At 39.9% G+C, this 63,831-nt stretch overlaps 2 protein-coding genes and 1 long non-coding RNA gene across 4 annotated transcripts; 2 read left to right on the plus strand and 1 right to left on the minus strand.

Annotated features, from left to right (window-relative positions):
• The first annotated feature begins 4,691 nt into the window (after window positions 1-4,691).
• Window positions 4,692-25,699, plus strand: WDR63 (WD repeat domain 63). The gene is made up of 18 exons (XM_014938953.1): window positions 4,692-4,739; window positions 6,140-6,178; window positions 10,323-10,504; window positions 12,026-12,175; window positions 13,523-13,722; window positions 14,014-14,130; window positions 14,801-14,991; window positions 15,880-16,004; window positions 16,108-16,197; window positions 16,743-16,832; window positions 17,792-17,920; window positions 19,879-19,952; window positions 21,361-21,496; window positions 22,239-22,326; window positions 23,115-23,245; window positions 24,086-24,149; window positions 24,576-24,694; window positions 25,376-25,699. Exons 2-18 carry the CDS (start codon window positions 6,166-6,168, stop codon window positions 25,697-25,699), a joined length of 2,223 nt encoding a protein of 740 aa, XP_014794439.1. The 5' UTR covers window positions 4,692-4,739; window positions 6,140-6,165.
• A 603-nt stretch (window positions 25,700-26,302) lies between these two features.
• LOC106886488 lies at window positions 26,303-28,618 on the plus strand. The gene is made up of 3 exons (XR_001411664.1): window positions 26,303-26,514; window positions 27,653-27,786; window positions 28,361-28,618. It is a non-coding gene; the product is annotated as an uncharacterized LOC106886488 (long non-coding RNA).
• Window positions 28,619-33,357: 4,739 nt separating this feature from the next.
• Window positions 33,358-60,479, minus strand: SYDE2 (synapse defective 1, Rho GTPase, homolog 2 (C. elegans)). 2 transcript variants are annotated; one of them, XM_014939461.1, is made up of 7 exons: window positions 59,641-60,479; window positions 49,593-50,692; window positions 47,603-47,729; window positions 41,723-41,904; window positions 40,626-40,857; window positions 36,562-36,620; window positions 35,828-35,961 (listed from the first exon to the last, which is right to left on the minus strand). In XM_014939461.1, the coding sequence occupies exons 1-6, from the start codon at window positions 60,473-60,475 to the stop codon at window positions 36,610-36,612; spliced, it is 2,487 nt and encodes an 828-aa protein (XP_014794947.1). In that variant the 5' UTR covers window positions 60,476-60,479; the 3' UTR covers window positions 35,828-35,961; window positions 36,562-36,609. The 2 variants fall into 2 exon arrangements, with proteins under 2 accessions (XP_014794946.1, XP_014794947.1); XM_014939460.1 differs by lacking the exon at window positions 36,562-36,620 and having other exon boundaries at window positions 33,358-35,961.
• Between the last annotated feature and the right edge of the window lie 3,352 nt (window positions 60,480-63,831).

The following is a 63,831-nucleotide window of genomic DNA, read 5'->3' on the forward strand; positions in this document are numbered from 1 at the left end:
CCATGCCTCTCATGATTTTAATGATTTCTATCATACCCTCTTCATTCCAGGCTAAAAAGAATCATAGCTTATTCCTAGTAGAAAACATGTTCCATATCTTCAACTATCCATGTTATACCGTTTCCAATTCTATTCTATTTCTTTTTGAGTGGAGAAACAGAACACAGTATTATCCAATATTTTAATGACATTTCCAGTTTTGTTCTCTATGTTTTTTTTACTAATTCTTACACTAATTTTACACATATGGTATTTATCATCCCAGAACAAATAACCGCCTGTACTGGTTTCTATCAAATAACAAAATCTACAACTAGTTCAAGTAAGAAGTTTTCATTAAATTAGGCTATGTGTGAAAGCAGGTACATTCAAATAGAACTATTCATATGCTGAAATTATTTTGCATTTGCCAAAACTTCAGCTTTACTTCCTACAACTTATACAATGAAGTTGTGTCCAAATATGCACAAGCATTATCAAGAATATAAACTTCAGGTGTTTGTTTTAATTGCTCTTTGTGTAGAGCAAAGTAGAATAAATTTAATTAAAGGGAACAATGTATATGATATTCTGGAGACATCAGGTCATTCTCCAGATGGTATTTTTAACAAGTTCCTAAATGTTTACAGACAGAAATGGGATTTTTACCTTCATAGTGACACGTTTTTGATAATTTCCTTGTAGTGCTTTTGTTAAATGGAAGTGCACTCAATTCTTCTGTCATTCCAAATTGTAGTAAATTATAGTGCTAAATTAGTAATGCACACAGACTTGACCTTAAATCATTCAATTAGGCAACTAATGAATCATTCTGTGCCCTCAATTCAGACAGCATCTTTTGTAGTACTGATAGGTAATTAACTTTCCCCTTTTGCAGTACCTAGCAACTTCATGGATTTGCTTTATAACTGTAAATGTTTCAGAACATCAAATGATTAGGAGAACACTCTGATCTTATTTTTTCTCTTGAGCCTAATGTTCAAAATATTACAGTCATCTATAAATAAACTAGGCTACAAAATTTCAAAGTTGTCAAATATTTACTTGAGCTTGACCAATTAAATAATGTAAAACGGTGTTCCACTGAAAAATTGCTGAAAAATTAGACTTAACATATTTAATGAAGTTTTAATAGAATACATTATCTACTTCTAAAGAATAAAATATATGGCAATGTTCATGACAATTGATTTTCAAGCGCTATTCTTTTTTGTAGGTTTTGCACTCAAATTTTTAAAATTATGTTAATTTAAATGCTGTTTCCAACCTCTCTTCTCAATCATAGAATCATGAATTTATATTTATATATTTCTGGACACGTATGCATATTGGAGTTCTTTCTAAATAAGCAATATAGAAATATCCCAAAGAGGGCAGGAACTAACCACAGATTAAAGAAATTATCTTCTTTTTTTGTCATATTTTCAGGTAGTCCTCTAATTTTTTCATGGTTTTCTTGATAGAATTTGGTACTTTGTGTAAAAACTTAGGGAGTGGGAAAAAAACCCCAAACCCCTGAAGAGCTAACTTCTGAAAATGCTAGCTTTTAATCTTACACATTAAGAACCATTAGGATGTTTGTTCCTTGATTTCTTTTTTGGAAGAGGAGGGGTGCAAAAAGTTTGCTCTTTGGTACCTATTTCAAAATTCTCAGTGAGTGTTGGTTTCTGTCAGGGAGCACCTGTGGGTTAGTAGCGTGGAAAAACAACTTTGCATAGATACTTTTAAGTGGCTATGGGCTTGATTATGCTTCCAGAAAAGTTTTTAGAAGCTTTGCCTTCGCTTTCTTTGGAGGCCTTACATGTTTCCTAACCACTGACAATCACACGCGCTCAGGATGACAAATGGGCAGAGGCGATATAGTGTTAGGGATATTGTAAAAGGAGATAATTACTTTGTACTTTTCTATCTGTTTTCCAGTTGGTGAGGTTCTGTGCATCACAGCTGGAACCACGAACAGCCCTATTGATTGCTGTATTCATTTGCAACCCTTAAACAGGGATACTTTTTGTATTACCATATCCACGTATGTACACTCGGTCACCGACACTGCCTTCACCAGTGCTGCCCTTACCTGTGTAGTGCTGTGTGTACCTCTACACCTCATTCTTTCAGTAACTGCATTACTGGGAGACAATTTTCAAAAGTTTTAACAGTTTTTATAGGTATAGTACACTTGAAATAAGTCAGTTGAAGGAAAAGGGATGTTTTTACTTGCACTAAACAGAGGCATGTGACTTATCTCAGCCCTCTCAGTGTTTCCTCTATTCATGTGACTTAGGGTTTAGGTTACTCAGAAAATAGAACTCAAAATTTCCAAATTGGCTTGCTTTGTGTATAATTAGGAAATGGTGAAGTTAGGCAATGTGACTGTAATATAATATGAGATACATATTGTCCTTCAACTAATTTCTAAAACAGTTGGCCTCTCCTCCTATCTTGGAGGGATGTCTCTTTTATTCAGAGGCATCGAGGTTGCTTTCAGATTAGATTAGTCACAGAATCCATTTATAAAATGGATCACAACTTTTTTTACATAAAATACACAAGGTGATAGATAAGAAATTGCTTTGTGCTTTTATTTTTAAATAAGGGAAAATTAGCCTCTTTTAGCTACCTGAATTGACATGCACTCTAAGATAGGTACCCCTAAGCATTTCAGAACTATAAACTAAGCATACTGTTCAGTGTAGAGGTTCCTTTGAAAGATCATAACTGGGAAAATATATTGGATGTTAGACATAAATATATTGTCAATGTTTGTAGTCCTGTATTTGACAAAAAGACTGTGAGAGTAAGGGTAGAAAAGCTTCCTAACTTTCTCCTTATGCTCATTATACATGACTTGTGTTTTTTTTTCAATCTTCCAAAAACATTGTCCCTTGCAAGGCAAAGGTTTCAGAATTCTAAAACACTACTCTGTTTTGCATTGGTATTATCACAACTTTTTGGAAGCAGCAGATTAAATCGCCACAGTTCTTCAGATGGATTAATGAAGCGTATTTGCCACAATGATCAAATAACAGTGAAAAGTACTATCATCCCATAGATGCAGTTTATCACCAAGATCTGCAAGATCCAGTATGATAGAGAAAAGCGCCAGAGGATTTACAGAGTATATATTTTCTATTTTGGTTGGAGTGAAACAGAAAAATGTGTAACTGAAATAAGAATGTCAGACTATGCTCCCATTCAAGTTAACAGCAAAAATTACCTTGAATTCATGGAAGTTAACATAGATCCAAAACCCATGCTATACCACCAGGCTATAAGCCATGACCTATATCTTGCCATCAGCAGCCATCTCCAAAGTAAAATTCAGATTGGAAGCTAAAATTATACTGGTTGCTTCTGGAGTATTTGAGAACTGTGTTATAAAACAGAAAACCACTTTTTCTCAGTCTGGGAGTGAAAGACCATCCCAAAGCCAAGACACCTACTGAAAATGCAAATGCACAGGCTATGGAGTGTTTGTTTAATGCTGATGTTTAGGCTTTCATTTGAAAAGTCTTAAGAAAGAATATTTCTTTTATAAACTCACCTTTTCACCTTAAGCATCTTGACAGTAAATAGGCTGTTCACATGTGCAGGCAGACAGGCTGCAGCTCCTGTAAGAGTCATCAGAAAGAGTTATGTCATGGCACAGTTCTTGAAGGTGCCATCTCTTTCTGTCCTATAAGTGCACTTGCTTTCCTCTTAATAGTGTTAAAATTGTAATAGCACCTAAATACTGTCAGTGCTTTGTATACCTTTAAAAAATGGTCCCTTTCCCAGTCAGTTTACAGTCTTGAAAAAAAAGTGAGAACATGGAAAAGGGAGAACACAAACAAACCAGGCGTCCCATTGTCCTTATCCCAGTTGAATGCCACGAGCTGTTCAATAATAACATCAAACAATTTTCAACACGTTGCCTAACAGAATGATTTAGTTATTGTGTCGGCTGCCACGTGTGTCCCTTCCACATGATGGTGCTGTCCAGTCTGTACAGCGGGTGGCTGCATCCCATCTCCTCCTTCCCAACACAACAGAGCCTCTTCTACCCTGCTGTTCTCAGCCTTATTCTGGATATTGGGAAGAAGGAGAGTAAAGGACACACGAGTAGCCTTCTATACAGTATCACCTCCAGCTGTGTGGGTGCTATATGTAATTACGCACACAACTTCTTTCCGAGTTTGCCTTCCACAGAGCTACACTGAAAAATGAACTGGAAATAGAAAAGCACAGAAAGGCTTTGTGCAGCTGAGTAATGATTTGCAATTAAGGACATTGGGACAAATATTTACAGAGTGAATTTTTACCTGTGCTCTTCCCAGTGTAGCTCAGGTTCTTAGCTTTCTCTAAGGGAAACCCCTATCCTTACTTAACCTTTTGCTGTTTTGGGTAATCAGTTTCCATACTTAATCATCCTAAACAGAAGTATTTTGATCTATTACATAGATCAAACTACAGTTTATGATTTAAAATTATGGAATACAATTTTGGCTGCGTATGAAAATATTACTGTAATGATAAACTACATAAAGTCATGGAACAAATTTTCACTTCTAAATGGTGCATTCCATTGTCTGTTTACAATTTATTGATGACATGTATCTTTCTCTAGAGAAATCTGAAAAAAATGTCAGAAAATCTCATATCCGGAAAGACCTCCGGAAAGAAAAGTCCAAAAACTTCAGCAAAGAAACAGAAAGGTGAAAAGAAAGCTAAGAAATCCTCAAAAGGAAAACAAACACCGCTTGGTACGTAAGGTACAGCAGCAATGAAACAAGCAGTAATCTGATCTCACATGACAGCTACCTTAATTATTTTGGGCCTATGCATTTAAGTAAACATGAGATAAATTAGAATATGCTATTTTATAGAAATAACTGAGAAATCTACAATTACTGCTTATGGGTTTGTAACCAGCATATGGAACCCCAGTGCTGTAATAAAGAATACTGCTTAATAGTCACACTGGCTATTGAGTCCAGTTTCTTTGTTTCATAACAAAGCTACATGGCAATACTTACGCTTTGTCTTGGTAGCTTAGATTTAATAGCTTGTGGTGTCATAATAACTACTGAATGGGAAATTGGGAAGCTTAATATATACTAAGTGAGGAGATTCACAAAAGCTAACAGCCAGGGAGAGAGCATCAGGCAGAGAGAAGTGTCCCCAGAAGCAGGAGCTCAGGATCACACTGTAAAGACACAGTAATATAGCTTGAAAGTATACCAGTCTCACAATTTAATTTCACAGTGCATTTTATTGTAGGTTTTTTTTTCCTGAGATGTGTTTTGATACTATCTCACTTGTCTCATTTATAACATGTATAGTTAATGAAGTGTAATGCTAATGAGCCTTTGCTATATACAAATATTTTTTTTCCAGTGATTCATGCACATTCCCAGAAAAGGTGGGAATGTACTCTTGCTTGGGTTTGTTTTGTTTCATGGATTTTTTTCTGCCATGACAGCCACCTTCCTGAAGTTGCTTTCACCTTTTAATCACCGTTTCCCTCCCAGGTGATTAATAGCTGTTGTGCTGCAGAGAATGTTCTGCACATCGGTGCTAATCTCTTCCTGTCCTGCCTTGCTGTGCGGTTTGCAGGCCCTCTTTCTCAGGAGCTGAAGAAAGCCCAGCTCCTGCAGCACCCTGCAACCCACAGCAAGAGGGGACCACTGTCTGCTCCTGCCTGCACCCCTCCAGTGCTGCTCCTGCCTGGTGTTAGCCAGCCTTGCCCATTTATCTGCTCTTCACATGACACGATTTACATGGTAATTGCAGGTGCTATCAGGTAGCAGGCTGTGCAGTTTTCAACCATGGATACTGCAGCGTGCACCACAAGATGACACATTTCTTATGGTTTCTCTCTTATGCAGACCACCTGCTCAAAATAAAAATGAGTTTTAAATCTCCATAGTTTCAAAATTATCTACATATCCTTAAGACACAGACCTATTTTATAAGTCTTTACTCATTCCTTGTATTAAATTTGAACTGAATAGAAATTATTTTTTGTTTCCCCTTAACAATTTAGTTTATAAATATATAGAGAGATATTTTAAATATTGCCATGACAAGGAAAGGACTGTGTATTTATAGTTACTTTGTTAGGAAGAAAAATGACTAGTAACATCATGTCATTATATTCCAGATATAAAAGATGAAGTTGATCTTTCTATGGCTAGTATAGGTAAGTGCTATGATGACTGGGCTTTAAAGCAGTGGTTTTTTAATACTTTAAGCATTTTGAAGCTTCAATGTTACTAATTCCAGGGAATGAAAAGGAAAGATTTTTTATGAATGAGAAAAATTATAAACTACTAAGAAACGCAGCTATTAGAGTAGTGATTACAGTACCACTGAGTAGCAGGCAGTGCAGCAAGGAATGCTGAAACAGGTGTGGGCTTGTAGAAGATGTTTTTATCTTGGGTTGAGAGGAGCTGGGATCAGGGGAAATAAATAGCCCCACAAGGCAATTATAGGGTGCAAAATGTTTGCATTTAGTAATAGTTAAGCAATTGAAAGAAAACTTTAGCCTGTGTCAAATCATTATTAGATCTGGTGAGAAGATTATTTTAGCATATCACTTGTGGGTTTTCATCATAGATATCAGTAGGCTTTGATTAACATCTTTTGCATTGTAGGGGAAAAATCTGCCATTTAAAAGTCACAAGATATCAAGCATTTCTTTTGGCTTATGTGTAAGAAAAGTGCAGTTTTAGGTGTGGCCACAGTTAGGAGTTAAAATACGGAATTATTTGAATTGAAATATATTCTTTTTTCTTAATGACAAAATAATTTTTAAATATTTTTTCACATTTCTGGTTGAATTTTTCTTCTGACCTGATTTGTGCAATTCTTCCTCAGATATAACTTAAATTGATAGCAATGTAAAATTTATCTATGGTTTACATGAACACCACAAATGGTTATCTTCTTAATTGGCTTTTAACAGTAAAGCTTGTATTGCTAAAAGCTACAACAATGTGGCAAACTGGGAATATATAAACTACATAATTTTAAAAGAAATCATGAATCACGTCTTCTTACATAATTCTATAAGCACACGAGTGGAAGTGAAAATTGCCCTCTGATTAGCATCACCAAAATGGCCAAGCTGCAATTAATGAAAATGGATAATAAGTGATCCCTCAGATGACGAAAGTGTTACTTTAAAAGAAATGTATTTTCAGTGTTAAGGTATACTTACTTTTGTCAGTAAGGGAGAATTTTACCTCCACCTAGTGGCAAATAAAGTTAGAGCTGTAATACCTAAACTATTGCTAGAAACCTGGTGCTAAAAGCAGGAAAATAATGCTACTATAAGCAGACACTGTGCAGGATTTAAACTGTATGTATGTTATCTCCCTACCATACGACCTGCAAGTGTTGTTTATTTCTTTAAGAGCTTCTTGATCCTCTGTGAAGTTCTCATAGCACTAAGAACTGTTGAGTACTACAAATGAGTAAATTTACTATTAGAAAAACAATGTGAAGCCTCTCATTAGATGTTACATACTTCTTACTGGAAAAGCAGTCAATAAAAATGTTCATAATAGTAAGAATTCCAATATCACCCCCTTATGTTCTACTGTAGAATCTATATTCTATAGTATAGAATCTATTATAATATAGTATTCTATAATATAGAATTTTAGTCCTTTAGACTAAAAGACGTACATATTTTAATTCTGATCATTACTTTGTTTTTTACTTGGACTTACAGCAATAAAGCATTGAAGAAAATATGCTCAGACTGTCTGTCCTACTCTGGTCCCAATAGTGACGTCTATTGTATTTTTGCTTCACTTTAATGCATGCTTGTATTGTTTCATTTGACAGTGAAACCTACATCTCTTTGAAAGGATTTTTTTAGCATTAACATTTGTGGACAAGGCTGCATGCACGACTCAGCATTTTAAAAAATAACATTATACAAGCTTCTTGAACAAACATCAGTTACTTCTGGTTAGAATTTTTGATGTATCAAAAAATATCTAATTGTTCAGGTTTAATTTATTTGAGATATGGGAAGAATCTTCTGAAAAAACGTCATGTAAGAATCAGCAAATTAGATTTATAAGTTTTCTGTAGGTTCTAGCTCTCCAAGTTGCACTAACCACATAACGAACTCTGAGGACTGCAATATGTACAAATTTTTTGTTCCTTTGCTCTCCTGTCCATTCTCTCCTGTGAGCCAACTGTGCATGGCAGAGGATGGAAATTGCATTCTGTTTTGGTGCACAGCTCTAGGTTTCTATCCTATGAAATTTAATTTGCAAAAGGAGGCCTTTTTTTTTTTTTCGCTCCAATATATCAAAATGTAAAGTATATCTGTAGTGTTGCAGTTTTTACTAGGGTTTGAGTCTACTTCCTAATGAGATCCTAATGAGGCCTCATGCTCTTTGCTGGGGTAACCTAGAAGTCCTGTAGGTCAACTTTTGTGGTTCCTTAAAAGGTTTAAATGTTTCAAATCACCCTGGAATAAACCCTTTTTCTAAGCCTGGTCTCATAGTCAAATTAATAAGCAAAAGAAGAACTGAGGTCTTGGCCTCATTAGCTACAGAGAGCAGATGTCAAAAACACAAGCACAGAGACTCTGGTAGATAACCAAGTCCTGGCTTGGTCTGCTGTTACCACCGGTGAGGTTGGACCAGATGGCTTTCAGAGGTCTTTCCCAATCAACATCTCTATGATTTTGTACTTTTTTGAAGCATTCACACAGAAATCCCAGAAATCTCTGAGATACCAAAAAGGAAAGTCATGCAAGAGTACAATTTGTGAAGAAAGTGAACCGATGGACTGTGCATGCTACAAAATAACTAGTGAATGCCAAGTAAATCATACTTGCTTTAGTGCAGGGTATGCCAGAAGCATCATACATATCATTAATTTTAGTGATGACTGTAGCAAAGCAGGTGCAGTGTAGTAGCAGCACTGAAAGATTTTAAGGGATAAATGTCAGATTCATCAAACATTATGTATTATATGATAGGCTAATGCAGAGATTTAGCTTCCCGGATGATGGAGATTAAGAAGGATTTATTGTTTTGTCAGTCCTTGTTGGCTTAGAGATGGCTTTTCAAAACATGCTGAGCCAGCTGGTCAATATCATCATTTTAGATGTATCAACTTCAATTTAAAGCATGCACAAGTAGAAAAATACCACCGGTTCTGGGAATTAACATAAAATATTAAATAACTCAACCTGAGCAAATAGAACAAAACAAAGATGACAAAAAGTATCACTATTATCAAAAAAGCCAGACCATTTCATTACATAAATATTCCATGTATACATGTCCTACATCTTTTCCACTTTCTAGTTTATCAAAAAGATGAGCATTCAAAGTGAACGCCTACTCGCCTCTCAGACAAAAGTGTAGTGGCCCTCAAGAAGAAAGCTCTTGCTGTGGCAGCTGAGACATACAGCACAAGCCTGCTGGCATGGCAGCATTGCAAAGGAAGAGTCTCTTAGGCAGCAGGATTCAATTAGCTGGGCCTACAGCGATGTTAATCACTTATATCTGTTATGTAAGACAGAAGGCAGAACATGTAATTTGGGAAGAACCAATGCCACCTACATAAAGCTGTCACACACCTAGCAAGAAACACCATATATTCAGATTGACTGTTTGCAAAGCACAGTCAGCGGTCACCTAATGCACCCAGCCTCACTAAGAACAGCAAAGGTAATAGCACTTGTACTGAATTAATACGAGTGAATTTAACAGAGGTCTGGTGTGTAGAAAACAACAGCTATATATTCTCCAGCAAACCTGAAAATAAAGTCTTGTATCTGACGAATCTTAGTGACCTTGTTTTAGTTTCACTGATGAGTTGAGAAATAGACTCAACTGCAATCTGAACGTCCAAAATCAGAAAAGCATCCTTATTTGGGATGGTATTGAAGGCTTGTTTAGATTAAACATTTGCTTAGCATGGCATTGCTCTCCAGGGAAGGACTAGAATATATTTATTTAAGGGCTCTCTTAAATCAGAGCCGTGCCATTGTGTCTTTAATGTATTAAAAACAGTCCATTAATGCCTCTTCACTAAAGCTCTTAATCACCCCTGTTGATCAAGAGGGGAAAAAAAGCTCATACTAGGAATAACATATTCATTAAGTAAGAAATGTTAGGTAGAGTCTTTGCCAAGATTAACAAGTGTCGTATAATTTGTATTCCATGCCTTACAAAATAAAAAAATATAAGCGGAGAGATTCAAAAGCATTCTGATAGGACACCATAAAGACCCAGAGTTATTAAGGTATACGTGTGTGTTTAAACAACACTCTGAATTTGTTTATCATGCAGTTTTGCTTTCTTTCATAGGCCACCCAGAAATCTTTCCTTTAGTCTTCACTACAAAAACACAAGAAATTTTTAATTGCCGAGTTCTTGAAGATGTTACAGAAGAAAATTGTTTCAAGCTTATTAAAAAAGAGGACATAATTCAGGACCTGAAAACAAGAGCTGCAGTTTCTGATTTCCACCCTGTTAAAAAAGTTGTCCTCGTACGTAGCTTATTCTGTTTTCACTTTAAGTCTTCATGCTCTCAGAGTATATATTCTTTTAATGAAAAGGTCTGTCCTTGTTTGACTGAGTAAATTCACCAATGCTATAATATCCAAAGGCTATAGGTCATGGATCACTGTCAACTCAAAGTTTGTCATGGCTTACCATACAGTTTTGTTTTTTTTTACTAACTTTAGATTGAAAATATGCTAAAAGTAACATAATTATTGCTACCTTTGATTCTATGAACAGGCAAAGTTTCACATATTTTGGCTTCCCCAAATTCATGGCCTACTTATTGAGAATCATTAAAACAGTTTCTTTTCTGTTTAATTCTCAGTATGAAAAGATTAGTTTAATCCCAGACTTTTTTTTTTTGTTACAAAATAAAATCCAGCTTTTCAATTAGCACAGGAAATTCTCTGTTAAGGCCACACGATTAACCAGAGACATTTAATTTACACTAGGCTTATGTCCATTTTAGATGTTATTTGCTTACAGCTTTCCACTAACTGTTTTAATTAAAATAGGAATATCCAGGGGAAGAACTTTTGGTAGTTTTTGATGCAAATTTCCAGTATGGACAGAACTTTTACCTTGTTGCTTCTGAGGAAGCCAAGGAAAACCTCCTAAAGGTAAGAAAATCCGAGATTACCATGGCATTCTTCTATCTATGAGTATTTCAGAATCTTGTCTCAAAAGTATACTTCAGGAATGGTTTTGTATTTGTAAGCATCTGATGTGCTTAGCATGCCAGAATGTTTCTCTAAAGGTTAATTTGATAATAGAAAAATATGTTTATCACTGTAAAAATATCTCTTATACTGAGAGAAACTGAGTCAAATTTTTGTATTTTACTTCAGAGGGCCAGTATAATCCCCATTGCTGCATTTTTAATCATAAGCATAAGCATTAATTTCTTCTGCCAAGACCCAGGTTTCTAAGACAGACATAAAAATAAAAGATTATATTATACTGGGCATCTTCAAAGAAATTTTATACCTACTTTTCACAGTAGGTATGTATATATTCTTCAAAACATACTTTGAAATCTTGTGTTCTAAATAAGTCTAGATATATTTAAGATTTCCCCTTGTGCATTGCATCATAGGAGAAGGTTTATGGGCAGATTGTATAATTTTTTCAACATGAGTTTGTCACCCAGCATCAGGAGAAGTAACAATTAACAGAAAAGCAAATTGCAGTTCCAGGCAGGAGGGCCTAATGTAGAAAATCACTATAAATTCTTTTTATATAGCAGTGATTTGCTTTTAAGACAGCAGTCTCTCTTTAGTAGTTTAATACTTAATATGCAATGTTTATCATTAAATTCTAATGCATAAATGAATGAATGGGACCTAACCCAGTCGTACTGAGGGGGACCATATAGCCAGGCTTACTGCATTGAGAAAAAAGTAAAGAAATGTGTCAATGAAGACTGAAAGCTGGGTTTCTAGTTCATACTTACATTTCAGTAGCAAATTTTTGAATAAGCACAATCCTACTGTTTGATGTCACAGCCTCCAGAAACTACTGAAGAAAAAGAAGAAGAAAATGGAGAGGCAACCCTGGAAGTCCATCCTTATAAGCCTCCTGTCCACAAACCTTGGGTTTCTCTTGGCAGTGAAAAGGAAGTTGAAGAAGAATCTGTTAAAGACACTGTTGCAAAGGTCAGAATCAACAGATGTTACTCAATCAAATAAATATCACAAGCCCAAATTAATTTTAAGTTCCCTGAAAAAAAAACACCTCAGAAAATTGAGTGTTTCGATTCTAGTTTTTCTTGGGATCTTTCAAGAAAACAAAAAAAAGGAGAGAGACCTAGCTTAACTCTTAACAAAAACTGGTACAGAGTTTTTTTATTATTTTTTTTTTACAACTTTGTTCTCTTTAAATTCTGCAAATAAGGCATGTGAAACTGTATTTGACATATCTGCCTCTTCATTGTAATTCTAAGGACATAGTTCTTTGTCCATGGAGCCCAATGAACTCTACCTCAGAATAAATGTTACCTTCTACTGGTTATTACAAACTGACTTTACAGAAAGACCTATTTGATTAACTACACCTACAGATTATACTGAGAAAATTATCTGTCCAAAAAGTAGATCCACTCACAGATGTGACCTAACTTGTGACATCTGCAAGCATGTCCTTCAGTTACTGTCCTTACATAACTTTTACTCAATACGTAAATCCCTGTTCAGGGAATACTGGCTAGGTTTTGATAGTTCTCCACAGCTGGACACCTTGCTTGTACTTAAAAAGAATTGTTCTAAAACTAATTCACAGTAACTGGATTCAACATACTTTTACAGCCTAAGTATTCTGTATTCCACCTGCTGGCAAGGTCCACTTAGACGTATTCTCAGCTTACATTCCTTCGCAGTTCCGTGGGATGTGCTGGGAAAAGGTACCTGGCTAGGAATCCAAGACAAAGCAATACCTCTCCACTGCCCAAAATCAAGTGCCTACCTCTTAATGTGGGTAGAAGTCAAGCCACATCCCTTCTTTCTTCCTAGTTATCACAATAAGGAAATTCTTCACTCAAATTTTTGTGGATCCTCCTTGGAGTACTTTTGTCTCCCTAGGCACTGCAAGGAGAGCTGAAATACCTCCCCCCAAAGCTGAGAACTGCATTAAGGGGGAAGGAATGAAAAGTTAGGTCTTAGAAGTCCAGTGCAGTAGTACATAAGAACTCCTACAAATCAGTCCTTCAATTAAGGGTGTGGTTTTGATATTGCATGAATTGGAAAATGCAATTCTCTTATCCTACTAGCAATAATTCAAAACATTACCTAAAGGCAACTTCTTGTTTTAGAAATACAAATCTGTCTCCTATTACACAGGTTATTTATATGAGCATTTCAGGATTTCAAAATGCAGAGATACAAGTAAACTCAGCATAGAAATCACCAACAGAACTAATTCTACAGTTACATGAACACTGCCATTTTACAGAATGAACTTCCCAGAAACTTCCTCCTCTGCTAACTACAGAAATATCTCTTTTTCAGATTAAGTATAGGATTTCTCGAGTACGCAGGAAGTTTGGTGCACCAATTACATTTACTGATAAGAATGCTTCACATGTAAAAGACGGTTATATTGAATGCACGTCCTATCAAGACAAAGCTTTCAGTATTAAAATGCTTGAAAAAAATGTAGGTATACAAATGGTTCCGAAAGTAAGAGAAGCTAGTACTCAGACAATATGGTAAGTGTGAGAAAATATTTATCAGATTATTTATTAAACTAGGTGCTATTTATTAAACTCAACGAAAGTTACATAAATTAACTCAACTCTTCTGGAGTCACTCAGTTGCAAACCAATTAAGAGAATAGAACTGGACACTCTGTTTGCATTTTTCTTCTTTCAACTCTTTTCCAAATAGTTTTTCGAAAAACTGATTATACTTAGCTTGTGATTTTACACATTACATGGATTTTTTTTTCTTTGAAATTGTTTCTGTACTTACTCACATTCAAATGTATTCCAATGGGTTAGGACCTATCCAAAAAATGCAGCCACGCAGTATTTTCCTAGACAGCTGTCAAATGAAGAAAGAGAAGAGAATCTGTCATCTGAAAAGCTGAAAGAATTTTTTACATCAGTACATTTAAGGTAAAATTACTGCAGCAATACGCTTTAAAGGCTACCTGAAATAATATAGAATACAAGCAAGAACTCTTGTCTGAGTGGAGCATTGGTCTGGCCAAATACTTTTTTTTTGTTTCTATATAGTTTATTGCCTTTCTTTTTTCTCTTGCTTATTATTTTAACACTAACAAATATTAATGTAACATTTGTTTCTATGAAAATTAACATGAAGCCTATGCCATATAAATATGCATGTTGGTTTAAATAAATATTAGAAGCGTTAAAGTTGATGGTGATACATCTTTTTGAACAAGCTGCAAAGCTGATCTTTCAAACACTGCTCACTGAAGCAGAGGCTTACGCAGAAGAGCAAAGGTGCCCTCCTACAGCCCTTAGTCATGGGACAGGTCACGCTCACTGACAGTTTTTGCACAAGAATTGGACAACTTCACTGTACTTGATCCACACGAACTAGAGTTAAATTCTTGGTACAATTAGTTATTTATATCTCAATGGAAGAGGGTTTTCTTACAGTGATGCATCACTGAGGAATTAATACTTTATTTTTTTTAGTACTGTGGTCATAATTTTGAGTAAAACAAAAGCTGCCTCTGTACAGAAATATTTGTGATTCTGCTACTGAGTAGTCACACCTGGATTATTGAAAGTGTTAACCGTTCTTTTCACTAAACAGAATGGAAATCGCATTGCAGCAAAATGAAATTATGAACGCTTTTTTTGATGACTGGAAGGCACTAGCAGAAGATGAAAGCAGTTCTGGTGGCAAGCCAGATATTTATCTTAAAGCATACCAATCATTCACAGATCTGCACTATCTCAAGGACAGAACTATTAGCTGCGTTTGCTGGCATCCAACCATTTATGGTAATGCGGTTAAAATACTGATTTGAGATTCGAATGACATGTATTATACGACAGCTATAAAATATGCATCTTTCATAAAATTATCAGCCTTTACATTTAAAAAAAAACAAAACTGATTTAGAATGTCTGAATTGCTGATATGAGATGAAGTGAAAAATGAACTCTGTAGAGTTCAGACAGGCCACGCAAAGTTCCTCACACTAACATATCAGCGGAGATCATTGGAAAGGGAAATTTCTCCCTTACGAGGCTCATTTAAGTGGGGCTCCAACTGTGCCAGGTCCTTCTGGTGGCTCTGCCTACCACTGCTGTTCTACCCATGGCTGGTTCTTGTACCATGCCTAGTACTTGGGAGGAACGTTAGAGCCACAACAGGACATGGCTCTGCTGAGTGCCAGAGAGCACCACAAGGCATAGTAAATGTCTCCTCCTACTCCCTGCGATGGATTATTTCTCTACAAAGGCACAATTAAGTTCTACATAAATGTCTTAGCTGCACAGCATACTAATAGCCAACACTGCAGCCTGTGTGGGAAATCAATTCAGCTACAAAAAATTTGATTTTGTGATGGGTGGCCAGGACTATATGCCTGTCGCATCATTTCAGGTGCAGTATTACACCATTAAGGAGTAGTAGCAAAGAGTTGAATTTTATCCTGATCCTTAGGTTCTACCATTCACTGTTAAATAACTTAAGTAATAAAAATAATTTCCTCAAAGTTGTAAAAAGAAAAATACAAATACATGGTTGGGTTTTTTAGTTTTGGGAGGTTTTTTTGCTTTTTTGCACTGTATTCAGAAGGGAAAAATATGTCATTTCAAATACATAGCAGCATGTTGAAGCTTGAATTGTTTCTTCTAAGAAAATTAATTTTCTCTCTCAATCAGGGATTATAGCGGTGTCAGCAAGACAGCGGCTTTTTTATGAAGAGCAAGTTAACCTTTCTGACAAATCATCGCTGCAGCAATCAGTAATACTTTTTCTGAGTTTTTTCGATCCTATCCACCCTCAGGTATTTAATCAGGACTTTTAAATATGCTAAGTGCTTAAATACCAAGAGAGCAAACAATCAGTGTGACTGTATTTCTCAACTATTTTGTTTTCCTTCTTTCTAGTTAATGTTGCAGTGTCCTGAAGACATTTACTGCTTTCAGTTCAGTCCAAGTGATCCAAATATCATTGTTGGTGGCTGCATCAATGGACAGGTGTTAATTTTTCTGTTGAAGAATAAAATTGGCTATTTCTGTATTTTCTTACAGTATAAAAATAAGGGTGAAGAGATGTACCATAATAACAGTGTCCCAAGACAGACATAGTCTCAGAAATTCTCTGATTGTGTACTGAAGTTATGCCTGGTTATTCCACAGTTAAGCCATTACTGTATGATGATGCTTTGCAGTACTGATAAATAAGTCAAGCTGTAAAGACTCTTTTTTGTTGTTGAGACAGGTGTAGTCTTTCAACTGATTGCATTAGACTGAACAGGAAATGCTTTAAAGGCTTCATAAATTCTAGTGCAGAGAGTGAAATTCTTAGAGTCATAGAGTTGTCCAGGCCGGAAGGGACCTCCAAAGGTCATCTAGTCCAACCTTCCCACAGTCAGCAGGGACACCCCCAACTAGACCAGGTTGCCCAGGGCCTCGAAAAAATTATTCTTTTTTCCTGAAACCCTCCATTAATTCTATTTGAAAAAAAGGTGTATTAATATAAAGGATGAAATAATTTGTAATATACACAATTTTTATTGTAGATTGTACTGTGGGATATTTCTCAACATGAAGAAAAGCTGCAAAATGCAAAAACTGATGCTGATGGAGTGAAGATGTCGGCTACTGATACGGTAAATGCTTCCATTCCAAATGTATTGCAGTATAACTGTATAGAACACAAGTTACTGGGTGAAAAAAGGGTGAAGGGATCCCGACTCAAAACAGAGGAGTAGATAATCTTTACAATGAGAGACTAGAAAGGATAAGAAGCCTAATGAGGTCATGAAATAAACCCATTATCACAATATAATGTCTACCGGATTAGTCCAGCTTAATAGCTTTACTGCATTTTGTGCAGAGTTGGACTTCAGTAAGACTGTTCTTTAATGGGCACCAGCATATACTCAACTCTTGCCTACCGAAGCCTATCAAATACATATAGCATTTGTTGCTGAACATAACACTGAAAATGATTATGGAAGATTATAGACAGAAAAAGGTATCATGGAAGATGAGAAGCAGATTTCAGAAGGAGCCGATAAAGGGGATAAGCCAAAGAGAAACCTAAGAGCAGAGGAGGAACTAATAACATAAGGGGATGTGTGTGCACCTGTGGAGGCATGTTGGAATTCTTGTAAGAGCTCCATATCTAATGGTCTGTTTTGATGTTTTCCTTTTTTTTTTTTTTTTTTTTTTCCCAAATGGAGGGTTTTATATAGGTCAGCAAAACAGACATTTTCAGGGAGGTTTCTGTCCTACTCAGAGGATCAGGCTGGTGTAATGTCCTACGTTTCGAGCAGCTTCATCAATTTAACGATCACACACACATAAAACATTCTGCTTTTTTATTTGAAAATACTACTTTAACTATTTGTTTACTATGTGGTTTGTATTGCTCTTTTTATTGTTTTTTTTTTTTTTTTTTTTTTTTTCCCCAAATGGAAGGTATTAGATGCCTAGAAGGTTCTATAAACTGATCTAAAATATGTGAAGAAGCATTAACAGTATGTAAAGTAACCTCTTTTCTTTGACAGGTCTACTACTGCATTTTGAAAATAGACTAAGATATCTTTTTTTAAAACCTTTCTAGCCATCACTTACCGAAGTCCAAGAGTGTAGCACAGAGCCACCTCTAGTGAGATTCTGCACAGTCTCTTCCATACAGTATAGTCATAAAAAACCAGTCACAGATATACATTGGCTGCCAGATTATTCTGAGGTGAGTTTAAAAATTAATTTTTCTTCTTTTTATTGTTTTTCTAATCTACTACCTCAGAAATCAGTGCAAACTCAGGATAAAATATTAAAGATCAAATTATTTGTAATAGCCTTCATAATTTCTCACTGCATTTTCTAAATATTAAATAATCTGGTATGTTGTGTTCTCAGCCTGATATGAACCTGGTCATACTGGAAAGAATTTCTGTCACCTTACTGAAAATTATAATTCAAAATTATAATAAGCCTTCCATATCTAAAATACGTTGAATTGAATTGAGTAGTCCAGCCTGCCACCAAGAATTCAGAGAAATAATTTCAATTACCTAAATATCTAGGTATCCAAGAATAGTGTGACTGTAGTTACCTTATTTCTTCTAGGTGCTGCCTGTATATTCAAAACTTATATTTTCTGTGACAGTTTTAAAGCTCTGTAATATGATGTAGGATCTATGTAGTTAAAGGGTTCAACACTATTACAGGAGTATTGGGTTCTCATTTACTATTAAAGTACTGCAAATTGTTGCCCAAATTAATTTGAAATGCAAATGCAAAATGAAATGCAAAATTAAAAAGCGGGTCAAGAGGAAGAAAACTGAGATGCCTAGAAGGTTTATACAAATTAATATATCAATAATTTTTGAAAACAAATTTTTTAAGACTTCATAGATACTGCAGGCCTTGGCAACTTACCAGAGAAGCGAGGAAAAGGGTCCACATATGTCATAAAAAGGAAACTGATACAATTGTTCATTACTAAGTTATGCTACAGTAGTACTCATGGATACGAATTAATACCAGATGTAAACATGGAGAAAGCGATTGGATGGCAGAATGTTGTTGTGGTTTTTGTTGTTTGGGTGGGTTTGTTTGGGCTTTTTTTTTGCCAAGGTTTAGGCTCAGAAAGCTGTTCTCCTGTTCCTCTGGGATAACAGATACAGGAAACTAGTGCTTGATAAATAACACTGGCAAAGGAATCGCTTAGTCAATATTTAGCAAGATGTACTAAGGCATGCTTTTTGTTATGTAAACATGGAATATATGTCAGCCTTTGCACAGCATTGCATTTTTTATGGCACAGTTCCTAAAATCACCATTATTACATATCAGTGGAAAAGTATTCAAAGTTATATCCAGAACCTAATCCAGTTTTGCACAGTTGTGAGACTACCATTTTGACTCCAGGTAAGCAACTCATGAATGAAAATAAGAGTAGGATCTAGACTAAAAAAATGAGGTATAGCTGAAACTTTGGTTGACAAGTACAGTTTTAGCCCAAAATATATATGTTTTGCATATACTGGAAATAATGTCTGATCAGGGCATAGCCTGTAATCACTTGTTCCCCCTCACCCCCCGACCCCTTTCCTTTATTTTTCTGAATAAATTAAAATAAGGTTTGTATAAAACAATGACTACTTGGTAAATAAGTACTATAAAGTATTCAGAACCTCATATACACAAACTAAACTATTAATAATTAACACTTGAAGGTACCACTACCATCCCACAGCGTGGTCTAGCTGAGTGATAGTTTAAGAGAGATGACCCTTGGTGTAAACTTGGTGAAGATGTATCACTCCCACTACACTTAACTATTTGAGATAGATTTCTCAATGATTTGCTCTTTGGTTAAGCTGGATAAAAAAAGTCACAACTATGGCAACCTAAGGAGGGCCTGACTTGCAGTGGTACCAGCAAGCATTTAGCCTGCTGATTTCATTTGGAATGTTAGGTGTCTAGCAGGCAAAGCTGGTATCAGTTCATTTGAAGAACATGTATCAAATGTCTTGACTTTATAACTACAGGTTAGTAACTCCTGATTCTCAAACCTTACCCAAGCAGAAACATTGACTTAATTTCTAGAAGCCCATTTTATGTGTTGAAGTACTTCAAAAAGTGTAATTGTTGTCTGTCATCATCTTCTCCCCCTGTAATAATTATTACTGTTATTTTTAGGCCAACCAAACAGGCACTACTTTTGAAAACAAAGCTGGAGTTCGCGTGCAGCTTGTAACCTGCTCCCCTGATTGGTAGGTACAATACTTATTCTACAAGATGCCTTCCAGTTTCCCTTGGAAAGCTTTATGGAGCATACTCTATGATTTAACTAGCACATTTCTGGATTCCTATCAGCCTATCCTGAACAGCTGAAATTGTGTATGCAGAAGACAAGCACATCGAGTTCTTGGCCAGTTAAGTCCTTTACACTAACAGCATTAAGGGTTCATTAACTGAAAAACCTCACATGTATACATTTATATTCTTTGTATATCTTAAGAGGCATCTTGGTCACACAAGCATTGGCCTGAAGAGCCATACCACCACTCTTACATTGATTATGTGACTCTTGCACAAAAAGCTATTAATGATTTTGAGGCCAAAGAGATACTGTGAACTATATTCAAACTTGGAGACTTAGCTGGAAAAATTATTCTATATGAATCTCTTCTTTTGTGGACTAAATAGTCATGTAAGTTTTCAGTAAATATCCTGTGTGAAGACTAGCAAGGGGGCAGAATGCAAAAAGTGGAAATAAATGTTTAGCTTTCACGGTGGCAAAAGGCTTAAGGCTTTAAGGCTGCATGGCTGGGCCCAGTCATATATTTTCTAGTCACATGAAAAGGAGAGTCAGAGGCAGCAAAATTTGGAAATTATACAAAGTTATTTTTCCTAATCAAAACCAGAGAAGACTTCAAAGAAGAATGATTGCAAATACAATTGTTACTAAGCTTGCATTGTAATACAAGTAATGAACATGGAAGAAAGAATTTAAAGTACTCACGCACCAGGGCTCCAAATTAAAAACATTACCAAAAGTAAGAGCAGGGGAATCTCTGTAATGTCACCCATGATGCACACAGGCCCCGAGCAACTCCTGTTAGAAAAGGGAATGAGATGTCAGCAGTGAGGAAAATTATTGTTGTCTATATCAAATCTATGAGTGAATGTCCAGAGTACAGCAACAGGAACAATCAGAAGGCTGAAAATTCCATTGAGGTAACAGATCCAAGATTCAAGGCAGTAGGACCATTTCCTGTAAATATCAGCAAGTAAATCAGTACACGCAAGAATTGGGAATGAGGTTCTATACAGATTACCAGATCACCTGCTACAGAATTCTGTCCAGTTCTCTGATCCTCCAGGAATTTTACCCAGGTAGAATCAGTAACTTCACCCACTAACTTTCCATCAGCAAACTGTATGAATGTTATCTGGCTGCTTTGGTATAGTTAACAACTGACTAAATGGTGAATAAAGGAATACATGCCATCATTTACAAAAGAAACAAGTATCTAGTATTTGTCTGCTTTTCAGAGTCTCTATGCAAAGTTTGAAGATGAAATGCTAAAAAAAAAAAAAAGGACTTTAAAATGCATGGACAACTGCATCTGACTTTGAAGCAAAAACAGGGAATAATATTATATAATCATTTTGCAGCTCAGTACTATTTTGGGATATTCCAGCCACCAAGCTTCCATCTGAGAAAGTAAGAGAAGAGGAAATGTTTGATATGCCCCTTCATGTTCCAGATACCCTTAATCAGCAAGATCTCTGCTGGAAACCTCTCATAAAGGTACTGTAAACTACTATAGAACAGAAGGATCAAGTAGATATGGCCAGAACTCCATCGGAATGTATTCCTTTACTTCTCAGCCCTTTAATTTTTCCAGCAAATTATGACTTGCTTGTGACTTTCCTTGTGATTATAAAATGAAAGATTTCAGTGTTCCTCTGAAACTTCAATAAAATGCATTTTGAAAAGCTAATTCACAAGAAACAGCATGACTGCCTCTTAAAAACTGCAGTAGGTGCAAAAGTAGTTGTATTAATAGTGTAAGTTCCTGTCAGCCTTTTCAATCGCTCTGCTGTCTATCTCAATGAGTCAAAGTGTTGAAACTTGGTCATGATCAACAGACCCATAACTACTGGCAACACAACAGTCAGTCTGATGGTCATAGCAGTTTGTGAAAAAAGTAAGGCTGAAAATAACATTATGTAAAAGAAAAAAAAAATAATTTGCACCTGCTGATCTGTGCTGCCCAGAATAGCCGCAGCTGGTACAGTTGTTAAATGCAAGAATTTTTTGGGTTTTTTGCTACAAACATGGCAAAATCCTTACAGGGAAAGGATAACAAGAGAAACCACAGGTTTGCATTTTCTCTATGCTTGTACGTGAGGCAGCAAATGCTGTTCATGGAGTATTACAAAGACACTGCAAATTGAAAAGACCTCTTCCATTACAGCCAAAAGTCATTTAGTATTGTACCTCGAAGATCTGAACAAAATGAGTTTGCAAATGCATTTTTTCTGAACAGATAAACCTGCGTGAAAGCCATACCAACACAGAGTACAGTCCCGTCAGAATTAGTTTAAGGGAACTGCATTATCATTACAAAACCTCAGGTAATATTTTTAATACACCTTATTGAGGAAAATGTTTTTAATAAGCTTATATTTCAGTATATACATAATAAAACCTAAGCAACAAAATGTATAGCTAAATGCCTCCAGGGAAAAAGCTTTCTTAAATGTACTGGCAAAGTGCAACATAGATGTATTGATTACAAAGATACGTACTTGAATACAAAAAGAGCAGTTCCGTATCCACAGTAAATCTTCCAGGTTTCATTCCATAGCCCCTGCAAGTCCCCCACCCAGTCTCTTCATCCCTGAAACGGTATGTCCTCTTCAGTCCCTACAGAATACTACTTTTAGAAAAATAGTCCTGGAGTACCAGTATATATTGTAGGTATGTCTGTAATGCTTTGTATAGAGGTATCACTCTTCACTACAGAACGTGAAGTTAGCAGTTCACATTCCGAAGAGATCAGTTCTCACTTTGGTCCTTTGTGGTTGGGACACGCTTACTGATCCCTCTGTAAAGTTGGCAAGCTGGCATACAGGCAAGCCCAAGAGCTGGACTACCTGAGAGGGTGACTGCAAACTGTGCACCTTTCTGGCAGCTGAGCTGCTGTGGTGTAGCATGGGAAGCCCTGACTTCAGAGAAGCTGCAGTAACAAGATTTCACCAGGAAGCAGTTAACCTGCAAAACTGCTGCTTTACTTGGTGTTTTTGTCATGTCTCTCCTTGAAATTCCCCTTATCCATCAACTACCTTTATAAGACAAAGGATTTGCTTAGTTGGAGAAATTCCAGTGTTTAATAAATAGATGTATCCGTACTGTTTCCCAGAGAAGATGCAATCTCTGAACACACCAGAAGTCCCTGACAAAGAGAGTCCATATACAGAGATGAGTACTCCTTCCAGCAAAAATCTGAAAGCACCACAGTACATCTCTGCTAGCTTTTTTGTTGGAACTGAAGTAAGTGAAAATAATAGATTACTAATTAAAATGTTAATCCAAGATATACAAAAGATTGAACAACAGAGTTTTCACAAATGTATGGATTTGCTTCTTTTCTTCAAGTGTTAATTAAAAAGATCTTTCTGGACGTGCCACATTTTACTCCCATTTTAATGCATTTACCTACCTGCTTAAAATAATAATGAAACCCCAATATTTGGTTGACTATGAACCCTTATTCACAGGCAGAATTAGAAAACATTTCCAAAATGTGTTGAACTTAACAATCTGCCATCAGGAATCAGACAATATTTCCTTATTCCAAAACCTGTAAGATCAGTAATATTTTTTTAATGTTTCCCCAAATGTCAGGTGAAAACATTTATACTACAGTTTGCCCCACAACTTATTTCTACTTTAGGAAGTCCCAGCTATTCATAGCTCTCTACCTACTACCTACCCAACGTATCTAAAATTCCAAAATCTTTCCCAGTTTTAAGTTCATATAGAAATGAAAATTTGCCTTCTAGCTACCTTTTTGCTTCTGGTCACCTTTTCCCCAAACACTGGAGCAAAGCAGGAACTATAAAAACCAAGCACCTAATTCTGCAGGAAGGACTGCCACTGCGTACATACAGCACGGGAAATAAAGCTGTTTGGGCAATACATCACTGAAAAATTGTGATCAAAAATTTTAGCTTTTTTTCAGTCATTGGCTGCAAATTTAGCTTTTAATTTACTCAGAACATATTTAATGATGGTTATAACTAAGTCAAGTCACAGTTTAAAAACAAGTCACTTTAATATAAGCCACCAACCTCTAACGTTAGAATTTACTTTACTTTTCTGGCATCACAGGATGGAGAAATTGTTTATTCTGACTGGAAAATGGAAATCAAAACTGACTTGGCAAAAACAGTTAGTAAGTTCAAGTTTCTCAATACCTGTTTAAAACGTAATAGATCGCTAACTTTAAAATATGTGCACCTATACTCTGTCATTTTCAGGTTCTTGCTCATCTGCTGTAATAGTCTACCTCACTGATGGCAGCAGGATTTAGCAGTACACCCTCTAAAGTACAACCAGTTTGGCTGTCATGACAGAATAGCAAAAACACTCTCCAGTATCACAGCAGCATCTATGTACCTATTGGCACAAATCATGGAAGTAACTAGATTTGCAGCAATTCTAACTCCTATACCTTGTGATCAAAAAAAATGAGGCTAGCATCTTTGAAGCCTGTGCTGGATCCTGCACTCTTGTTTCCCTCCTCTCCCCCATTAACTCCCGTTGTGAAGATAATCACTAAACACCAGTTACAAGCAACTGCTTTTTTTCATTCCATTAGGTCAGAAATACGCCATCCACACTGAAAGTGTCAACACTCTCCAGAGATCTCCATTTTTTAAAGACATTGTTCTAAGCATTGGAGGCCGGAATTTTGCCATTTGGAAAGAAGGGGTTACAGTAAGTTACTTTAACAGAGCTGTAACATAACTGATAGATATACAAGACAGAACTATAATAACCTCAGAGACCATATTTTCTGAAATGCTTGTAAGTCACAAAGCTTCATCGTTCAGAAATAAATTTAGTATAAGAAGAGCTTTTCCTTTTTCTTCAGATCAGAAAACTATTGTAGAAATAGCTTTGTAAACTTGCCTTTTACAGAAAAATGAAGTGACCTTCTTTAATTCCAATCTTGTAAAAACTGTAGCTTCTCAACATATTATACCTTCTGCTCCTGAGGAAACTGAAGAATAAAGACAATGTGTGCTTAACAGGTCTGAAGAACTCGTATTTAGGACACAGTCTTTTTTTTCATGATATGAAGACACAGAAACATGGGGGTTTTTTAATAGTTCTCATGTAGGAACCCAAGTTAGTTGCACCTGGCAAAATCTCAATACCACAGATTTTAACAGCAGATAGACAGATTACCTTCATAGACTGGAAGTGAAATATCAGGTTTTTTACTTCCCCACAATTCTCTTTATCTGCAGAAAATGATACCAATTTTGCCATTGATATAATTTTTATAATAGGATCATTTAAAGTGTGAATGTCCTCAAATGACAGGAGATTTGAATTAATGAATGAATATTACTGTTTGATTGCTGGGTCTATCTTTTATTTAAAAAAATTAAGACAGGACCAATCCTTCAGTTGAGCTGCTCTGCAGGAAGATATACTGCGGGACAATGGTCCTTAACAAGACCAGGAGTTTTCTTCATTGGCAGAGATGATGGAAATATAGATATTTGGGACTTACTGAAGAAAACTTATGAGCCATCTCATTTCCAGAACATCTCCGAATCAATGATCACTTTCATCAGCCCCTGTATTGCCTCACGTATGTTTATGGTGATTACACCTTACTGTGCCCCCCTGTTCACAATATGGCCCATGACTCTATGGCACACTAATCTTGTTACAGATGATTTTTATATAATAAATACATATTTCCACTAATTTAATAATGCACTGTATATACAAAAGCACATACATCAGTTCTAAGTGTACTACCATGGCAAAAAGCAACTGAAAACATTTAATTAAAAAAAAAAAAAAAAAGAAAAAGAGTTTGAAGAACTATAAACTTTAAAGGGAATTTCATTTGTCAAGAAAATAAGAGAGCAATAAGGCTGCTTTTTTGCTGCAGCAAACAGTAAGCCAAAAAGACCACAGCAAAAATGAACCCTCTGTAGCTCATGTTTGGGTGGAGGTACGTGTTACTGTTGGAACTTAGATTGTTTATATGATTTTTGTCAAATATCTTTCAGCAGAGCAGCATTTTTTAGCTGTTTCTGATGATCTTGGAGTACTGCACATTTTGGAAATCAGTCAGGCACTAAGTGACGCTTCGAGGAATGAGGTTGGTAAGAATTTTTATAAATCTCTGTGACAATTTATCCTGAAAACTCCAAAACAAAAACAGGCCTGCCTGGCAAAACTTGCTTTCAAATGGATGGCAATTGATTTGAGATCAGTATGGCTGGAAGAACTATAAACTTTAAAGGGAATTTCATTTGTCAAGAAAATAAGAGAGCAATAAGGCTGCTTTTTTGCTGCAGCAAACAGTAAGCCAAAAAGACCACAGCAAAAATGAACCCTCTGTAGCTCATGTTTGGGTGGAGGTACGTGTTACTGTTGGAACTTAGATTGTTTATATGATTTTTGTCAAATATCTTTCAGCAGAGCAGCATTTTTTAGCTGTTTCTGATGATCTTGGAGTACTGCACATTTTGGAAATCAGTCAGGCACTAAGTGACGCTTCGAGGAATGAGGTTGGTAAGAATTTTTATAAATCTCTGTGACAATTTATCCTGAAAACTCCAAAACAAAAACAGGCCTGCCTGGCAAAACTTGCTTTCAAATGGATGGCAATTGATTTGAGATCAGTATGGCTGTACTCTCTAAAGATCACCTGTAGCAAAGCTGGCTTTTCACAGAGCTCAGACAGGAGGCACCTAAAGGAAACCTGGGCGACAGTCAACAGAATTCCACTGCTCTAACCCAGCTACATGAAAACACAGTAAAGAGTTCAGCACTTTTTGCCACATGCATAAAATGACACATGGTTTCATGCATTAAAACACTGCTATATAGTGCACAGTAACGTAAACATACTGAGTTTCTCTTTCTTTACACCTGCTTGTTCATGTTTGCGTCGGTTTTTTCCCTGTAAATTTGGTACTTCATTTTACACATCTTAGTTTCTGATTCTAGCTTAGTTCAAGCACAGTTTACAAACTGTTACTAGCATTACCATTTATTAATTCTCTTTTGAAATAAGGACTATCTGTACCAAAAAGCCATGGGGAAAATTGCGACGCTTCTAATTTCTCTTTATTTCCACATCATTTTCAGTTGTTCTTTTCCCCACCTCCCAGCCAAAGATCAAGCTAGTATTTTCATCTCGTTCAGTCTAGCAGTCTTGCCTGATACCTAGTCTGTTATTTTCACATCTCAAAATCTTCTTCCCATCCTATGCCAGTTTTAATTTAAGTTTATGTATGCACTTAAACAGTTTACAAAAATCCCATAAAGGTTTGCTATGTGCAAAGCTACATAGTGTAATACCGAAGTATGGCATTTTATGGTTTCTTTGTGCCTGAAGTTGGGTCAGTGAGGATTTGGACTAAGTTAGTGAAATCACTAACCTAAAATTGGTTTAGTTATTTCAGTGCAAGTTCCTGAAGGATGATCTACTCAGATTCAGTATAATAAAAATTATTTAACCCCGTGCATATTTGTACCCAAAATCAATTGGTTTCAGTCCATATCTTCATATCATTTTGCTGTATTTGGATAAATAGAGGTATCTGTGTTCCCAATATAGATAAACTAATACTAGCATTCAGATCATCAATAATTCTGTGTCTTTGGGCGTGTAATGACCCTTGTTTGTCATTGTGTTAATAGCATGCCAATGTACTTGATTATTTTGAAAGAGAAGTCAAATATCTGAAGCACTGTGAAGAAGAGTTTCAAGAGTATCAAGAGTTTCAAGCCAAAACAGAATCAAAATGGAGCTGGAGACACAGAGAGAGAAAACAGTAAGTATGTTACACTTGGAATTAAGAAAACTTTGTTTCTTTGGGTCTTTATAAGGCACCTGTTTCGTTAGGATTTCCCATAGTATTTTCAAAAATTGGGATGGACATAATCAGAATAGCTTAGCAGCTCTTTATTTCATATTTACAATTCTTAGGAGTGGAATAGATGCTCCCAGGTTACGTGAGTTAAGCTCTTGGTCAAGTAAAACTCCTGCAAGAGCATTAGAGCCTATGGACATTTAACAACTATGAATTTGCTTTTCTTTTTACATCAGTTGCTCTTTCAAAAAGTTACATTTTGGCAACTTGCCTATAAAAATTGCTCCTTCAAGTGAGGAGAGACTCCAGCCTTCCATTCTCTATTCACATAAGGATTTTGCCTCTCTGTTCTTTGGTAAATGGTTTAATAATACCAACTAATCAACCAAGGAAGTGACAATTCAGTTAATGCTGCCCTAGGTGATGCCTATTAACTTGTGATAGCACTGATACTATCCACTGTAAAGCAAGGGGGTTGCATACAGGTTTCAAAGCTTGACAGTGCATTATTGCCTGCTATGTGTTTTTCCTTCAGTGTATGACTACTCTACAGAAAACAAAAGAAGATATGGAGGAGCAAGAAAATGCAGACTATATTGTGTTTCTGGACCTGGAGATGGTAATGGATTTAGGACTAGTAAATGGACAAGAAATACTTTTCTCATCAGATGCTTAGAGCCCATTATTACCTTTAGAACCAGCAAGTTTATTTCAGGGCCTCTTTATTTCAGCAGAACATGTTTAGCTTCAGAAATAAAGCATCTTGCAGTTAGAGATCATTGTTTCACTAACTTTACCCATTTGCTTACTGACAATTTGGCTAGAGAACAACTGTTTTGGGCACATTTCCCCAACTATCTTTTATTAATACAGCTGTAATGAATAATCTTTCTGTTTCAATAATAGTTTTCAAAGTTCTGCCTGTCAGGACTCCACAATCTGCAAAAACCTTAAACACAACTCAGATGGTCAAACCAATATGCCAGTATTCACCCCTCCAATCTACATCCCCCTGCTCCCACCAGAGTGGAAGCCATTCCTCTCCAGTAGTTGCATTCACATAGGCCATCCAACTTCACTAGTCACCTCCAGCACGCACCTCCAGCCTCATCACCACAGCACTCACTCCTATTGAAAACTTGGGGACACACAGCAGGTTTGGGGTGGGAGGGTTGAGATGTCCAGGACATTTCCTGCTCTGGAGATATGATGACAGAAAGCACTCCAGAGCGAACACCACTCACCTGAGGGATGTCCAGTCCCACATCCCTAAGCTGCTGTTGAAGAAGGGGAGGCATGCAGGCACACGGGAACCTCAGACGACCACAGCAATCACAGTACTGCAGGAGATGGAAGGAGCAACTCCTCACGCAAAGGCTCTGCTCTCACCTAAGGGACTTAAAGATCAAAACCAGACCCTGAGTTGTTCTTATAAACCAATGAGACATTGCAGCTCATGAAGCACAGGAACAAAGATTTTTTTTTTTTTTTACACTAAAGATTATTGCCATCATTAGGTAGCTTTACCCATTACAAATGCCACAAGCATGCCCAAATGGCACATGCAGTCATCTGGACCACAGCAAGGAAAAGAGGTGGCCACCACTGCTACAAGTGGACCTATCCCAAGAAGATTGCCACAACACTCGAACAGCATCATATAATGCCACTGCTTGTGCACTCCAATGCTCCCTCAACAGCAGCAACCTCATTCTGTTCCCTTAAATGCAGCCACAACAAATATTCACCACGCTATAAAGTCTTCTACATATTACTTACTAGACTTAAATGATAGGGGAGCCCCTTGCACTTCTGCTGAATCCATACCTTGATACACTAGGAGAGGACCATATAAATTGCTGAACAAGTTTCAAGGGCTGCTGAACCAAAAGCACAGATCGGACCACACTATGCACAAACCCTTCAAACTTCACAGGCTTAACCACTTTTACTTGCTGGCATCAGATTAGGAAATGATTGTTACTTAAGACCAAAGCCATTAAAATATATTGTTCCCTCGAAATCAGTACTATTTAGAACAAACAGCTTTTACCAAGCACACCACGCCTGTTGAGTGTGTGCATTTCTGTCAAAAGACAAGTGCTCTTGAGAGGCTGAACGGTGTTATACAGAAGTTTTAATATTTACCAGTGTAAATGAGTAACAGCTCATGAATATTAATGTTCATCCTCCATCCACAGAGACGACTCTTTCATAAGCAGTGTTCTGCTGGTTGCTCAGTTCAATGGCCAGGTCAGACACCATGTAACTGAGCGCAGCCTGTCAAGCAGAAATTAAATCTATCAGAGGAGGAGAGATTAAACTCTATATGGGTGAGTTCACTCTTTCCATGACTCACCAAACTCTTTGAGGGTCACAGACTCCTGTCAAACAAATGTCCCTGTGGTCACAGTAGACACTAAAGCACAAAAGACGACTGACACACAGGGGATTTGCAGAGAGGATCTTCGGCTGACAAGCGATAGCCAGCCCCAGTGCTCTGCTTCATTAGAGCAGAGCGTAGCCAAACACGAAACAGGAGCAGTGTGAGCCTCCTGTGCACTGAAATAAACATTGCAAATTTGTTCTAGGTAGCGTTAAAAACAGGTCTTTTCAATTTTCTAGGGCTAAGATCTCCCCATCACGTACTTTTAACACTTTAACTGAACTTTGGTCAGATTTAAGATAGGTTTGGTGCCTCTGGATAGAACTTGGTTTCAAGAACAGTCTTTTGTTTCTTCATTTGAAGTTTAAATTAATTATAGTAATATTCTTTGTTCCTCATATCAAACTACCTCTAAATTAAAACTAAGGAAAACTCAGCAAGCACGTCCCTACCACCTGCAGCATGGTGTTTGTAGTCAGAGCTCAAACACCAGGAGAACACAGCTCACCAGCTAAATCAATATTTAACTAACAACCCGCTCCATACGGATACGTAAATATCCCACAACCGACTAATTAAAAAGCTCAGTGCTCTGTTATCAGGCCTGAACTTTGTTAGAACAGCATCATATAATAACACCATCTCAGATCATCTTCCGTAGATTTTTGATTAACAGACCTGCAAAGTACATATACATAAAAGTCAACCATATGGTCATGACTTCCCTGGAAAGCCCAACCACCTCCCCTCCACTGTAGCTCTGTAACTACAACCCAGAAGAGGCAGCAGCCTCAGCCTGAGCCTTGAGCCCCACCACAGGGGCACTCTTGAGAGTTTTAATTAAGAGAATATTCCAGAAAGGTGGATTTCAGCTGGGTTTTTCTAACAGTGAAGATGAGGCAACAGATCAGGGCTCTCCTTCCCCAGAGCAAAGCAGTCTGGGGAGCCACAGGGATCCCCCAGGGGACATGGAGTAGCCTTCCTGAGGGCCATTCCCCTCCTCATCTCTGTTTCCAAATAACACCAAGATCATGACATTATACACACCCCATCATGGTCTTTTATGCTCTCTAATGCAACCCTGGATGTCCATATACCTGTAGGGTCAGATTTGTTATCTCATGGCAGACTGTTCTGCAAGTCCATTTTGCCTAGCAAACAATAGGGTTTTCTGCATGGGTCTGAAAAAGTCAGCCAGAATGAAAACAGTTAACTCATTGTGTAGGGTGATATTTTAAAAATGAGTGCATCATAGTGACACTAAAAGTGTAACACCAGTCCTCCCCCCATGCAAAATAACCATCTTTCAGCTGTTGCTGGCTCCATAATTTGAGATAAAGACTAATTTCAAAAGACATTTTTTACTGTTAAGAAAACCGTGTAACTCTGGATGGGGAGGAAGGTGAAGGGGTTAAGGTCTAGCAGCAGAAATAGCAGATGTGTGTCTGGCTTATCAGATTTATAGATTTATTCTGCAAAAATCCTGGATATCTACTTCTGTTGAGGATCTTTCCCTCTATTTTTAGAACACATCCGAAGAGCTGCAGCTACATTTCTTGCCTGGTGCATTAATAATCACACACACACGTTTCACATTTGGGAAAGACAGATCTAAAGATCTGAAGTTTCCGAGGATACAGGTCCCCAGCGGCTTAAGGCAGACCAAGGTCATGCTGCACCCCCTCTACTCCACATCCCACACAATCCCTACCCATCTCGTGCACATTCCTGTAATTACCTAGTTTGGAAGTGATTCAGTGGCAGCTGGATCAGCCAAACTGCATCTGGCCAGTCCTGTTTGAACAACCAGCAATGGATTAAAACTCTACTGATGGGCCTAGTCCATTCCTGAACTCACTTTAAGTGTATTACATTCTTAACATTTGGCTGCAAAGAACTGCAAGGACCTACACATGCATTTCTGCTTTTCCCTGGTGACTACAAACTACGATTCCTGGTGGCTACCAAGCCCAGCATGAGGTCATCACTGGAAAAGCCCATACTTGGGTATAACAACTTGTTTGTATGTGGTTTTGCCGCAAGTCTTGGAACCATTTCTCTAAGAGCAGCTGCATCTGCTTCCTTTACCTGAGAAGCAGAGGTCACACCTGAAGGAAGTTCATACACTCCAAGGACATCAGATCTCTAGACTCAACTGCAGACTCTGCCCGCTCCATTTAACCTCTTCTAACCTGTGGAACAGGAGCTGTCCTTGATGTCAAACCTGGTTACACCAAGCAGACAACAACAAAGGTTAGTAGAGAGAAGTCCCTGGCTGTACCCACAGGGTTCACCAGCAGCTCTGCCCTGCAAAGCCCCCCCAGCCCAAGGCTGCTCTTCCCTATAAAAAAAGAGAAAAAAAAAAAAAGTTGATGACTATTTTGGTATAGGCTGTTTTAAATGTCCCAATTTAGCATTTCTAGATTAGGGTAATTCCCACACTAATCCTCTTCCTTAAGGATCAGTAACAATTCTAAGAAGGATGCAACTTGATCAGATTATATAAATAATTAGACAAAATACAATAGTATCTGTAAAAATACATATATAAGGTACAACATAAAACCAAAATACCACTTGGGAAAGGTCTCATAAAAAGACAATTTCTAAGATACAAAACATGTTCTACAAGTTTTAACTAGATTAACAGCAAAATGTTTCATTTTAATAACAGCAATACTTTGCTTTCAATTAACTCATTAGATTAACATTAATACAGTTTATCAAGTCATTAATTTTCCCTGTTGTAAGGTTAAAATATTAGAGCTGACAGAGCAGCACACTGCTGCACCGAGTTACAGAACCTACCTCTAGAAAAACCTGCACTTACTCAAAAGGTGCTCATTTACATCATCTGTGTTATTATAAACAATGAAAACTTCATATACCCTTTATCAAATAACTTTAAATGCAAATGTCTTTTAGGTAGTGCTAATACACGTACACACCCAGTGCAGAAGCCAACCTATGTTCAAGAGCATCAGGATCCTGCAATAAAAGAAGAAATGCTGCCACAACACTGGTTTGACAACTCCCTTAGAATAGCATTCCTTTTGTTTATAAATTGAATAACGTTTGTTTTGTTTTGCTTAATTATGTAAGTGAAATACTGGGTCAATCTAGAAAAGACAAAAAAAACCAAAAAATCTGAAAAACTAAATGGCTTTATGGAATTAATTCACATGTACAGCCAGTACAAATGTATGCCACCAGCTTTGCCAGGTTTAAATAATCACTAGCTAGGCTTAGTCAAATTTTGTTCTTAATTCAAATTTTATTTAGAATTTAAATTTATAGTTTAAAAAGTATGCACATTCTGTAGGTATAAAAGTTTAAAAAAATACATCGATTTATTGATAAATGCTTCAGGTTAAATTTACATTTTCATACATTATCATTATATTGCAATAATTGTTTTGCATCTTTTAACACTTATAAAAAATAAATTAATGAGGTTGAATAAACTATTTGAAACCATGCTAAAAGAATTCCTTTGAAAAGAGGGGTGAAGTTTGCCATAGCAATTCTTAATTCCTTGCTACTGTAAATAAATAACTCTTCAATTAAGCAATATAAGGAAGTACGGGTTAGCAGAAAAGCTCTTACCCACAGGGTGAACGGAAAGCCATGGCAGGATGCCAACATTGTACCAAAAAAATGAAGAGAATTAAGTTCTACCCTGCTGTTTGACCTCTCAAAACATGTAACCCCCTCACCCTCACCCACCCAAATCCCCCCTTCCACACTGGGGGTGACCTGGGGAGGACAAGGAACGACTCTCTATCTCCTTTTGCTTAAAGGGACTATGAAAACATCTGTATACGATTTGGTAACTATTTTTAATTAAACCAAGAATGTGTCTCCTTAACATGAAATGTTGAATGGCTCACCATAAATGACTAAAGATAAAAGATTATCTGAGAAGACGGTGACAGATGAATCTGACAAGGTCACAGGGAGGAGCTGCAATCCCACCCAAACTCCCCAGGAGTAACATCACCCAACCCATTCAAATTTATGTAATAAATCAGGTTTCCATTTTTGGGAGATTATTTTCAAAAAATAAAATAAAATAAAAAAGACTCAGAGAAAAAAGTAACTGCCTTTGCGCAGAATTTGAGTCTTGCATCTCCAGAGCCACAGCCCTTCAGAGAGGGCTCAAACACACCTAATTACCAGCAGCCAGACAAAGGTACCACCTCAACAAAAATATATGAAACTATGGTGAGAAAAAAATAAAAAGGTATTGAAATGTCAAGAAGAAAGTAAGAGGTTACAAAGACAAACCAGAAGTATTTTTTGAAAAGTAAATACATTCCTGACCTTCTTTATATATGAAACAAACATGGAGGAAAAAAACAAACAAAAAAAACCAACCCAAAACAGAGAAAGTGTAGTGGCCTGTGAGAGAGAGTTAATAGTCAACACCTGCAAGCTGATGCCCCTGCAACACACAAGGTCATTTACATTAATCATTCACCCTGCCTTCTCCCTGGCTGTGTTTCTGTGCATAAACCAAACACTGTGTTACCCAAGGGGTAACTTCATCCTGGCATCACTGAACGCGTCTTCCTAGAAACAGGACGTTTCGTAACTCGGAGACCTCTCCTTTCCAAAGGTGGCTACAGACACATGCTCATTTATACATAGATATATATACAAACAAGGTTAGAAAAATATTTAATTTTTGCTTGTTTAAATAATTATTGAAAAGTGTTAATACAGGAATACATTAATATTTGTACAATTAAAACTTTATATATAAATATTATATATATATATAAAGCATTTTTCATAGCAGCCATTGCATATATATAATAGAATGAGTCTATCTGAAGTCCATGCTGCAAAAATTCGGGCCAAGCAGCGTTCATCCTCTTCCAAGAGGAACATCTGTACCGGAGCTAGGAATGAGGAGTTCATTCTGCTGCCACCAACAGCAGAGACGTTGCTTTATCTTCTGCCAGGTATTGCCCAGACCACCTAAGTGCATAGTATTTTTAGGGAGAAGTGCCACTCTGTGGCATCATCTCACGGTCTCTAAGGTTGTCTCCAACATCAGGATCAGGCCAACACCTTCTTCTAACAAAAAGGCAGAAATGTAACGGAATGGCTTAAGATTTGTTAACAAGGTGGGCTGTGGCCTTACCACAGGGTGTTCAAGGGCACCATCTCTCCTCATGTGGCTGTGGGAAGCCCACTGAAGGGCACTGAGGCACCAGGAGGAGGCGTCATGCACGACAAGATTTAACAACTCATATTTAGCTTGTTCTTGTTGAGTTCCCTTTCCAGGTTTCCTATCAGAGTATCAATACTTTCCTGCAGGTCTTTGAGGTTTGCTCTGTGGTCCACTGCCGAGTCTATCGCTTGCATTGTTAAGTAGCTCTGAAAGGTGTCCTCTCTGGGGATGGGCTGCGGGTGCTTGACCGAGGTGTCCGGCTCCTCGGCTTTGCCGCTGTCATCCCCGCTCTCTGTGTCTTCCGAAGGGACATCATCGTAGTCTGCTTCACTCAGGCAGTCTTTTGGGTTTAAGAAGTAGTTCTCCCCACAACTACTCCAGTCTCCAGCGTAGCGGTTGCTCGAAGGGCTGTCTAGACCTGCTGGCCTCGGTCTGAGCACCCCAGACATCTCGGTACCGCTCAGATTCAGCATCTGAGGTCTCTGCCTCTTGGGTCTCAGGTAATTCAGGGAGGATGGGTGCTCAGGAAATGCATTCAGATGTGCTGGCTCTTTGGCAGGTGAGTGAGGTACTAGAAGAGAGAAGAAGTTAAACCAGAGTGAGGGGTGAATCCATACTGCAACAAGGGAGGTCCACGACAAATGCCCACTCTCCTCCCTCGACGTCACACGCTAACAGCATGCATGAATACATGCAAGCTTACAGCCAACACATTCCACTAGTGTCTTCTGCTGCTGTTTGATATAAAATAATTAGAAAAACTACTGTAAAAGCTCAGTTTTGAGGATTCATGCCAGATTCAAACTGCAACGAGAGAAGCCTATCTAAAAGTAGAACTTCCCAGAGCACCAATTAAATTCACTGCATGAGTTAATGACCCTCCGGCTCTGGGCCAAAGGAAAGCAAACAGCTCAGCTCACACCCTTCGTCCAGGCTAAAGGAGTAACAGAAAGCAGGCATAGCAAAAGAGGTTAAAACACAACAAAAATACCACCATGGAGAAATGCCCAGAGTAGCTCAAGACGCACCAAGAGTTGAACTCTTGTGTTTCTCTTTTGCCCTAGTTTTCTGTGCTATTAAAAGAAGCTAATTTGCATTATGCATTATTTTTCTAAGCAGCCACAACCCCGTGTCAGACGTACACTCAAAACAAGTTTGACGGTCGTGTTACCTGAGCTCAGGATTACACAGCACAAGTTACTAACAGTCTCCTCCACTGTTACCGGCTTCCTACGGTAAACAGCACAAATATTTTTACTGACTCGGGCCTATGGAATGTCTGAGCTGCAAAACTTCTATTTGTTTTAAACAGACCATTACCTCTCGTAATTGGAAGCAGAGACTTTCTAGTCCCATGCGCTGTTGAAAATGGGGTGCAAGCAAACCCACACAGTTTAGAGTCTCACCCACTCGTTAAGACTCCTCAGACACAAGCACAAAGGCTCAGTCCTGAGATGTGCCCTATGCCTCTCCTTCTGGGTCCTCATTACAGGTCTCTCTAGGGGACTTCAGTCTTACTTTACATCTTGCACAGTAACGTGCAATAACTATCACTGCTTTCCACTCCCTCCCCTTACTACAACAAAAGCCCTTGTGTTTAGACTATGCTCCCTTAAGATGAAGGGCCATGGGTTAACAATAACTTGCCAGTATTACATGGTCTAAACGAACAAGGACTATTTGTTTTCGGTTGGAAAAATACGGAAATTGAAGTATTGCACAACATGTTGATTATCAAGCTGTCTCAATCTACAGAAGATTAAATGTACGGGACCAGACTGTGAGCCTTCCGTCGGGTCCAACTGTTGTGTGTACACTGCACGGTGTTCGCCTGCTCACGTCTCTGCATTTGTGTCTTACCTCCCTTTCAGCACAGTGTCCTGCACAGTTCCTGCAAGCTGAGGGGTAGCGTTCAGCTTGCTCTTCCAGGGAAAACTCCACTACTCACCCTGCTCCTGTGCCCTTTACAGCAATGCACACTCCTACGGGCAGAGCTCCATCTCCCTGCCATGCCATGAGCTATTCCCAGGTTTTTGTGATTAGCTCCTGCACAGGATTTGCTGCCCAAACAGCTCTTGGTCTCCCCAGCTCTCCTGTGCTGGCTCACTGGCCAGACTGAAAGCTTCTTTATATTTTTGCTGGTCAGCAGCTTTGGGGCTGCCCAGCTGCAGCTGACAAGGAAGCAGAAGTGTCCTCAATAGCCTCAAACCCATCACGCAGCTGCACCATATGTCAAACTAACTCTCCTCTTGCTCTTATTTTCAGGCAGAGAAAGTTTCCCTGAGGCTGCAGTGAGCAGAGCCGGCAGCTTCCCGGCGGTGCTGACCCACAGCGTGGTCAGCGTGTACTTGTCACAGCCACAGGGCCAGCTGTCACAGGAGGTGACTCCAGGGCACGGCCACCATCAGGTCAGCAGAGTGTAGAAAAAGAAATATGTAGAGAGCACTGCCATTTTCATTCAAGTCTTTCCCGCTGCCCAGCTGGTGACATTCCTTCAGCCCCTGCACCTGAGCTGCTGGAAACCAACTCACCTCCTCAGCTGAGAATCAAAGCAGAGTGGCAATGCCTAAGGCAAGCAAACCATTACCAGACTTATGAAGGGGAGGAAATCAGACAACACAACTGAGACTACTTACAACCCTCCCAAAAAACTGGAGGGTTTTTTGCCCTCCAGTACATCGATTGTCTACACGGACTTTTTCCCCAAACTCCTCTTTCCCATCACTAAGTGGCAGGGCAGGCGCTCGCTGACCACTGCAGCCCCCCCAGCAGCAATGTGCCCCCATTCACAGCCAACAAGGTCTGTGCCGGTAGGAAGGAGCCTAGAGATGCTCCCCAGGTGGGAACTGTTGTAAGAGGAATGAAGAAGTAGCTCACGATGGGCTGAAATCACTGTCTCACCCAGAATATTCTTTACACGATCAGTATCCGACACACCACATGAAACGTTCGAGCACTTGAAAGACCCGAGTGGGCTGCTCACAAACCTGGTGTTTATGCTGTGCTGGTCACGTCAGCTCAGAGTCAACTCTCTTCTTTTGCATTTGCTTCACTTGTCCTGACACTTCACAGTTCTACCCATGAAAGGATTAAACCTTCCCCCAAAATTCCCTCTCTCATAATTAAAATAAAAAACAAAGCAAAAAGACACCCCCTCCAAAAAAAACCCACCTTACAAATTTAAGCAAATGTCTAGATAAAAGCTCACTAAGTATTGCCAAGTAGAGCAGAGAGTGTTTAAGATGACCCGTGTAATAACAATAGTGTAGATTCCCATATTATTTTGTAATCATAAAAACCCTTTTAACAGCAAGACCATACATCTTACATTGCATCAATAGTTCGTAATCAAAGACTGCATGTTCATCTGCCTATCCTACACTTTGTATGCTAGCACACGTTCATTTATTCCTCATAGGAATAGAAAACAAATGCAGACAGTTATTTTTTTTAAATTATGTATACAATTGGCCAGATACAGGTCTTTGCCAACCCACACTTACACGTCAGGAGAATAAAATGTTTCAAGAACCACTAAGCTGGCAATTGCAATTTTTCTTTAGAATGTTTGCAATGGCGGAAGATGACAGAAAAAAAACAAACAACAGCTTTTCCTCAAATACTCTTTGAATGAATTGAGGAGTATTTTGTATCCTGAACACAGAGTAGCAGAGTCCACCTGGTCAGCTCAAAATGCAGCCACAGCATCTGTAATTCAGTATTGGCACGTCAGGCCCTTTGTAACCCTCCACGTTTGCCAGGTGACCCCAAGTCTCCCACAAAAAGCAGACTTCCTCCTCTTCAAGTAAAAATAAAATAAATTTAAAAAAAAAACCCAGACACATTAATCATTTAGATTAACTGTAAATCCCACTCATGTTTCAGTTGGTGCAGAAATTCAGCAGTTTCCCAAGAGCAGTTATTGTGTTCTAAAAGGGAACAATTAAGAAGCTGTTTACAGCTGTCTTAGCCTTGAGAATTAAAGCGTTTACACTTCAAATTTGAGAAGTGGATATTAAGTTATTCAGGTTACCAAAGAGATCAGTTCTCCACACCGATAGCCAGACCACTGTGAAAAAGGAAGATACTACAGCAAAACGGACCCATCTTCTGCAGGGTTGAGCAGCTTCCAGTAACTGCTTGGCCAAAGACTATCTGAAAACAAAACTAAATCCATCAGATCCAATGTTAAGTTGTTCCACAGCATTACCCTCAAACTCTCCCTGTTTAACTGAACATCTGCAACACCTTTGTCTGCTCCTGACTTGAGGCAGTGCTTGTGCAAGAGAAGGCAGCGGTTCTGCAGCAACAGCAACGGACAGGAATTCACCACGGGCTGAAGCCCAGGGCTCCAGGTGTCATCCTGACTATTTCCACTGGCTTACGTCTCTCTAGATACCAGGGGAAACGTGAGCACTGTGCAATCATTTCCCATTTGAAAGGCAGACCTTAGCAGAAATAGTTATCTTCAATTCTACTTTGGTAGTTTATTAGGAAGATTAGAATCACCTCCCTTCTTATTGAGAATTGACCCCAAATTGTGTGAAAGCATATGACATCCTAAGTTTGGAAGTGGGAGCTAAAAGGTACTTAAGATGTTTTGGTTTGGGTTTTGTTGTTTGGTTGGTTTGGGGTTTTCGTTGTGTTTTAAAAACATTTCTCCTTGGGCAAAGCTCTGCACAAACAACTAGAAATTGCACAGCTCTTCCTGTAAGGATGTTCCCAACTCTGACAAATTACAAGGGCAGAATTAAAATAACATTTCAGGTGTCCGAGAGTCCAAACTGCTAATGAATTCTATACACAGATAACCCTGAATCGTCAAAGCAGGAGAGCAGATTAAAGAAAAAAACAAAAAAACATGACCACAAAATCAAAACACCCTCAAAGCTCCCTAATTCAGATGGGGAAACCTTACTGTCACTGGGTTTGTCTTTTCTACTGTCTTTACTCGCGTAAAGCACTCTTCACCGCTTCTGACATTATACTCAAACTCTCACATCTGGTAAGAAAGCAATTAAAATAACAAACTTTCCATTAAACAGAGTGACTGAATTCTAGGAGAAGATTATAAAATTGTCATGATTCTTTAGATTAATAGGTGATACCATAGTACCTTGTGTTTTAAGAATTCTGGTGCTGCTCGGTCATCCTGTGAATTAACGTACAGTCACACAATACAGACATACAGTCATGGTTTGACATTTTCCCTTCAGCAGACTCATGAAACAGTACCTGGCCACAGCTGGAGTAAATAGTGAAGAACCTCTATGTGTTTTTTGAAGTCCAGGGCACTAGCAAGCTCTTCCGAGTCTGTGAAGACTCTGTTGTTATGGTTGGTGGTCTCCTGCCTCTGGCTCAGTAACACGGGCCCAAAACATACGGCTAAGTTCTGGCACGTCATCTTATTTACTTCATGGTAAGAAGCCACCCGTTTCAGGTGATCCAACAGCATCTTCAGGGTAGCCTAAAAGAAGAAAATACCACTCAGGAAACAAAACACTAGACATAGGTGGTATTGACATCGTAACGTTGCTGCTCTAGAGGGATAAGATCAAGGCTGACAGCTGTGGTTTTTTCTACCAACACCGATACACGCAACATCTAAGTACTGAATTAGACTACCACAAAGCAGACTAGTTAAGACAGACTTTCTGGTAAAATTCAGCTTGTTTCTTACCCAATCTCAGTTTTATATGGATGAGTTTTCTGACAGTGGAAAGGGGACATCAGAGAGAGGAGAGAAGCTGCAGCAGCAGTACAGATGATCCAGGTACATTAGAAAATAAAGAAACCCTCAGTATGACCTCAGCATCAGAACAAGCTTCCAGGTAACTTCCAAGCACTGTGCAGGCCACTCGCTCACTCTCTGCCATGGGCTACCTGTGGTTTTCTACAGAGGTGAACATGGCCGGTAACAGCTCTATTGCACTGCACAGCATGGGAAGTGAAGACTTTATTGCAGATGCTTAGGAAAGAGGAATGCATTTTCCTGTGTAATTATGACATACAGGTCAGAGAGCTCTACAGAAATAGAGCAGGACACCATACAGGAATCATCTTTCATCTAACAATGTGAAAGTAGTGATCACACCTTTTCATTCAGTTTTATAGAGGCAATACAAAATGCAAACTAGCATAAATCCAGCAATGCAGAGCCTCCAATTTTTCACAGCATTGAAGTATTTTCAAAGACACGGAGCATCAAAAATCCAAGTGGACCATTAACTCAGGAAAGAGGCGTACACATTTTGACATGTTATGTCCAGAGTGAAGATGTTCCTTTATTTTCTGAAGCACGCCATTTACTTGAACCTGCTAACACTGCTCACCTTCTCAACATCTGGCAGGCAATCCAGAAGGGCTGCTGTGTGCTCGGAGTCACTCGGGTCATTCTCGCAGCCGCTTGCTGTTATTTTCAAGGGATTTTTCACCATAGCCTCCAACACTGCTTCGTAGAGTTGCTTGGTTATCAGGGGAGAGGGCAGCTCTCGCAGATAATCCTTTAGGACACCTTCACAAGAGACACAAGAACAACTGCCTTTAGCAAGCTGCAGATTCATTTTCCAGCAATTTTTGGGAGCGCTAAGGCACATCAGCTTCACCCGTCCCATGAGAAAATCCTCCATGTCTCGCAGTGGTGAGCAAGGGATGGGAAGATGACAGCAAAAGGGCACAGTGAACCATGGTTACATGAGGAATCCCCACAGGGTCAGCTAAGAGGCAGGAGGTATCTCTGCAACGTCCCCATAAGCCCAAGTGGCACTTATCCCTTGTCCCTGCAGTCCTGGCAGCTTCTCCAAGCCCACACAAGGCAACTCATCATGAATTAAGAAGTGAAACCAGGGGAGGAATGTGCACGGCACCCAGAGAAGAGGGTTGCATGCACAGGAGTGGGTACACCAGGCACAGGGTGAGCATGTCTCCAGGTCTCCCTCCAGATGGGGACAAGGGAGAGGCAAGGAAAGGGGTCCTAGCAGTTCACCTCCTGTCCTACAAACACCATAGTCTTCAGCCTGATGACACCTCCTCCTTTATATACAACCGGCAATTAATTGTTCTGTTTATTAGCAAACATTCCAGTGCCAGTGGCACATTTGGTGAGGCACACAGCTTTTTCACACCTACCAGAGCACACACCAAACAGATGTCCTCAAGAGGCAAACACCAACTCCTCCCTGCCTCTGGGTACCCTGTGTCCCCCAGCACACCGCTCACTTCTGCTGTGACAAACGTAATCCACAGGATTACAGGGAGACACTGGCTAAAACAGCCCTGCACTGAGCCCTCCCAGTTGCAGAGCTGCATTTCACCGCTTCAGAAGCTGGGGATGTGCTGGAGGAGAGGCTGCTCCTACGGGGGGTGCAACCACCAGGCAAGCGCTTCATTAAACATCTATTCCTTCCACAGATGCAAAGAAACAAGAAAGAACTGAGCATTTGCATTCTTGTAAGCTAGCTTTGAAGGCTGGCCAATACTTCAGTATGAATGGGGTTTTAGTGATCGTTAGAATTAAAAAACCCAAAAGATGAAGACTTCTAACAGTCCCCCCAGGAAAGGAGACAAGCGGGATGCTACCCAGGAGTGACGAACCCAGGACAACTGACACAGAGAACTGAACAAGACAAGCCTGCCTCCAGCAGCTTTTACTTTCCTGAAGAAAGGCATTCATTCTGTGCCACAAATATCTACCCATTTTATCTAGATCACAATTGATCACTTTGTTAAGAAGAAACCGTGAATTAAAAAAAAAAACAAAACAAAAAAACTATTTGAAAGAGAGTACTGTAATTAACAAAGCAGCGTGTCCTCCAAAAAGGCAAAGTTAGAAAGGTAGAAGATTTTTTTAGCACACGCTCCTCATAGCCTTGTAAAATCCCAAATCACAGCAAATGCCATCACACTGTGCTATTTAACAAAACAACAGGTTTTATAACCTAACTGTAAACTGAACTGTATAGAACTGGGCTCTGCTATAAGATCGTTTCTAAAAAAAACCAAGAAACCAGGGAATAAAAGTTAACATTTTCCCCATCATAGCCATTGTCACATGCAGAAGGCAACTAAAAGTTAGCTTCTAGCTGTATAAATATTTTTATTTTAAAATAAATGTTTTTAAAAAGCACTGCACCTAGCAGTGACACAGCTACTCAAGCCATGCTGTAGGAGCAGCAGTAACTGAGGCAGCATCTCCCCTGGAGCTGCCAGCCCATCGCTCCGTGCGGCACAGGGCATGGGGCAGCCAGCCAAACCCCCACCACACAGCACCCAACAGCCTGCCCTTTGCTTAAAATGGGAACCTCCCACCAGGAATATAAAAAAAAAAAAAAAAAAAAAGAAAGAACAACCATCCGCGTATCATCCTGAAAAAAATATTCCCTCTGGTGGTTTCAGGTTTTTTGTTTGTTTGCTTTAAAAATAATACACCACTTCTGTAATTGCTCCACTAGTGGCTAGTTTTTAATAACTTACTCATATTCCCCCCTCCCTATCAAATTTTATTTCTTCCCCTTATTTTAGACAGCCATGTTGCGTGTGTGGATTAGCTGGTTAAAATATTTAGGAGACAAAGGTGGCAGAGGCTGGTGCTGTACAACATAGTTTGGGATATTTTCCTTTCTCCACAAGCAAAACACTAGCAAGAGATGTTGACTTTTATCAGGATCTTTGCTTCAGCTGTGCTTTTTTTTGGAGGGGGAGGCTTGAAAACAGAATCAGCTTACTGTAGGAAATGGTATGTCGTAATGAAATCGGCTTATATTGTTGAAACACTCACAAACGTCTATTAATAATCATTTAGTAGGAATTCCTGTAATAGCATCCACAGTCACAGGACCACCACCTGCCAAAGGACGTTCTCCTGTTTAGCCCTGAATAACAGGACAGTTTGGGAGCCATGAATGCCCCTTGACCTTTCTAAATCCTTTTCCTATTCACTCGGCTAAATTAGCCCTGTAAGAGGCTCCTGTTATTTTTTTTTCCACGAATCTACACTCCCCGCTGCTGCCAGCCCACTAGCAACATTCCCCTTGACACAACCACACACAACAAATTTAGACAGCGAGCAGAAATTGCCATCCACTTCATTAATTCCTCATTTTTCTGACCCACTGAACTGTTAACAGCATTGCATGCTTTATGCAGAGATATGAATTCACGTGGATGCGAACAGACGTGAGGCAGCAGCAGGACCACTGGTCAGTTCCGAAAACTGGCTGCACGCTTCAGTTTGAGCCACAAGCACACTTAATGGTGTGTAAGCCTGTGCCAATCCCAAGAGCATTTCTCAGTCAAGATTTAATCATTAAATGTTCATTCTTTAGTCTTTGGAGAGCTGTCAAAAAAAAAATAAAATCTTTTTAATCTTTTGGAAAAGCAGCGCTACTCAGATTTCAAAAAGGACAGAAGGCGGCTCTTCTCTTCAAATCTGCCAAGATTTATGCTGAGAATTCTTATTTTATGGAACACATGTTTTGGCTTAGAAAAGTATGAATCATGTGCATCAGCTTCAGCATTGCAAACACAGCAGTAACACGTCAGGGGAAACATTCCCTCTCAACCCAGCTCCTTAAAAGTATATGAGAATGCTTTTGTGGGCTCTTTTATTCCTAGTACTAAGCATTGTGGGTACCTCAGTCTGTCAGCAAAAACTGCAGGTTCCCCTTTCAGTCCAGACCATACTGTTTACAATTAATTAGAGAATGGGCAGCAATTTGGTTAGTGGCAGTTATGGGTGCAAACACCCCTTCCCTCCCCGCTCCCCCCAGCTGTCCCTTCAACACTAACACAGGCACTAATGGCAATCACACAGCACAGCTGCAAGGGAACCAGGAGAAAGAATTCAAGTTTTCTTAAAGTAACTTCTTAAAACCATTTTTTCCTTGTAAGGAAAGCAGTATGAAAGCAATCTCTTGCAATGTAACATATACAAAAGCACAGCCAGCAGTCTTCCCGTAGGACAGACACCAAGGCTGTAGTCTTTTCACACTTACAATACAAATTCTGGATGCCAAAAATTACCCTTCAGTAGTACAGATCAAAAAAGGACCAAGAGTCCAGCAGGACCAGCACGGTCACCAGACGTTCACCGTCACCAATGGGGCTTGCAGCAACATATATTAAAAAATTGACGTACACTTTTCTATTTAACCACATGAACTTATGATGGAAAGATCAGTCAGACTGTGCCACTTCCCCTCCAGGGCTTTGCATCAGTATCGAGCTCTCTGACAGTTCCAGACTCCTGTTTCAGCCAGTTCTGGTTGGTTCTGAGCATACAACATATTCAGGAAAATCAGAATGCTTATGAAATGTTGCAGGTTTTTTTTTTATATGGATGAGAATTAAGTTCCTTTGCTCTTTCCCATGATATTCCTGGACCATTTCTGCAAATACTGTTTCATTGTAATGTTTACTTGTAGCACGGGAGTGCAATGCTGGTTTTATTATTACAAAATTAAAAAAAACCAAAACAGACCACTGCAAAGTTTTCCATGAGCCAAGAGTTTACACCAACCAAACTGTAGTTTGTCATTTGCCTGCTTATAAGTCAATATCGGACAGTCTCTGCTGTTTGGCAGAAAAAAACAGAGGGGTTTCTTTCTCCACTTCTGAGTCAATTCATAAAAATTGTGAAGAAAATACTTCAAGTAATTTAATGGAACGATCTGATCTTAGAAACTATCACCACCTTTTCCCATTACTTTATTTGTAAAGAAAAGAAAATTAACCCAGTTTAAAAGATCTTTTATACTCTTTACTTTCACCGCACACCTCCTCCTTCTAAAGGGTGCATCCCATCAGAGCGAAAGGCAAGTTCCTGCTGCCGGGAGCGGTGGCCCTGGCGAGCGGCACCGAACCCAATGCAGGACCAGCCGAGGTGAGGCAGGGCAACCAAGGAGATGGACGTTCTGAACCAAAAGGCTTACTGAACTCCATAAATGTCACTGAGCAATAGCTTCTGATACCACTTCGTATAACAATAAAGTGTAACGAACAAAATTCATTCCCAAGACACTGAAACGAAATAAGCCACCAAACAGGGCAGGACTGTCCCGTCCAGCTGGATGCTGGATGTTAGGGAGAGGGCTTTGGCACAGGAAATTTATACCCTGACTACTGTGGTTACATTTTCCATCCCTGGGTATGTAGGAAACGAACGCTCCTGCCTAATTTCCTGGAGCAATTGGTTTACTCAGTGATGCCTGAAATTAGATCAACTTTGGTTTACATAACAAGTATTAATAGTTATAAAACTGTTCCACTTTTAAGTAAACAAAAAAAAAAAACCTTCAACAACTTTAGTTGTGCAGCGCAACTCCTGCAAAAATGCTCATGTATGCTGATGCAGATGGAGCCAGGCTTCCGAAGAGCTGCTGGTCCTGTACTCCCAGTCCTTCCCACCTTTGCCAGGAGCTTGCTGCCTGACAGCAAGTACAGAGCCACTCCAGTAAGCAGGGGAAAGCTGTTATTTAATTATGTTCTAAAAGAAGCAGATGATCTTAGGAGAAAGATGAACTTGGGAAAAAGTTCTTTACTGTGAGGGTGGTGGAGCACGGGAACAGGTTGCCCAGGGAGGTGGTTGAGGCCCCATCCCTGGAGACATTCAAGATGAGGCTTGATGAGGCCCCGGGAAACCTGGTCTAGTTGGGGTGTCCCTGCTGACTGCGGGAAGTCGGACTAGATGACCTTTGGAGGTCCCTTCCAGCCTGGGCAATTCTATGATTCTATGATCATATGAAGGCACGTTCCTGCAGCTCGAACTAGCCTGCACAAGATGATGGGAAATATGTTTCCAAAAATCCTGACATCTCAACAGAAAGGGAGGACAACAGGTTGATCCCAGATGGCCCTTGGATCACATGTTGTAGAGCAACTGGCACAACGGATGTGTCTGATCACAACTGAGTTTTTCCAAGATCTGCTCCAACACAAGCCACCTGCCGTGGGGACCTCAGCTCCCTTCAGGCTTCCACCTCCCTCTGTGACAGGTACAGCGGCTCCTTCCATACCCACCTCCCTCCAAATCACTGCTGCTTCACACGTAGACATCCCCATGGGTACCGTACTCATTCTCACCCTGCCTTTAGCAATACGCAGCAGCAAGTTAACAGCTTGACAAGTTCAGCTTGAAAACTAGTTGAGAGCGCCATTTCACCTTCTACAAACATGGCATAATTCTGTATTAGAAGAGAAGCAAGAAACTGCATTACCTGTGATGACATTAATATCCGGGTACCGGCTTTCGGAGAGAGTAACGGCCTTGCTGTCCCTCTCAAACGCCTCTCGAAGCTCCTTCTTGACGGCTGCCGAGCCACACAGCCTGTACAGGCCCACCACCTACAACCACAAACAACACCCACACGTCAGTTACTGTCCCGTGCAGGAGACTCACAGCTGACACCATGTTTTGTCTCATCCTGGAAGCGCCACAAAAAGAACTGTTTGGAAACGTACCTTAAGGAAACTCAAACAGTGCAAACCATTAACATCAAATGATAATGTACGTTATCAAACATTACACAAGAGACACAGCTGGGACTGGTAAGCAGTAAGCGAATAACAATAATGTTTTTCGTAACAGTGAACACATTAAACAGTATTTTATTGACAGAATACGAGCTTTAAATTGGAATCATTTAGTGCTTTGGTCTTATGCAAACTTAGGAAACAAATACAGAATAAGCTAGATAGTAAACAAAATTTAAATTGTATTTGATACCAGTAACTAGCACTCCAAAAGAATTATGAATACTCCATTATTACATCTATAAGATGCTGATTTGCAGGTGTTTCAAATTGTGGCAAAGCAGGGGTTTTTTTTTATCATGCTCAAGGCGAGATGAATGAAGCCCATGTTACTCTGGATTGAATTATTAATTCAATAGTGTGCTTTCATATACTCAAATTTTGCATTTTATCATTATTTATCAATATTAATTTCTGTCTAAATAAATGGAAAATTACCCAAGGGAATCTGTACTCCCCCTTTCCCAAGACAGAATATGATCTGGTATTTGCATAAGACAATTTCTTTCACTCTAAAGTTGTCTAATGCTGCATTCTGAAATTCAGGTGGAGATGCCATACCATGCCAACATCTGCAGTCTGTAGGAAAGTCAAATGTCAGACAAGCACATGGTTAAAACAAAAAGTTAACAGTATATTTTGCATTTTTGGTTCTTCCTGTGCAAATACACAAATTAGATTTCATGCTCAAAAGCACCAGGTACATTCAGACAATTCAGATCCCAATCGCTTCATTACCAGTGTTGCCTTGATTACCCAATATCATTTGCATGACTAGGTACTAATAAGCCCAAAATAAAATGCTGCAGCCATGGGACACACGCACTGGAAAGAATTAAAACTTCTCTTTTCCACTGATTTGCATAATGTTAGGAGAAGCATTTGCAATAAGAATCACACTGTTGTTATCAGTAATGACTTCCAGCAAAGAAATTACACAGAAATACCATTTCTGTCCGTATTTTATGACCTAGGTTATAAATAGCAGAGTTAATCTCATAACACCTGGAACTCCATGTCAGCAATTTAAAATAGTAACAGTAGTAGGTGTGATTACTACTCAATTTCACCTGAGCAAGAACAGGTGTAAAATAAACCCAGGGCACACATGCTGTGGAAGAGCATGCAAGAGTCCTCCCACCAGTTCCAAATTAACTGCCAAGGGGAAAATCCCACCTTAGAACCGTGCATCTTTCTTCCTAACAGCATCCATAACTGGGGATTTGTTTCCATACCTCATTTCTCCTACGTATTTTAGTCCATTAAGTTACATGAACTACTAAACTGTATTAGGATGAAGAGAAGACACTGGGCAGTGCTGCTTTACAGCATTCACCTCCTGTCCTGATTTTGCAAACAACTTGAAGAAAGGCAAGGAGCAACGGCATGGGGAAACAACTCAGCCCCTCTGTGTCTCCTCCTCATCTTAACGCCGTGCACAAAGTGATGGCAGAGAATAATCTTTGACCTATCCGCTTGAGACTGCAGTCCTTCACAAAAGCAGAGCTGGAAGCATCAATTTCACAGTCCTGTTAGTCTTTCTGCATTACAACGTTCACCAAACAAAAACAGCAGCTTTTTTTCCCCTTTCCCCCCCCTCACTGCTCATGCTCTGAAGCAACAGCTATCCCAACACAGAAATATTAACAAAACAGATTAAAATACGCACAGTACCTGACAGCCTCTCTTTTCAATCTCCAGAATGCATTTATGCATCAGCAGTGGCACCATCAAGCCCGCATTTTCCTTCTCTACAACTTTTCGAGCATCTACCCCAAACATCACAGGCTCCCGATCTGCATCGAGCCCATCAAGAGAGTTCTCCCACTGCTCCATGAGCGACAGTTTGACGTAAATAAGCCCCCTTGGTTCCAGTTTGACAGCCAGCTGATGTGTTTTTGTCACTCGGAAGAGAGTGGGAAGAGCCACAGTTCCATGACAACACACTCGATTTTTCCGTGGGGTGGGTTCCCAGCTGAAGACCACCAGCTTTAAGTGCTGAGCATTTTCAATTTCTATGTTGAATGTGTGGTCCATATCTAGGAATGTTGTCCTACATGTAAGCAGGGCTGTTCTTGCTTTGTTTACTGAGTCAACTTGTATCGCACAGAAAACATCTTTTGAGTCTATTCTGGGTGGTTTTAAGTCTTCAGCACCATAAAAGTGAATGCTCATGAGCCCAGAGATGTACTGAGAGCACTTGGGTTGATCAGAAAAGTTATAGTGCCTGAAAGCGTCAATATCTATTTCAGTTTTACCACTGTTGCTTGGAAGGCTCTCCTTTCCTTTCCCACACTTGGCTTCATGCCCATGTTTACCTGATTTTGTTATAAGTTCAGGAGAGTCACCATCACTGAGGTAACCACCTTTGTTGAAGGATTTGGAGCTCCTCGAGCTTTTCTTTTTGTAGGTGTGTTGCGACAACACGCTACTGTCCAGATGGTAACGACTTATCACATTCCTGCTGGCAGTGGTGGCTGAGTTTCCAGAAGATGGCAAAGACACGGTATGGCTTGTATCCCGGCAGCTCCCTTTCAGCAGGGAAGGAGGGTTATCTGGACTGGTATGGCTTGAAGTTCCCTTGACACTCAGTTTCCTGCTGAGCTCTGGCAGCTTTTTCATTTTCATGGAAAGCTTCCTCACAGTCCTGGGAGATTTAATTCTGTCAGGGAAAGGCCAGTTGATTGATCCACTTTTTTTCAGAGGACTGGGACTTGGAGGAGAAACCTCTGTTGAGGGTATATCAGCCTTGTGTGCAAGTACAACTCCAGACCCTTTGGAGGAAAAAGAGAAAGAATAGTCATTTTCAAACCACTCAGTAACTGCAATTCACAGCGATGAAAAAATAAATCTTGAACTCGGGGAACGTGTTGATTTGTCATAACTCAATAAATGCAATTCATTCGGACAATCGTCATTCATTCGTCAGTCAGATGTTCAGGAGCACTCAGAAACCTGTGCTCTGCTGACTTGGTCAGCCAAATTTGGCAGATCATAGTCAGGAGTCAGATTTGTTCTGCTTTATGGAGATGAAAGGGCCAGAAACCACTTATACACAAAGGAGCTACCCACCCACTGCATTCGGCTCAATCCATTAGTGCTGTATCCCCTGTGCAAGCAGACATGGCTGCATTCCCGGGGCACAGGTGCAACAAAATCAGCTTTAAATGGGAAAACACTGGAATATGGCAAATGCATCCTTGTCTACAAAACAGTTAGCTACATAGCCAACACATCAGCGATGCCCACTCCTCTTAAGTCTAGAGGATAGAGGCTCATCTCTAGCCAAGAATACAGCTGCACTCTTGTGTGCATCCCTCTGTTGCCCAAAAGAGCCCTAAATCCCTCCCCTCCTGTGTAGATGAAGGCAGTGTCTCACACCTTTTCTTCCATTTCTCTGAGCTCCTCCTTTCCACCACAGGACAAGGAACACAACAAGGACTTATGCCTTCCAAAACCTGCATCCTGCACTGCCTCAAACATCCATCCAACCAAGCTGCCAGCAACTCTCCATCTTTCCTGGCACACCAGCCCACGGCAGGACTTAATGTTACACAATTCCTAAGCGACACTGTCAGGGGAATTCACCCACTTTTCAAGGTACCCCCCAAAAAAATAAATCGTAACAGCAAGCACTGATACTAAAGAGGGAAAAAGAAAAAGAAAAGAAGAGCCCCCTCAATTTAGCACTAGAAGACAACTAGCTAAGGAACACAATTAGACATAAGCCAGTACTGTAGAGACAGGAACCTGTGGTTCATCTCATGCTCCAATACTCAAGGAAATTCAAACAAGTCATAGTTAAAGCTTTTCTCACATTCACCAGCGTGAGGCAGTAATGACTGTAGAAAAGGCCATGAATTTACATGAGTTAATGAAGCATGCAAGAGGGGAACTGAGGCCAGAATGATAGATACCAATAAAATTGCTTGAGTGCTTTCACTTAGAGTCACTTTCCTATCCCTTGAAAAACCAACAGTAGTTCCCATTCATGTGTTGCTTTGCAAATTTTAGCAGGTCCCGACAGGACTCGTGTAGCCTTGCCCGTGCAGACTCAGGTACCAGGGAGCCCCTAAGCACAGAAACCCTGTGTGGTGCAGCTCGTGGAGACTCAAACACCTAGATCCATCAGTCACCCTCCCCCTGCCAGCCAGGGAAAGGGACAGTCTATTTACAGCATACAAAAAGGAAGAAAGAAGTGTTGTTTCTCCAAGATACTCAGCAAATCATACTTTACAGAGGTGATTCTTACAGATTTCTTCTAAACTAATCCCTTTGAATCCGAATCACCATACAGCTAGTGATTTTTACACGTCTCCTGTTCATCCAAATTAATTTTCAACATTTAACTATAACTTCACGTGGATTAAACAGTTAAATCAGGCAGGTCTTTGGCCAAAGTCACTTGTGGTTTTGGCACCACCACCCTCCTCCCCCCAAAAAAAGCACTACAAAAGCTAGCTCTAGTCCCAACAGACATTTGGCTTTAATAACGTTTGCAGATAGCTGCTTAAAAGAGTATAAGAGAAAGTTTCAGTTATGACGAGTAATGCACAGAATGTTTTCCAGCGCGACAGAGGAAAACTCATTTAGCCCTGCATCTCATGGAAGCAGTTCCCTCGCAGGGGAAGGGCTATTTCCAGCACGCCTGCTGTGCTTTTCTGGCAAGCAGCTAGTTAGAAATGTGGTGTTTGATAAAAGCGGACAAAGCCTTCCCTTGTACTGCAAATCACAGCACGGTCCCACTGGTGGGCTGGCCGGGAGCGCTCTGCAGCAATCAGTGCCATACTTCAGCCCACTAACATTAATCTTCCCTTTCTGTCAAACGTCTCTGGCACAGGCTTGGAAAAGCAGGCCAGCAAATTAAATTTCACCCCAGCTCATTAAAACCGAAGAGTCAATCTAACACTCCGACTTTTTCACGTGTCCAACTTGTGCTGCGCCCAGCACCAAACAGTTAAAATAAAATATGCGGCTGGAAGGAACTTAACAGTGGAGTATTATGCAGGATGGTATTCCCATCAGCACTGAGCCACTCGATGCTCCACTAAAGCCCGCAATGTGCTGAGGTATGCACGCGATTTTAAAGACTGTACATGACACAGCTCTGAACAAGCTGCAAAAGGAGCTGTAGCACAGCCCGCTACCACCTCGCCTCCCAGCCTGCCCATCTCACATGGGTTCCTCACAAGGGTGCCAGAGGAACCCAGCTGTGCCTCGTGCCTTTCACCGAGTTACAAGGCTGTGCTGCAGACAGCCTCCTCGCTGTCCCTGTCCCACTCGCTCTGCCACCATATATCCCATCTCAGCAGTTCAACTTCAAAAATATCCTTACAGAAGGATGGTAGCAGACGAAACGTAAGAGGCACCTGTCATGTAAACGACTATCAAGACAGCAAAGGGATGGTCAATTTTATGTGATGGAGATGACTATATATACGTATATCTTGATTTTTTACTGTGAGAGCAATCAATCACTGGAACAATGTTCCCAGGGACACGACAGAGCCCCCATCACTGACAGGTTTTCAAGATGCGACTGGACAAGGTGCTAGGTAATCTCATCTAGGCTCCTTTTCCCACCAAAAGGTGGACCAGATAATATGCCAAGTTCCTTTCCAACCCAGGCTGTTCTATGATATACTTACACTTTCCAGAAGTTTAGCAGTACAAGTAGGAGAGAAAGAAAAATAGCTTTGGAAGGACAATGCAAGCCAAGTCCAAGTGACTTGACATCATAAGTGGCTGCATCCATCAGCTATCTGTTCAGCCTGACTAGCAAACCCACCTTTTACTTTGCTCAGCTCACGGCTGCGTGAAAGGACAAATCTTTTCACGACCAAAGAGACGCAGCTGGGGAGACACCATCAGCCCAGGGGAATACAGCACCAGTCCAGACCCCCCCCTCCCAGCTGGCCACAGGGCAATCACTGCTGTCCCCTCGGTGGCCCAGGGAAGCTCCAACAGACCGTACCCCTACATAACGCTGCCCCAGGGCAAGGGAGGACACCGACTACAGAAAGCACTTACAACGCAGTCCCTGCCAGACACAGGCAATGATTTAGCACAGAAAAAATGCCTGTCTGACCCTGCTTAACACTGTTTACATGCGCCTGGGCACATACATCACTGCCACACCGACTGCCAGCAGCACACGCCGTTTCACAGGCATATTTCATTACCTTATTTATTCTACACATAACACTCCTCATTGCTTATGGTAGGGGTTCTGAGTTATTTTAAAGTTCCTCAGAAAACCTGTACCCTGCTTTTGGGACAATGAGTTGAGGTGAATGAGTCAGAAAACTATCAGTTCCCTATTGCAGCGAGCTATTGAAATATCAAATGGCCACTCTCACAGCTAATGGAAACACTGAGATCCAACCAAACTAAGGCTGGGATGCGATTTATTTTCCTACCATTCTCCAGACATACTTAGTAAGTACACCACATGTAAGACCAACAGCATCTCTCTAAAATAATGGCATTAGTGACGCAGCTCTAAGACATTTCATTTTAAAATGAGAAGAAAAAAAATACAGCATACACTGAGGGTTTATAACTTTCAAAACAAAAGTCTCTCTCCCATCTAGATTTTTCATTCTCATTATTTTTAAATCAACCCAGTGGTTTACTGGGAAAATGTGTTAAAAATGAAAAAGTGGCAAATCAAAACAGAAAAGCCCAAATATCTCAAAACTGTTCTTGTAGCAAACGATGGGCGAGTGAAAAAGGGCTGCCGCTCTTCTGCACTAGAAAGACTGATCTGGATCTTCAGCTGACAGAAACAGCACAGCTCTACTTGACACCTGAGGCTGTGAACTTCCTCAGGTGCAGGCCCATTACACCTTCTCATCCTCAGATAAAAACTTCAGAGTAGAACCACAAATGCCATCAAGAGAAGAATTCACACTATACCAAATTCAAACAATTTCAACTATGATATAAGGAGAGCATCCCCTCTATCCACATAAGCAACTGGGGAAAAACAATCCTTAATAAAAACCCGAAAAGAACTTTTAAAACAGGGATAGAATGGAATTATTTCTATGTAACATCTTAATTATCTAAATAAATGGAAGAATATCCTCTTTTAACCTGAAAAAAAGAGTCCTTTTTACCCCCTATAAAAATTACTATTTTGACCAATGCAGCCTCTGAGGCCTCTAAGTTCCTTCCCACATAATGCTTCAGAATCAAGGAATGAAGGAATTATTAAAAAGGTACAAAATTCTCTAGGAATGCTGTAATGGTAGTTTGTTTTCTTCAAACATTATGCACACTAACATTAATTAAGCTGTGACAAACCCATCTACCCAGGGATCACTTTTGTGGAAGCAAAAGATATAAAATAAATTGCTTTAAATAGCCCATTAATTAAAATGGGAAGTGATTACAGAGTAACCTCCTGAGGTTCATGCTCACCGAGAGGTGAGGGGGTGACCACTGCCTGCTCTTCATCCCAGCCGTGACCCTCAGAGCATCCTCAAGGGTGGTACCTCATTACAGTGAGGAGAAGCTTGTGCAACAGCACTTTAGATCTCTGACCAGACTTAGAGACTGCAGTATCTACAAACAAGCATGAGTTTGTTGCGGGTATTTTAAACATTAATGATTCTGCGATGCACAGAGGCCAGTTGCCCCTACTCACACGCTGGCATCACACCAAGATGATGTTTGGTCTGCTCTCGTGAGGATTTCCTCCCCTCACTGTGTCTTTCATGGCATGAAAAGCAGCTTCGCCCCTGCTTCCCCAAGTCAGAGATATAAACGGTTATTCTGTACAAATCAGAAACTGAAAAAGGCAACAACTATTTTAAATTAACTGCTCCTACTCGGTTCCAAAAGGATGCTGCTACAGCCTTCTGCTTCTTTCACCAGCAGGTCTGTACAGTATCATCACTCCATGGATCAAAGACACATGCATTAATAAGCCTTGGACCTTCAAATGCAAGTACATGAGCTCCCTAAAAGCTCATCGACAAACTGGCTTCAGCTCTGCAGGAGGAGGAGGGAGCAGAGGGACCTTTCTACCACATACCAAACCTTCCTGGCATCTCAAACATTACGCAAATATTTCGTGTGAGTGCCTTTTCTGCCCCATGAAAACAAGGCTCCTTGCACTCGAAAAGCAGTTAAAACACAAATTCTCTTCCACCTGGAAAATAAAAATAAGTAAGCAAACCGTATTTGAAACTGTGGAAGGAAACTGGTAAATAAAATCTTCTGCCCACTGCACTCACTCCATGTGTACTGCTGGAAGCTCACTTGCGACATCTAAGCGTGCAAAATATTTGCCTGCTTTTTTTTTTGGCCCCAAAAGATGTATTTGCAAACTAGGATAGTGGTCACGGTCTAAGTGGAGAAAGAGCACCATAGCTCCAATTATGATTTAATTCAAGCTCCACCCCAATATAAGCCAACTGAAGTGGAAATATGGCATTAGCCTTCACTTCCTACAGCGTTGAAGAGAAGTCAGTGTACGGCGATTCCTACCAGGATTTTTCCACCCAGACAGCTAACACACATACATTTTCAGCAGCAAGAGCACAGTTCAGATCCTGGCAAGCTGCAATGTGCGAGTCCTACCAGGATGTCTCTGAGATACAGACTCATGCGAGATGATCCCACTGAGTAGGTGGAGACTATTAGTAATCCTCCAACAGTAATCCTCCCCAAAAGCAAAAATATTACAAATTCTTCAGAAGGCACTATTCAGAGCTCCATGATGTAAATCTATCACAGGAGGCAACACTACAAAAGGGTGGTTTTCTGCAACATTCTGCAGGTGATCCACGCGTCTATAAAAACATACAGTTAAGAGTTCAATCCTAAACAGCTGTAAAGAAAATTTACTTTAACATTTTATACATGCAAAAAACTGCAAATGCAATATGAAAAATTCAATACATAATAAAAATATTCCTATTTTCCAATCATAACCATTTTGCCTATCCAAGGAGACATCAAATTAAAAACAGCCTCCAGGGTCCTTTCCACTTAAATTCTTCTCCCACAGACCTAAGAACACAAGCTGGCACCGTGTTTCTACACTACTAGCTCAGAACCAAACTATCTTCTCACTTTTACCTTTTGTGTACTTTTCATGAACAAAATACATTCATTGTTTTTCCAAGCTCTGCTACAGGGGCACCTTATTTTTAATCAGTTCCTTTTCAAAAGCCAGCATGGCTAGAATTATTCACGAAGGAATTACCTGACAAATCCTATTAACATAAATGACATTTACTATAGAAAGTAACCAGATTAACACCAGGAACTAGCAGTGTAAATTAAGACTATGGGGGAAATTAGCACCTCTACAACTATGATGCATTTTATTGACAGCATTTACAAGAAATAACTATTTGCCGCTGTGTTTGGAAAGACTCCCAATAACTGAATTCTATCACTTATATTTTTTCTTAATCATCTGTCTAATAAAGACTCTCTCAAAAAAATAACAAAAATTAAAAAAGAACCCCACATTACTATTTTCTTTCTACAAAGCTGGAAATCCAAATAAGGCAGCAATGTTTAAAATTTTAAAGGTAAAATTGATTCCATTATCCAAAGAAGAAAACAGCAAATGACAAAGTAAACAACTATATATTTTATTGGCTTAATTATAGTGCCCCGCTGTTTTCTGTCTACGCTTCTCAAAATCTAGTATTTTAGACTCTAATGCTAACCGATATTGACAGACATAAAATCATATCAATAGGAAAGCAGAGCAGACTTTTCCCCAAAGCAGTAACTGTGTATTTGTCAGGAGTTGCTGCTTGATGTACCCAGCTCTCCAAGAATATAGACATCGATTTCACTGCAGTTTTGTAATTCAAACAAGGTTCCTAACACAATAAAGTTAAATTGGCCATGTCGCCCTTCACACAGTAATCTCATATGGATGAGCTGTCATTTTAAATTTGACTGAAAATAACTGTAGACACCTTAACTGGATTAAAAAGAAGAACTAAGCCACTTCTCCATAATAAAGCCAATTACCAAGCAGCAGGGATCCACTTCATCATCAATTAATCTATTCAACGTGATCACCATTCAATACATGCAAAAGGAGAGCTGCATTTAAAGTAGTTTAATTAACTCCATGCATAACAAACCAATCAGGGGAAATTCATAACACTTTTCTCCCGGTTTCATGAGACACTTTAAATGGGTATTTTGCTTTCAGAAATAAACATTTCTTGTGGGAAAACAATTTTGACTTTCTTCTTCTGACATAAATGGATATTTTTTTTTTTAAACAACAGTCACCTGTATATTGAGAGATTAACCACCTAAATGGGAGTGAAACAGTTTGCAGGACATACACACGGCTTTCCTAAATGCTTATTGACCTCTCCAAAGAGCCTAGGGCTCCTATCATGAAAAAAAAATTTAAAAAAAATCTACATAACAACTTGATATTTCATCTTTTTTGCAAGCAAATACAGTTGGTCTGACTAATGCAGCTATAAAATGAGCTATTTCTAAATAAATGCCCGATAACTTTAACACACTTTGCAACTAAAAATACCTTCGTATCTACAGTATTTCCACAAAAAGAACTAAATGTGAGCTCCCAGAAGAGACCGACTGTTTTTTCTTCTGCTGTTTACAGCAGTTGCTTTGGTGCCTTTGAAAACAAGCCCCGTTCCCAGAAGCAATCTCCGCACTGGGAATCCGGGCACAGCAGCTCCCGGCATGTCGGGACACGGGGCCAGAAGCCTCGCTGGGGTGGCGAGGATGGAAGGGGGAAACTTGGAGGGCAACGTCGATGCCAGTGTCTGAGGTCCTCTGCTGAGCTGGGCAGAAATACAGGCTCTTAAACGTCAGTGCAAAGAAAAGAGTAAACTTTCTCCAAAGAGGGGAACCTGGAATTCCCTGTCTCCTGAACTGTACACTAAGTTGCTAGCTCTCAACAGGATACTAGGGTTAAGGTCAAGATAATGTAAGACACAGCAGTTATTAAAAATAATGCCTTTTTGGAAAGGGTTGGTTTTTTTTTTTTTCTGCTCACTTTTGTTTGGTGTGGTTTTATTTTTGTTTGGCTTTTTGTAATAGACTGGGAAAAATCTTTAATAAGATGCTGAATTCACACACTAATGGAATTATGGAAATGAGACTATCAAACACTCAGCCAAAGATAACAAAGAACAAAGAGGTTGGCTTCTGAAAGTGAAAACCACTCCTCTCCAGTCTATTAGATTCGCCTGAGACAGTCAACAAGACAGCAATTACAGAGAGCAACGTGATGAATAGCGTTTATATGGTCTTCCAAAAAGTCTTTATTAAAAAGTCCCAGACAACAAGTTAAAGAAACTTTTGCAGAGTTGCATTAAGTAGGTCGGGGGCTGGAATCCAAGGCTAGACACTAGCTACCAAAGGAAACCCAGCCTGTCCTCATACCACCAGGCTTCAGCAGGTTCGCTTTGCAAAACCTTGGTCTTCAGCAAGGTGGGGGCCAGAGAGCGCCAAGGACAACCACCCCTGGACATGCCATAACAAACTGACTGAGAAATCACTGCCCAGCTCTACATTTAGTAGATATCAGTCTCACAATCTGAATCATTTCTGATGAACTTGACACGTGTTTCCACCAGAAATTTGGTTGATAAAGACAAAAGGAGAGAAAAGAGAAAAGAGAGACTTAAGAATGGTTTATTATTCCTCTAAAAGAAAATAGAGGACATCACACTTTTATGTTCCTGAACCCTCTTACCTGTTGAAGGACACTTAAAGGCAGGATTGTCCTCTACTGCTGGCACGGCAGCAGCCTTGCAGCCAAACCTCTGCCGGTGCTGCTGCAGGTGCTCCCCGGGATGCACGCCATCGGCCTGACCCGCTTCGCTGGTCTGAGCCATACGACTGTCACCCAGGCTCTCCGTGGAGTGTGGAGGACCCTCATGGGGACCTGTGGCTGTCCCCGAGTCACCCCCAAGCAGGGTTTTGTACCGAACCACCGGGGAGCCCACAGTGACAGGGCTATTCACGGCTGAGAGGCGGACCCTTGGTACGTCGGGCTCATAATCTTCAGGGATGGGGTTGTACCATATTTCTCCTTCATCATCTGCATCGTTATCCTCACCGAAGTCCGGAGCAGCGCTCCTCAGGGCAGCAGGGCTCGTGGTGCTGGGCAGGCCTCGCGCGGGGCGCTCCCGTCCCACCGGTGACACAGAAGGAGCCCATGGCACCGCGGGCTCGGGCAGCGGGGTGGGAGATTTGGGTACCAGGATAACAGCCCCGTGTGCTTCCTTACAGGTGTTTTCTTCTTCCGGAGGCAGCGACGGAGGAGGAGGAGGAGGAAGTCGGTGTGCGCTCTGCTGCAGCCAGCTGCGCTTCTTAGAAACGGTAATGCTGTTCATCTGCGGCCGATGCTCGGGGACCTCGCTGGCCTGCAGGGACTTGGGCTCCTTCCTGCTTCTTGAAGCTATGTAAACATTTTCTATCAAATCTGTTCCCAGGAAGAAAGGCAAAAAGAGAGGGAAAGACAAATGTTTAGAATATTGTTTCGCTTTTGACACATGAACGCATACGCTGTTGAATGACGCTCGCATTAGACCTCATCCGAACGGATAAAAAGCAAGTTGATGTGATCATAAAATTAGTTTTCAGGCTGTCAAAGCAGAATGTGCACATAATTAATAAAGAGTCAGGCTTGTCTGGCTGTATTTTTAACACCATGTAATTTAGATAAATGGCAGCAAGACAGCTCTGCTGAAAGGTCACACATACTTACATACAAACCCCTGCTTCTTTTCTGCCAAGTCCAGGTACAATTGGCTTGAAAAGTTGCTACTTAGTATTTTTCCAGTGTACTTATGCCAATGAAGAAATAACTCATGCTTTTGATGTAACATACTATTTAAATGGCTACAAAAAACCCCACATAGATTCAGTTCTAGATTTATATATAAATAAAGGTAAGACTATCTTTTGCACGAAAACCTCCCAAAAGGACTGTCCTTTCCAGCTTTATCCTATAATTAAGGCAGAAGCACCCCCTGATTTGTGGGGAATAAAACAAAACACACCATCATGAAAGGAAGGAAGGAAGGATGAAGAAGAAATGTAGAAAAGTTTTAAAATATCTCATTACACAGTAAAAATTTCAGGCAACACCTAATCAAATTCGACTGACTGCTCCAAAAACGTGACACGATTTCTTTAAAGCAACGGCCAAGCATTTAAATTATGCATCGAAAAAGCCACTTGCACTTGAGCCCCTGTCGGAGCACGTCCAAGCAGCCCACTCCGCAGCAGTGTCACATCCCTGGCATCCTGTCCAGGGAGATGGGACCATGCAAGGAGTGAGAACCTCACCCTCGAGCAAGCACCGACCCCTTTGCCAGGGCTGGAAGGAAAGCTGCAAATACATCCCAATTAAAAAGAGGGAAGGAAGGTCACAGAACCCTCACGCTCCTCTGGGATAACCCAGACAGGGCTTGCTCAGCCAGTAAGACTGAGTGGGGATAACTGGGTTCTCACAAAACAGACAACTTGTTTTCATGCAAGGCCCTCTGCAATTGGAAATTCCAGACTGGAACAGTTATTTGACACTGCCTGAACATTGTTCTCAGCAAAAAGTTATTTACATGCCAATAACAGATGTTAAAATACGGACACCTCTCTAGAGGACTCAAGGAGCAGCTCCGTACATCCAGCTAAGTTTGCTGTAGACAGGGAGACAGGAAAAAGACTGTCACTTGAACAGAGTCACTTTGACTCTCTTTCTAGGTTTGTACATTAACGACAGAAGAGATCCCTGATAAGATCTGAAACACTACCATTCCATTTGATGAAAGATTCATCATTTGGCCATTTTTTTTTTTTTTTATACAAGTGAGGTTTAGTTTTTTAGCTAAAGTGCAATATGAACACTGTTTGTGATTTGAATAATTAGCTCGGTTCAAAGAACGAACAAAATTAACCATGCTCATTTTGAAGCCCGTGCACACCTCCATTGAAGTGCTTTCCTGCACCGGTGCCCAAGTCGGTCAATTAACAGAATCTGAGGCAAACGTGAAAGCCGGGCTGAGGACGCAGATCTCTGGCAAAGTTTCAGTGACTTGGCAGCAACCGTATTCCTTCCCCCACCCACAGCCTGGAAATGTAAGCGTGCCATTGTAAAGGTTTCTCTTTACACATTTTCACTACAATTTCAAGTAAGGACTAACCAAAAAGTGCTAGGTTGCAGCGGGCACAGGGCTATGCCTACACTTCCAAAAAGTCAGTTTGGACTGGGGACTGCTTGGACAAGCATCGTCCTGCTGGCCGTGACCACCTCGAAGCCTTCCACTTGTGCCCAGACAGCCCGAGGAGCGGCCCCTGCTCCAGTAACATAAACATATAGAGCATCCGAGAGCTGTATTTCCACAAACAAAAATATCTGTTCCTTCCTGCTTCGCAGTAGAAACGCAGGCCCTTCCACGTGGGTTCAGACAGCCTACAGTTCCCCAGACAGCGGGCTCCTAAGAAGTACAACGTGCTTAAATGTGCACCCAGGGACACATCTGGCGCCAGCCCCCGGGTCCCAGCGGCAGCGAAGGCGCAGAGCAAACTCTGCTTTGTTTTCGCCATCCAGCCGGGTATCCCAACCCCAAACCATCTGCAGGAGCTCACCGCAGGAACATTAATAATCCAGCAGCTCCGGCGCACTCCAATAACCCCTCTGCCTGCAGAGACACGCCGCCTACCACACAGATTCAAAACTACCCCGTCTCCCAACCAGCCAACGTGCTGCCAGCAGTCATTGATTGTAAACGTTCCCTGAATCCCATCCAGACGATACACTTCCATCTAAGTCCTCCAACTGCAGCTTTTGCAACCCAGAGCAGCGTTTGCAAGTGCTGCCTCCCCTTTATTCGAACTTGGCCCTGATCCTGAAAGCCCTTATGCCTGTGTTTATTTTAGTAACAAACTGTTTCACATGCAAGTATCTGCACAACCAGTGGTTCAGTATCACAGAGCAAGTTTTCAACATCATTAGCTGTTATAGTAACAAGCCAGTTTTAAATAAATACAAAGCTTTCAGAGATACACAGGACAGGCACATACTTTTGGTTCTAGAGCAAAGGTTCGTTCAGAAGAACGCTGTCTACTCTCAATTAGTGTTCTAATATATTTAATATATTCTAAAAATACATATTAAGCCTCCACACAAACACAGAACAAGACAATGGTTCCTTCCCAAAAGGCTTCAATATGGTGCTGAATAAAGAAAAAAAAAAAAGTTAGGTATTCCCTTCACCTTTCACTCTATCTATCTAAAAAATATTTAAATAAATCACGATTTAAATTTAAAGTGTTGTGGTAACAACACGTGCAGACTCAGAAACCAGAGCCCCAATGTTTCAGCTGAACTGAGGTCAAAATTGATATTCTGCCTCTTACGTAGGCGTATGAAATATTTCAATATGATACTGTGCACTGCTTTTCAGATAGTAATGAAGAGGGGAACAGCTTTTTCCAGTCTCTCCATATATGGATCAAAACAATCCGTGGTTCTTCTGGTTTTAATACCAGCTACTTAAAACATTTATTTTCATTAATTTTCCTTGTAAAACTAAGAAATATAATAATTCCGTATTTAAATGGAACAACAGCAAGACCAAAAATTTATTTGTAAGCTTTTCAAGTGCACCATTAAAAAAAAAAAAACAAACAAAAGCCAAAGAACGACAAACAGTCATAGGATAAGAACATGTGCAGGGATTCACACAAAGTACGGGTCTAAATTCAAGCGCCTCTTATTTTAATGAGGAATTTTTATTGTCGAGAAGAAGAGTAATTACGGGTGCGAGGATGTTACTGCTGACGATGGATTCAAGACCTAAACTTGGATTTGCTGAAGTGCCTGATCTCTGTTCACAACAAATCTGAAGGTTGCACAAGACGGGGGGGGGGGGGGGGG

The sequence above is a fragment of the Calidris pugnax genome, unplaced genomic scaffold (genome assembly GCF_001431845.1).
Source record: "Calidris pugnax isolate Ruff unplaced genomic scaffold, ASM143184v1 scaffold18, whole genome shotgun sequence".
In the NCBI taxonomy this organism is placed as follows: domain Eukaryota; kingdom Metazoa; phylum Chordata; class Aves; order Charadriiformes; family Scolopacidae; genus Calidris; species Calidris pugnax.

Coding starts and splice junctions, on each gene's coding strand:
- WDR63 (XM_014938953.1), top strand. Junction 17,921..19,878: donor GGCTGCCAGATTATTCTGAG/GTGAGTTTAAAA, acceptor TGTTATTTTTAG/GCCAACCAAACAGGCACTAC. Junction 19,953..21,360: donor GTAACCTGCTCCCCTGATTG/GTAGGTACAATA, acceptor ATCATTTTGCAG/CTCAGTACTATTTTGGGATA.
- SYDE2 (XM_014939460.1), bottom strand. CDS start 60,475: ATGCGAGCGTCATTCAACAGCGTATGCGTTCATGTGTCAAAAGCGAAA. Junction 50,693..59,640: donor CTTTAAGTGTCCTTCAACAG/GTAAGAGGGTTC, acceptor TTTCCTCCAAAG/GGTCTGGAGTTGTACTTGCA. Junction 35,962..40,625: donor TTTACTCCAGCTGTGGCCAG/GTACTGTTTCAT, acceptor TCTCTCTTCTAG/TACCTCACTCACCTGCCAAA.